At 39.6% G+C, this 72,089-nt stretch overlaps 1 protein-coding gene across 16 annotated transcripts; it reads left to right on the forward strand.

The window, feature by feature from the left end:
- Positions 1-25,391: 25,391 nt before the first annotated feature.
- On the forward strand, positions 25,392-45,501 carry LOC135736247 (uncharacterized). 16 transcript variants are annotated; one of them, XM_073811898.1, is made up of 17 exons: positions 25,392-25,519; positions 28,475-28,511; positions 35,204-35,225; positions 35,318-35,366; positions 35,502-35,573; positions 35,673-35,744; positions 35,843-35,914; positions 36,014-36,085; positions 36,185-36,256; positions 36,356-36,427; positions 36,527-36,598; positions 36,698-36,769; positions 36,869-36,940; positions 37,040-37,111; positions 42,200-42,262; positions 42,426-42,485; positions 42,941-45,501. In XM_073811898.1, exons 1-17 carry the CDS (start codon positions 25,499-25,501, stop codon positions 45,149-45,151), a joined length of 3,183 nt encoding a protein of 1,060 aa, XP_073667999.1. In that variant the 5' UTR covers positions 25,392-25,498; the 3' UTR covers positions 45,152-45,501. The 16 variants fall into 16 exon arrangements, with proteins under 16 accessions (XP_073667999.1, XP_073668000.1, XP_073668002.1 ...); XM_073811899.1 differs by lacking the exons at positions 36,356-36,427; positions 36,527-36,598; XM_073811901.1 differs by lacking the exons at positions 36,356-36,427; positions 36,698-36,769; positions 36,869-36,940.
- The last annotated feature ends 26,588 nt before the right edge of the window (positions 45,502-72,089 follow it).

Here is a 72,089-nt window from a genome sequence, read left to right on the forward strand (position 1 = left end):
GGGTACTGTATTTGGTTGCTAGGGAAAAAATTGGCATCCACTAGTGATAACACTCCGAGTCACGAGTCAAACGGTCCAAACCCCGTGTCTCTACGATGTTCTGATGCGGAGATATAAGGGTTTGTTTACTCTGTTGCTAGGGTACTGTATTTGGTTGCTAGGGAAAAAATGGCATCCACTAGTGATTACCCTCCGAGTCATGAGTCAAACGGTCCAACCCCCGTGTCTCTACGATGTTCTGATGCGGAGATATAAGGCTTTGTTTACTCTGTTGCTAGGGTACTGTATTTGGTTGCTAGGGGCGTGGCTTGGGAGTGGCCAATGATGTGCCCAGTGATTACACTCCGATTCACAAGTAAAACGGTCCAACCCCCGTGTCTCTACGATGTTCTGATGCGGAGATATAAGGCTTTGTTTACTCTGTTGCTAGGGTACTGTATTTGGTTGCTAGGGGGAAAATTGGCATCCACTGGTGATTACCCTCTGAGTCACAAGTCAAATGGTCCAACCCCCGTGTCTCTACGATGCTCTGATGCGGAGAAATAAGGCTTTGTTTACTCTGTTGCTAGGGAGCTGTATTTGGTTGCTAGGGAAAAAATGGCATCCACTAGTGATTACCCTCCGAGTCACGAGTCAAACCGTCCAACCCCCGTGTCTCTACGATGTTCTGATGCGGTGATATAAGGCTTTGTTTACTCTGTTGCTAGGGTACTGTATTTGGTTGCTAGGGAAAAAATTGGCATCCCATAGTGATTACACTCTGAGTCACGAGTCAAACGGTCCAACCCCCGTGTCTCTACGATGTTCTGATGCCGAGATATAACTGTTTGAATTTTATGTTGCTAGGGTGCTCAAAACTGGTTGCTAGGGGCGTGGCTTAATACCTCAGTAAGGATCCTGAGAGACTGATTGGATGCCTGAGTAAAATGAGCCCACCCCCATGTCTCTGTGACACTGTGGTGCAAAGATATCCATCTGGGCATTTTATAATGGCAGTCTATGGGATAGGTTGCTAGGGTGCCCAAAATGGTTGCTAGGGTAACCTTACACCCCATTGTGGGGGACGTCCTGACAGAGTCTAGCACCCTCTTTAATTTTAGCAACCCACATGTTTCTACGAAATCCTCGCTCGTACCTATGACCCGTCAAAGTATTTGCAATTTTAAGTCTATGGGATTTTCGCCCCATTGACTTTTCATTGGGGCACTTTTGGGCGCCTCTTACACCCCAGGGGTACAACTTACACCCCATTGTGATATATGTTCTTACAGAGTCTACCACCCTCTCCAAATGTTGTAACCTACATGTTTCTACAAAATCCTCGAGCGGAGCTATGACTCGTCAAAGTTGGGCTCAATGTTAAGTCAATGGGAATTTTCGGGTGGTTTTTCGCCCCCCTTTCGAAAATCCTGCACCCGATCGCTTATAAAAGTCATAGCAGTCGTGTCCTTAATAAGCCCGTCGATTTGAGCCCTCTTTCATGGGTCTACGACAAACCGTGCGGGACGAGTTAGGTGCCGAAAAAACGTGCAGATGTAAGAATAAAATATAATAATAATAATAATATCCCTGAGGAATAGTAATAGTGATGCCTTGCATAAATGCAAGCACCACTAATAATATCCCTGAGCAATAATAATAGTGATGCTTTGCATAAATGCAAGCACCACTAATAAGTATGAGCAATAGTAATAGTGATGCCTTGCATAAATGCAAGCACCACTAATAATAATAAGTATGAGCAATAATAATAGTGATGCCTTGCATAAATGCAAGCACCACTAACTAGATAGTAAAGTTTGAAGACAAACTTTATGTTGGCTTGAGAAAGCGTAGCCTGAACGTTTAAAACGGTTTGACATAAGTTTAGTTTAGTAGGCTATCTGGCTGTTAGTATGTTTAAGTATGAAGGTAGCATGATTTACCATGAAGCTAGCATGATGTTAGCATGATTAGCATGAAGCTAGCATGATGCTAGCATGATTAGAATGAAGCTAGCTTGATGCTAGCATGATTAGCATGAAGCTAGCATGATAAGCATGAAGCTAGCATGATGCTAACATGATTAGCATGAAGCTAGCATGATGCTAGCATGATTAGCATGAAGCTAGCATGATTAGCATGAAGCTAGTATGATGCTAGCATGATGCTAGCATGATTAGCATGAAGCTAGCATGATGTTAGCATGATTAGCATGAAGCTAGCATGAAGTTAGCATGATTAGCATGAAGCTAGCATGAAGTTAGCATGATTAGCATGAAGCTAGCATGATGTTAGCATGATTAGCATGAAGCTAGCATGAAGCTAGCATGATTAGCAAGAAGCTAGCATGAAGCTAACATTTATTGCGTTGCTAGGGTACTAAGTTTGGTTGCTAGGGAGAAAATTGGCATCCCATAATGATCACCCTTCAAGCCACAAGTTAAACGGTCCAACCCCCGTGTCTCTACAATGTTCTGATGCGGAGATATAAGGCTTTGTTTATTCCGTTGCTAGGGTACTAAGTTTGGTTGCTAGGGAGAAAATTGGCATCCCATAATGATCACCCTTCAAGCCACAAGTAAAACGGTCCAACCCCCGTGTCTCTATGATGTTCTGAAGCGGAGATATAAGGCTTTGTTTATTCCGTTGCTAGGGTACTAAGTTTGGTTGCTAGGGAAAAAATTGGCATCCCATAATGATTACACTTCAAGCCACAAGAAAAACGGTCCAACCCCTGTGTCTCTACGATGTTCAGATCCAGAGATATAAGGCTTTGTTTATTATGTTGCTAGGGTCTTCATATTTTGTTGCTAGGGGCGTGGCTTAATACCTCAATAAGAATCCTAAGAGACTGATTGGATGCCTGAGTAAAATGAGCCCACCCCTATGTCTCTATGACACTCTGGTGCAAAGATATCCATCTGGGCTTTTTATAATGGTAGTCTATGGGAGATGTTGCTAGGGTACCCAAAATTGTTGCTAGGGGCGTGGCTTAATATCTCTGGGGTGATCCTAAGAGACTGATTGGATGCTTGAGTAAAATGAGCCCACCCCCATGTCTCTAAGACACTCTAAAGTGAAGATATTCCATCTGGGACGCTTTTTTTCCCTTTTATGGGCATATTTCCTGCCCCATTATAAGTCAATGGGAAAATTTGGGGGCCTCTTACACCCCAGGGGTACAGCTTACACCCCATTGTGAGGTATGTTCTTACACAGCCTGTCAGCCTCCTTAAATGTGGTAAGCCACAACTTTCTACAAGTTTCTCACTCGCAGCTTTGACCCGTCAAAGTTTGTCTCAATGTTAAGTCAATGGAAATTTTGGGGTGTTTCAGCGCCCCGTTTAGGAATTCGGAAGGTCCCATCAGTTAGAAAAGATATAGCACACCTCGTCAGATCAGACCGAAAGTCTGTCCAAAGTTTGATGGCTGTAGCTTGAAAGCTCTAGGACGAGTTAGAGTTAGAAATTTTAGTCTCAGAAGAAAAAGAATAATAATAATAACTAGATAGGTACATTTCCTGAAGAAAATGTGAAGTGGTGCTTGCCGTAGCAAAATTCCCGGGACAATATATGATTATACTCCAACCCAAAAGTAAAACGGTCCAACCCCCTTGTGTCTACGATGTTCTGATGTGGAGAAATAAGGCTGTGTTTATCCGGTTGCTAGGGTACTGTATTTGGTTGCTAGGGAAAAATTTGGCATCCCATAATGATTACACTCTGAGTCACGAGTCATACGGTCCAACCCCCGTGTCTCTACGATGTTCTGATGCAGAGATATAAGGCTTTGTTTATTCGGTTGCTAGGGTACTGTATTTGGTTGCTAGGGAAAAGTTTGACATCCCATAGTGATTACCCGCCGAGTCACGAGTCAAACGGTCCAACCCCCGTGTCTATACGATGTTCTGATGCTGAGATATAAGGCTTTGTTTACTCTGTTGCTAGGGTACTGTATTTGGTTGCTAGGGAAAAATTTGACATCCCATAGTGATTACCCGCCGAGTCACGAGTCAAACGGTCCAACCCCCGTGTCTCTACGATGTTCTGATGCGTAGATATAAGGCTTTGTTTACTCTGTTGCTAGGGTACTGTATTTGGTTGCTAGGGAAAAAATTGGCATCCCATAATGATTACACTCTAAGTCACGAGTCAAACGATCCAACCCCCATGTCTCTATGATGTTCTGATGCGGAGATATAAGGCTTTGTTTACTCTGTTGCTAGGGTACTGTATTTGGTTGCTAGGGAAAAAATTGGCATCCCATAATGATTACACTCTGAGTCACGAGTCAAACGGTCCAACCCCCGTGTCTCTACGATGTTCTGATGCGGAGATATAAGGCTTTGTTTACTCTGTTGCTAGGGTACTGTATTTGGTTGCTAGGGAAAAAATTGGCATCCCATAATGATTACACTCTGAGTCACGAGTCAAACGGTCCAACCCCCGTGTCTCTACGATGTTCTGATGCGGAGATATAAGGCTTTGTTTACTCTGTTGCTAGGGTACTGTATTTGGTTGCTAGGGAAAAAATTGGCATCCCATAATGATTACACTCTGAGTCACGAGTCAAACGGTCCAACCCCCGTGTCTCTACGATGTTCTGATGCGGAGATATAAGGCTTTGTTTACTCTGTTGCTAGGGTACTGTATTTGGTTGCTAGGGAAAAAATTGGCATCCCATAATGATTACACTCTGAGTCACGAGTCAAACGGTCCAACCCCCGTGTCTCTACGATGTTCTGATGCGGAGATATAAGGCTTTGTTTACTCTGTTGCTAGGGTACTGTATTTGGTTGCTAGGGAAAAAATTGGCATCCCATAATGATTACACTCTGAGTCACGAGTCAAACGGTCCAACCCCCGTGTCTCTACGATGTTCTGATGCGGAGATATAAGGCTTTGTTTACTCTGTTGCTAGGGTACTGTATTTGGTTGCTAGGGAAAAAATTGGCATCCCATAATGATTACACTCTGAGTCACGAGTCAAATGGTCCAACCCCCGTGTCTCTACGATGTTCTGATGCAGAGATATAAGGCTTTGTTTACTCTGTTGCTAGGGTACTGTATTTGGTTGCTAGGGATAAAATTGGCATCCCATAATGATTACACTCTGAGTCACGAGTCAAACGGTCCAACCCCCGTGTCTCTATGATGTTCTGATGCAGAGATATAAGGCTTTGTTTACTCTGTTGCTAGGGTAGTGTATTTGGTTGCTAGGGAAAAAATTGGCATCCCATAATGATTACACTCTGAGTCACGAGTCAAACGGTCCAACCCCTGTGTCTCTACGATGTTCTGATGCGGAGATATAACTGTTTGAATTTTATGTTGCTAGGGTGCTCAAAAGTGGTTGCTAGGGGCGTGGCTTAATACCTATGTAAGGATCCTGAGAGACTGATTGGATGCCTGAGTAAAATGAGCCCACCCCCATGTCTCTATGACACTGTGGTGCAAAGATATCCATCTGGGCATTTTATAATGGCAGTCTATGGGAGATGTTGCTAGGGTGCCCAAAATTGTTGCTAGGGGCGTGGCTTAATAGCTCTGGGATGATCCTGAGAGACTGATTGGATGCCCGAGTAAAATGAGCCCACCCACTTATCTCTACGACACTGTAAAGCAAAGATATCCCATCTGGAACGGTTTTATTCCCTTATATGGGCGTGTTCTCTGCCCCATTATAAGTCAATGGGAAATTTCGGGGGCCTCTTACACCCCAGGGGTACAACTTACACCCCAATGTCATGTATGTTCTTACAGAGCCTACCACCCTCTTCAAATGTTGTAACCCACATGTTTCTACAAAATCCTCGAGCGGAGCTATGAGTTGTCAAAGTTGGGCCCAATGTTAAGTCAATGGGATTTTTCGGGTGGTTTTTCGCCCCCCTTTCGGAAACCCTGCACCCGATCGCTTATAAAAGATATAGCCACCATCTCCTCAATAAGCCGGTTGATTTGAGCTCTCTTTCATGGGTCTACGACAAACCGTGCGGGACGAGTTACGCGCCGAAATTTTGTCCAGAAATAAGAATAAAAATAACTAGATAGAAAAGTTTGAAGACAAACTTTATGTTGGCTTGACAAAGCCTAGCCTGAACGTTTAAAACAGATTGAGAGAAATTTAAAACAAGTTTAGTTTAGTATTATAACTTTCCGTAAACATGATACCAAAAGTTACCATGTTAGCATGTTTAGCACTAAGTTAGCATGATGCTAACATGAATTAGCATGAAACTAGCATGATGCTAACATGAATTAGCATGAAGCTAACATGAATTAGCATGAAGCTAGCATGATGCTAACATGAATTAGCATGAAGCTAGCATGATGCTAACATGAATTAGCATGAAGCTAGCATGATGTTAACATGAATTAGCATGAAGCTAACATGATGCTAACATGAATTAGCATGAAGCTAGCATGATGCTAACATGAATTAGCATGAAGCTAGCATGATGCTAACATGAATTAGCATGAAGCTAGCATGATGCTAACATGAATTAGCATGAAGCTAGCATGATGCTAACATGAATTAGCATGAAGCTAGCATGATGCTAACATGAATTAGCATGAAGCTAGCATGATGCTAACATGAATTAGCATGAAGCTAGCATGATGTTAACATGAATTAGCATGAAGCTAGCATGATGCTAACATGAATTAGCATGAAGCTAGCATGATGCTAACATGAATAAGCATGAAGCTAGCATGATGCTAACATGAATAAGCATGAAGCTAGCATGATGCTAACATGAATAAGCATGAAGCTAGCATGATGCTAACATGAATTAGCATGAAGCTAGCATGATGCTAACATGAATTAGCATGAAGCTAGCATGATGCTAACATGAATTAGCATGAACCTAGCATGATGTTAACCTGAATTAGCATGAAGCTAGCATGATGTTAACCTGAATTAGCATGAAGCTAGCATGATGCTAACATGAATTAGCATGAAGCTAGCATGATGCTAACATGAATTAGCATGAAGCTAGCATGATGCTAACATGAATTAGCATGAAGCTAGCATGATGCTAACATGAATTAGCATGAAGCTAGCATGATGCTAACATGAATTAGCATGAAGCTAGCATGACGCTAACATGAATTAGCATGAAGCTAGCACGACGCTAACATGAATTAGCATGAAGCTAGCACGACGCTAACATGAATTAGCATGAAGCTAGCACGACGCTAACATGAATTAGCATGAAGCTAGCACGACGCTAACATGAATTAGCATGAAGCTAGCACGACGATAACATGAATTAGCATGAAGCTAGCACGACGATAACATGAATTAGCATGAAGCTAGCACGACGATAACATGAATTAGCATGAAGCTAGCACGATGCTAACATGAATTAGCATGAAGCTAGCACGATGCTAACATGAATTAGCATGAAGCTAGCACGATGCTAACATGAATTAGCATGAAGCTAGCACGATGCTAACATGAATTAGCATGAAGCTAGCACGAAGCTAACATGAATTAGCATGAAGCTAGCACGAAGCTAACATGAATTAGCATGAAGCTAGCACAAAGCTAACATGAATTAGCATGAAGCTAGCACGATGCTAACATGAATTAGCATGAAGCTAGCACGATGCTAACATGAATTAGCATGAAGCTAACACGATGCTAACATGAATTAGCATGAAGCTAGCACGATGCTAACATGAATTAGCATGAAGCTAGCACGAAGCTAACATGAATTACCATGAAGCTAGCACGATGCTAACATGAATTAGCATGAAGTTAGCACGATGCTAACATGAATTAGTATGAAGCTAGCATGATGCTAACATGATTAGCATGAAGTTAGCAAGATTTATTATGAAATTAGCATAACGCTAGCACGAAACTAGCATGAAGCTAGTATGACTTAGCATGGAGCTAGCATAAGGCTAACATGACCAAAAGACCCAACCCCCATGTCTCTATGATGTTCGGATCCAGAGATATAAGGCTTTGTTTATTATGTTGCTAGGGTGCTCATATTTGGTTGCTAGGGGCGTGGCTTAATACCTCAATAAGAATCCTCCGAGACTGATTGGATGCCTGAGTAAAATGAGCCCACCCCCATGTCTCTGTGACACTGTGCTGCAAAGATATCCATCTGGGCATTTTATAATGGCAGTCTATGGGATATGTTGCTAGGGTGCCCAAAAATGGTTGCTAGGGGCGTGGCTTAATAGCTATGGGGCGATCCTGAGAGACTGATTGGATGCCTGACTAAATTGAGCCCACCCCCATGTCTCTACGACACTCTAAAGTGAAGATATTCCATCTGGGACGCTTTTATTCCCTTATATGGGCATGTTCCCTGCCCCATTATAAGTCAATGGGGAAATTTGGGTGCCCCTTACACCCCAGGGGTGAAACTTACACCCCAATGTGATGTATGTTCTTACAGAGCCTGCCAGCCTCTTCAAATGTGGTAACCCACAAGTTTCTACAAATTTCTCGCTTGCAGCTATGACCCGTCAAAGTTTGTCGCAATGTTAAGTCAATGGAAAATTTGGGGTGTTTGAGCGCCCCGTTTAGGAATTCGGTAGGTCCCATCAGTTAGAAAAGTCATAGCAACAATCTACGTACCAGTCTTAAAAGTTTTGTAAAGTTTTGTGGGTGTAGCTTGAAAGCTCTAGGAGGAGTTACTGTGAGAAAAAGTTTGTACCAGAAGAATAATAATAATAATAATAATAATAATAATAATAATAATAAGCTTAGATACAACAACAGTATGTTGGCTTTGTCAAGCCAACATAATAATAATATCCCTGAGCAATAGTAATAGTGATGCTTTGCATAAATGCAAGCACCACTAATAAGTTTAAATACAATATCAGTATGTTGGCTTTGTCAAGCCAACATAATAATATCCCTGAGCAATAGTAATAGTGATGCCTTGCATAAATGCAAGCACCACTAATAAGTTTAAATGCAATATCAGTATGTTGGCTTTGTCAAGCCAACATAATAATAAATGAACACCTAAAATCTGTCAAGATTTCATTAGAGGATTAAACAACTCCACAAACACCATCAGCATCTTTACTTATTACATACAAGTTTGACTTTTTTCAGTCACACAACAACAAAATTTAATTAACAGAATTAACAGTTATAGGTTTACTTAAAGCCTTGCCTTGTTAATGTTGTTGGGGTCTTTGACTGTATGGTTGTTTTTCTACACTGAAAAATAAAAGATTTCAGTGAAAAGCGAGTATAGTTTTTTCAATCAGATAAATGCTGGAACTATCATCCAAAAGTGAAAAGAGTAATAAAACATTTAAAAAGTTAAAATACTATTACTTTAATAATATTTCACTTTAGTACAAGTAAAATTACTGGTCTAAAAATATACTTAACTAAAAGTATAAAGTAGATCATCAACTTTTTTCATTTGCCAAGTGCGAGGGATTTACATGTTAAGTCAATGAATTTTGCGATGCAAATGGTGCGGATGATGCCTTCCACGTGAATTGAGCGTTGGTGCAGGAAACGCGCAGGTTGAAAAATCTAAACTTTGGCGGATATTTGCGCCACATTAACCAATCAGGAGCTTGCTCTAGTAGTGACGTGGTTACAGGGAGTGAGCGGAGTCGCAGAAGCCCCTGCCATGACGCGAATTTCCGCGTGAATGTCTCAAATTACAAGAATTTCATGTGCAAATTAAGATATATAAAATATGCATTTTGCCGCCTCTACCGCGGCTGGTATGAACGCAGGGTCAGTGCACACACCCCACATGCACACTGGCGCGGAGCAGAGCGAGACCTTCAGCTCCTCAGCCCCTGCCCAATTTAAACCTTGAGTATCATTAACTTACCTGAATGTGCTTGCGCAGTTTTGATGTCAAGTTTTTATTAGATGCAAAGTGGTCGCTTAAATATGGCCAAGTGTTTCTCAGGTAAAGTTTAATTTGGAATTTCAAGTAAATTTTACTCGCTCTTCATTTGTAACCCAGATACTGTAGCAAGCGACCATTGAATCAATGAGTGCGTTTACATGCACAGAATAAGCGGATAACTATTAAAAATCCGCTTATTATAGAAAACTGTTTTCATGCATTTACATGCAAATCAATAAGCCGGCTATGCAGTCAACTGCGTTTACATGGGACTTGGAGAATTATCAGTTTTCTCTCGCAGGCAGTGATGTCACCACCTATAGTACATAATAGTCGATCAAAAAGCCGACGGCATATCCGTCTTAAGCTATATTGTTGTATCTCTTCTCGTGTCTGCAGAACCTGTAAATGTAACATAAGCTTCTATTTTAACAGTTTCTCTGCCAACTGCTTTAGTCGAGCGGAGACTTTTATGCATTACTTTGCACTTACTTCCGCGTGTGACGTTTATCCTTCATACGCGGAGACATGCGCACATGGACAAAACCGTGAGAAAGCCGGTCAAGGTGTTAACATGCCACGCGAATATGGGCTTTCCCCGATTAAAGAAAACCATTGTACGCGTTTACATGACCCCACGTGTTATCAGTTTATTAAGCATAATCGGCATAAGACTGTGCATGTAAACACACTCACTGTGGATGCATCAATTGTACTGAATCAACATCACATTTGGACCTGCAATTAATATTGAAAAAATTACAAACAGGTGAACACTTTAAAGCTGTCAAGATCTCACCAATAAAACATCAGAAACAAATAAAAAACAGAAATAAACATCTCCACAAACACCATTACAATCTTCATTTATTACAAAACAGTATAATTTTTACAACTATTAATAACACCTATTGATGTTTTATTGTTTTATTTAATTTAAAAGATCATGCTGATCAGTGTTTGATTTACTTGGGCTATTGAGCTCAAATTTTTAATGTAAAATTTTCCTCTTTTTTAGGAGCTGCAAGGGATGCATTTTGAGAGTGAACAATTGTGCAAAAGCAGTGTCGTTTGAAAGAATTTAAAATAAATTTTTTGATGTTGTAAAGTAACTAATAATATGCAAATAGTTAATGAAGCCCAGTGTTGAAATGTAAATGTGCAGGTTAGTGAATGCACAAGTACTGAGTAAAGACAAAAAGTAAACTTCACTAACACACTTAGACATCAACACTCATTGTACAAATTACAACACGTATTGGTAGAATTCTTGCATTAGGGTCCAGTAACATCTAAAACTTTCTTACCACTTTCTTCTGCTTTTCAAAGTTCTTGTCTGTGAACACGAGTTTTGTTTCAGACACGTTTATATTTGAGTTTGCTTGCCCGCGCATCTAGATTTAAAATAAACTTGAGCGCAACTTGATACAAACTGACTGAAAAAGGAAATGGATCTACAAATCGTATTTTTTTTTAAGTCATAACGTCTATAAATAGTCATTATTCATCATCTATTGCAAGAATAACATAAAATCTATTTGATGCAAAACTCTTGAGTTTACTGAAGTTTACAAGTTTTATATAATATGATTTAATATAATTTTTTTCTAAAGAAAAATTAAATTGTGAAAGTCCTTTATATATTTGTTATTTTTTGACACAAGGTAAGCCTACTTAACTTTATTTAGCAACATACATTATCTAAGTCCCTTACAAAAAAACACTTTTTGTTGTACTGTATCACACGAATTTACCATTAGATGCCATATGTGGTTTTTCTGTTGTTTTTGTGTGATAAAACCATAGCGTTTGGACAGAGCTAAATATGACAGGAATACCACAGCACTTTTTGTTGTACTGTATCACCCGAATTTACCATTAGATGCCATGTGTGTTTTTTTCTGTTGTTTTTGTGTGATAAAACCATAGCGTTTGGACAGAGCTAAATATGACAGGAATCCCTTACAGAAAAAACACATGCATTGCACATGTGCAAAACACATGTGCTCACATGTGCAATACACATCTGTTCACATGTACAATACACATCTGCTCACATGTGCAAAACACATGTGCTCAGATGTGACCACATGTGAACATGATTTTTGCACATGTGAAAATAATGTGTGAAAACTTTAAAATCACATGTGACACATGGAAACATGTTAAAATCACATGTGCTTACATGTGACCACATGTTTGTGTTTTTTGCACATGTGAAATTCATGTGTGAAAACATGTTAAAATCACATGTGACACATGAAAACATGTTGCAATCACATGTGGAACATGTATTTTGCACATGGGAAATGTGTGCTTTTGGAACACTTTTGTGTGAATCACATGTGAATTCCCATGTGAATCACATGAGATCACATGGGAAATTCCATGTGAAACACATGCAAATTCCCATGTGAAACACATGCAAATTCCCATGTGAAACACATGCAAATTCCCATGTGAAACACATGCAAATTCCCATGTGAAACACATGCAAATTCCCATGTGAAACACATGAGATCACATGTGAAACACATGCAAATTGCCATGTGAAACACAAAAGGTGTGTTCGACTTCATGCGGCGCTGCGCAGACCGATCGGCGGCTGACTTGAAGCAGTGCATTCCGGTTAGTATTTCTGTCCGACTTAAAGGGGAATTCCGCCCTAAAACGGAATTTAGGGTGTTTTTTCGTTGTTAACGAGTCAAACTTTCATTTAAAAGCATATTTATGACTAAAGAGCAACATTTAAGATATTTAAGATTTTCGTTTTCTGGTAAACTGGCCTTTGAATGGGAGTGAATAGGGCATGTCGATTGAGCGCACAAAATCTCTATTTTTACAACACTAAGGAGGCTCGACACAACGTGATACTTTACTCGAAGTATCACGTGGGTCTCTACACATGAACGCGAGCATTGAGAACATTGTTTGTGTACACAGATTTTAGTAAAAGCGAAAAGTTTGGAACAACTTACCGTGCTGTTAAACTGCGTCCCGCCGCCATATTGCCAGTCATGAGCAATCGATTTCAGAATGCGATTGAATGGACTCCATAGGACGCTACTTTTCAACTACAGGGTCAATATTGTTTTTCACTTGAGACAAAACAACAAATTATCCGTGCATTTATATGGAACTATGCTTTAGGAGCTATCCATCTTTACTCTCCTTCCTCCTTATGTCGCATTCTGAGATCGATTTCTCATGACTGGCAAGATGGCGGCGGGACGCAGTTTAACAGCACGGTAAGTTGTTCCAAACTTTTCGCTTTTACTAAAATCTGTGTACACAAACAATGTTCTCAATGCTCGCGTTCATGTGTAGAGACCCACGTGATACTTCGAGTAAAGTATCACGTTGTGTCGAGCCTCCTTAGTGTTGTAAAAATAGAGATTTTGTGCGCTCAATCGACATGCCCTATTCACTCCCATTCAAAGGCCAGTTTACCAGAAAACGAAAATCTTAAATATCTTAAATGTTGCTCTTTAGTCATAAATATGCTTTTAAATGAAAGTTTGACTCGTTAACAACGAAAAAACACCCTAAATTCCGTTTTAGGGCGAAATTCCCCTTTAAGCTGGCGCTGCAGGCACGTGACTGTGTCATATGGTTTTTAAGTACCGCGAGAGCGGTTCGAGATCAGCCGCCTGAGTTAGCCAGCGCAGTTCCCGAAGAGGAGCTGCACGGGCTGTAATGACGACACAGCTGTTTCAAGATTGGTCGGATTCACCACATGACAACAATCACGTGTGTTTCGTGTGTATTTTCACGCCCTCAGTTCCACAAATGCTCACAAATCTGTATTTTTATAACAGTTATATTTTTATAAGCTCTTTTCATGTAGTCGCGATGTAGAACAGAATTATTAGATATTTTATATGTTCATGAAAAGGTTACACAAGTTAGCATAAGCAATCTTTCCTACAGTACTAAGACACGTACCATCAAGCCATGCAAAGTGTGTCCTCTGCCTGTGAGATACAGAGTAAACATGCCATGCGGTTACAAACTCAGAAACACAAACTAATGTGACAATAACAAAGGACTCATAATGATGTGCCACGACCCATAAAACACTAAAGCAGTTTAACTATGGTATTTTAAAAACCGTAGTAACCACGAATTTACCATGGCCCTACAGTTTAACCATGATTTTGGAATACAAATGCTAATCAAAACATGGCTTTATCCTAGTAAAAGTACAGAAGTATTATTTCTACTTATCTTGTCTGCGGCAAGTGTACTGCTAATAAAATCACCGCGTTGATTAGTCTCTAACTTCTTTAATTTGAGTAAACGTGTTCATTTAGTTAACTAAACGCCATTTTAATACTGGCGAATTAAAAGAAAACAATAATTTACACATACCGTAACTTTGATCCAGCCGCATGTCTCTTGTCTGATTCAGCTCCACCTCAGTCTGCGTCTGCAATTCAAGCTGATGACGCAACACACGCAGGCGAGTTGTATACGCCCCCAATCCCTTGACTCCATACAATAGTTTATAATTGATAATAAAAGTTTTTAGGCATATTTAAAAACTGCAGGATACCTCAACTTAATGCTACCGTACAAGTTAAAATGGTTCAGTATGTTTATTTGATCCTTTACCGCACACTCGTTCTCTCTCGCCCACACTCGGTCTCTTGAGGTGCACTACTGCCACCAACTGGACTGGAGATTTCAACCAGCTTCCGTTTCAACTGAAATGCTTTCACAGAACATACTGAAATGCTTTTACACAACATACTGAAATGCTTTCACACAACATACTGAAATGCTTTCACAGAACATACTGAAATGCTTTTACACAACATACTGAAATGCTTTTACACAACATACTGAAATGCTTTTACACAACATACTGAAATGCTTTTACACAACATACTGAAATGCTTTCACACAACATACTGAAATGCTTTTCAGTTGTGTGTGTGAGAGCGTTTCAGTTGTGTGTGTGAGAGTGTTTCAGTTGTGTGTGTGAGAGTGTTTCAGTTGTGTGTGTGAGAGTGTTTCAGTTGTGTGTGTGAGAGCGTTTCAGTTGTATGTGTGAGAGCGTTTCAGTTGTGTGTGTGAGAGCGTTTCAGTTGTGTGTGTGAGAGCGTTTCAGTTGTGTGTGTGAGAGCGTTTCAGTTGTGTGTGTGAGAGCGTTTCAGTTGTGTGTGTGAGAGCGTTTCAGTTGTGTGTGTGAGAGCGTTTCAGTTGTGTGTGTGAGAGCGTTTCAGTTGTGTGTGTGAGAGCGTTTCAGTTGTGTGTGTGAGAGCGTTTCAGTTGTGTGTGTGAGAGCGTTTCAGTTGTGTGTGTGAGAGCGTTTCAGTTGTGTGTGTGAGAGCGTTTCAGCTGTGTGTGTGAGAGCGTTTCAGTTGTATGTGTGAGTGCGTTTCAGTTGTGTGTGTGTGTGAGAGCGTTTCAGTTGTGTGTATGAGAGCGTTTCAGTTGTGTGTGTGAGAGCGTTTCAGTTGTGTGTGTGAGAGCGTTTCAGTTGTGTGTGTGAGAGCGTTTCAGTTGTGTGTGTGAGAGCGTTTCAGTTGTGTGTGTGAGAGCGTTTCAGTTGTGTGTGTGAGAGCGTTTCAGTTGTATGTGTGAGAGCGTTTCAGTTGTGTGTGAGAGCGTTTCAGTTGTGTGTGTGAGAGCGTTTCAGTTGTGTGTGTGAGAGCGTTTCAGTTGTGTGTGTGAGAGCGTTTCAGTTGTGTGTGTGAGAGCGTTTCAGTTGTGTGTGTGAGAGCGTTTCAGCTGTGTGTGTGAGAGCGTTTCAGTTGTATGTGTGAGTGCGTTTCAGTTGTGTGTGTGTGTGAGAGCGTTTCAGTTGTATGTGTGAGAGCGTTTCAGTTGTGTGTGTGAGAGCGTTTCAGTTGTGTGTGTGAGAGCGTTTCAGTTGTGTGTGTGAGAGCGTTTCAGTTGTGTGTGTGAGAGCGTTTCAGTTGTGTGTGTTAGAGCGTTTCAGTTGTATGTGTGAGAGCGTTTCAGTTGTGTGTGAGAGCGTTTCAGTTGTGTGTGTGAGAGCGTTTCAGTTGTGTGTGTGAGAGCGTTTCAGTTGTGTGTGTGAGAGCGTTTCAGTTGTGTTTGTGAGAGCGTTTCAGTTGTGTGTGTGTGAGCATTATATTTTCAATTGCATGTATGAGAGCATCTCAGTTGTGTGTGTGTGAGCATTTCAGTTGTGTTTTTGAATGTAATATTTTCAGTTGTATGTGTGAGAGCGTTTCAGTTGTGTTTGTAAAAGCATTTCACTTGTATGTGTGTGAGCATTTCATTATAGTATGTGAATGAATTTGGTTTCATATGTGTATGTGAGAGGAAAAGTACATGTATATGCATGGTAATTCTAAAAAAAGTCCCTAGGGGCACCTCATACCTCCCCGCCTGCACGCGCTTATCTCGCCGATCGGTTACATCCAGCCACAGCCGATGTCGAACACACCTATAAGATCACATGTGAAACACATGCTAATTGCCATGTGAAACACATGAGATCACATGTGAAACACATGCAAATTGCCATGTGAATCACATGAGATCACATGTTAAACACATGCAAATTCCCATGTGAAACACATGCAAATTCCCATGTAAAACACGTGAGATCCCATGTAAAACACGTGAGATCACATGTGAAACACATGCAAATTGCCATGTGAAACACATAAGATCACATGTGAAACACATGCAAATTGCCATGTGAAACACATGAGATCACATGTGAAACACATGCAAATTGCCATGTGAAACACATGCAAATTCCCATGTGAAACACATGCAAATTCCCATGTGAAACACATAAGATCACATGTGAAACACATGCAAATTGCCATGTGAAACACATGAGATCACATGTGAAACACATGCAAATTGCCATGTGAAACACATGAGATCACATGTGAAACACATGCAAATTGCCATGTGAAACACATGTAAATTCACATGTGAATCACATGAGATCACATGTGAAAAACATGCAAATTCCCATGTGAAACACATGCAAATTCCCATGTGAAACACATGCAAATTCCCATGTGAAACACATGTAAATTCACATGTGAATCACATGAGATCACATGTTAAACACATGCAAATTCCCATGTGAAACACATGCAAATTCCCATGTGAATCACATGGGATCACATGTGAAACACATGTTAATTTCCATGTGAAACATAAAAGTCACATGAATTTCCCATGTGCGAATCATATGTGGCACATGTAAAAAATAATGCACAAGTGATTACATGTGTTGCACATGGAATTGACATGTGTTTCACATGGGATTCACACAGAAATGTTCCAAAAACACACATTTCACATGTGATCACATGTGGTTTTTCACATGTGAAATTTATGTTGTTCACATGTGCTCACATGTGAAAAACATGTTTTTTCCATGTGAAACAAAAAAGTCACATGTTAAATGTTGGTTTTAACATTTTTGTGTGAATCCCATGTGAAACCCATGTGGCACATAAAAAAAGTATGCACATGTAATCAAATGTGTTTCACATGGAATTCACATGTGTTTCACATGGGATTCACACAAATGTTCCAAAAGCACACATTTAACATGAGATCACATGTTTTTTCACAAGTGAAATTGATGTTGTTCACATGTGAAAAACATGTAGATTTCCGTTTGAAACACACAAAATCCCATGTGCAAAACGTGCAAATCTAGGTCTGCAGGCATGAAAGTAGCCCATGCTGTATAAGAGAAGAGAGTTGAAGTATATAAAGTAGGCTATACATTTGCTTATCTTAACCAAGGACTCAAACTCAACCTTTGACCACAAAGGTAGGGTATGATCTTTTAAGCTGTTGGTGATATAAAATAAAGGCACCATGATTTGACTTTGACAATAGACACATTTAACAAGACAATGTGTTAACCTGACTAGCCTAGCTCCGCCCTCCTACGTGCTTCTGCTTAATTTTCATTTAGCTTCAGTACTACGTCTGGGACTGCTGTCTAGAGTTTCGCTTTCTCCTGCAAAAATCTGCAGGTCCAATCAGCGAACAGAAGTGGGGTGGGTAAGAACGATGATGTTGAGGTCGTGCATCAGTTTGAGTTGTAGTTCAGTAATGGCAGCGGAGAAAGACATAAGAAAAGCTATCCGGTCTGTTGTTGCAAAACTGCCGAATATACAGAAGTTAAAGCCGGAGCAAGAACAATGTTTGCTAAGTTTTGTTGGTCTGATCATTCGGACTTGTTGTTTCAGGCCGGTTTTGGCGCATGATATACGTCACGACCACACGTTAGCGATCGCCTATGGCAGATCCTGAGTGACTCTGGGCAGATCCAATAGTTTTAAACTTTAACAGAGGACCTTCCTTAACGGAAGTAACCCTTTGCAATGGAGCGTGGCCAGACTCTCTGTACAAATGAAATGAGTGTACTAGAGTCTGGTTGGACCTAAAACCTGACTGCATAAGCCACCATATTCTGTAAGGAAAAACAAACGACTGATTCAAATTTAGAATTTTATTGGCTAAACATCCAGGAATGAACCATGAAGTATTCAAATAAGATGTTATATTCATAAAAACATGTATCCATAAGATAAGAGATTATATTCATAAAAACATGTATCCATAAGATAAGAGATTATATTCATAAAAAACATCTATCCATAAGATAAGAGATTATATTAATAAAAACATCTATCCATAAGATAAGAGTTTATATTCATAAAAACATGTATCCATAAAATAATACAGCAACTGTATATCTGTGTGTGTGTGTGTGTGTGTGTGTGTGTGTGTGTGTGTGTGTGTGTGTGTGTGTGTGTGTGTGTGTGTGTGCGTGTGTGTAATGAGACTTTAGTCCTCAGTTTCTCTTCCAGCAGGCTCCCTGTATTGGAAAAAACAAAATTAAAGATTAAAAAAGTACAAGCATGATTGTGACATCTTGATAGCATTTAATTTATTTTCTTTTTCTGGATTTCAGGATTGGTTCTGCTTTTCTAAGTAATGCATAATCTGTGTATTCACAGTGGTCAAAAATGTTAACAAGCAGATCCTGACAAGGAGCAATGCAAAACTGCATTTGAAAATATACACAATCATCAGCATCTTGGTTGGCTTTTAAATGCTATACTAGATTTATACTATATTTATAGTAACAATTGATATACTACAAAAGATACATCGATCAGCTATGACATTATGACCAACTGCCAAATATTACGGTCAGAACTAATACCATGGGCCTGTTGAATGCATTATTCTGATTGGTTGAGTGTTCTAGTGTGTTGATTATAGGGGTGGGAATCGCTTGGACCCTCGTGAATCGATCCAGAATCGATTCTTGACGTACTAATTTGCATATCTGTGACGTCATTACATCACATTTGCTCTCAAAGCCAGGTTAATGTTTGTGCTTTTGCTTCTAGTCTCTGAACTGTCATATACTGTACTTTAATGCAACTAAGGGATAAATAATGTCATTCTTATATACATATATGTCCTGTTTCTGTTGTAAGACATTAAAACCAGTAAAAATAATAATTAAACGTGACACATTAATTCTATATTTTAACCGTCATTAACTCCCACGAACTGACGTGCGTCTAGCATCATCTTTATACACAGTGATCAGCAGTATTACTGTATTTATATAATGCAGCGCATCCAGCGACTGAATAACAAACTATGTGCATATTTTTACAGAAGTATCTTCATATTATATATAAACAGCCAGCGGATGGTTTAGGGAAACGCTATAGCACAGTCAGAAGAGTCATTAAATTAAATGCGCTGTGTGTCTCCCTGCCGCTCACTAAACAGAGAAAAGGCAGAGCAAGACTATCCAAAAGTGTGTCTTGTTTTCTTGCAGTTTAGAATGAGTCAAACAGGGCTGTTCTAGATCTTATTTCTTTCTCTTTTGCTCTTGTAAGCTCCGCTATGCGCTCGTGCAGTGCGCACTCTCTTAAGTTGTCCGTGTGCAACACCGCTCCCCCAGTTGAGTCTGCCTTTTGGTTTTGATAACGTATTTTGTAAACTAACATTTAAGAATCGATTCTTGACATTTGTGAATTGATTCAGAATCGGCCCACGTCCGAATCGCGATTAATCTAAGAATCGATTTTTTTGTCCCACCCCTAGTTGATTATTTTGCTATAAAAAACACACCTAACCTGTCAAATGTCTTAAAATAACCACCACAATTTGTGTTAATATGGTATAAGCAGAATAATTGCCTTTGGTTCCTTGAATTATTTGAAAATAATTCACACTTGTGGTGCATTGCCAACTTGGGTGTGCATTTTTTCAAATAATTCAATGTCCTGTCGTCAATAATTCTTAACACATTTAATACAGATGACTGAAAAGTACAATATGAGTCTTATGATTAAAAAAAAAAAAAACTAAACATTTGGTTGCTTGTCAGTAGCATTGTTGTAGTGACAGCCAAAATACATTGGCATATATGTAATTTTAAATAAAACTTAATACATTGTTCTTAAATTTTATCCTTTTAATGTCAAATTAGTTGACAAATTAAAATTTATTTTAACCAGTGAAACCAGAATTTACAAAAATAAAAACAGAAAACACAGAATTTGAGAATAAATACAATGAAATTTTGGAAAAAATAAAACGGATTCCATAGGGCCCTATTTTAACGTTAGCATTAACATTCTGCAGCTCTAGAAACAAGTTCATTTGTGATGGTATTATGGCTATCGGGATCGCGTTGGAGGATTATGATTGCTTAGAGCATTTGAATGCAGACTGATTTGTAAGCAATGGACAGTAGTATGGAGAGTTGCAGAGAAACTTTTGAAGAAAGATTAAGCAGCCACTTCCAGCGACACTATGAGCAGCTTCATTGCAAACGGTAAGTAAGCAATTTTAAAACACTTTGTATGACAAAAGGTCAGAATGAGGGTCAAAACCAATAATTTGCCTGTTATCTTAGTTTTTTTGCGCAAAGAAACCTTTTGTTAACATAATTAGTGAACTTCACATAACATTAAAATGAAGCAATTCATATGAAAACCAATTAACCAGTTAACTTTGAATTAGAGAAAACACTTCCCTGCCAATTATGAGTTTTTACATGAATCCATATTTCCGCTGTTATCCACTAGGTGGGTCTGTTCTTTTATTTGATATATTGTATGTTTATTTAAAGAAGATTTTCTGGAAGGCATTAAACTAGCGCTGGCTGGCACTTTTTTTTAAAATGCTGGTGGGGAAAGTCAACAAGACTAATTTAAAAAGATTACCAGTAGGTTATCAATTTACCTTTCAGTTCGTCTCCTCAGGTCTTTCAATTTCTGTGCCATGCAGACTTTGATCTCAGAGTCACCAATGCCTCTGTAAACTTTCTTTACATGGTCTGTAAGAAATTTAATGAATTATACTACAATATAGAAACAACTTTGGACTTAGAATCTAAAAAAGGGGTAATTATAGGAGAACTACAACCCTGGTAACCCTGGGCTCTCAATAAAACTTTGCATACACACTTTGCTTAACCCCAGGTTATTTTCTTTCTAAACCCCACATTTAACCCTGGGTAAAGGAGCGTTTCACACCTGTAATTTAGAAGCGGAATTATCAACACATTTTACCAGGAGTTATAAAACCCTGCTCTGAACCAATGTTAACAGCATTTTTGTAGGGTTATCTGCACATTGTGATGTGGGACGTATACGATGTGAAACGAAGTGGGGTTAAGAATGTTAAAACTTAACAACAGACATCCAATCAGAAACTGTGTACCTTATATCATGCACTGTGTGTACATTAACAAAAACTGAAGAGTGCGTGCCTCATATCACAAACTGTGTCAACAGTTGTTTTACCGTTTGAAAGAAAAGTGCAAAATACTTTTAAAGGTGACAAAAAAAACTGGAGTAAAAACGGTGCAAGTAGAAAATGGCCAACAAGGATTTACACAGTAACCTGTTTTCTTTCTTAAGCCGAAGCACAAGCAGTTATTTAAAGTGGTAGTGCACTATTTTTATTCAGTCAGTTTGACACTGCAGTACTTTTCCAATCACTACTAATTACACTGCAAATAAGAATGGTAGTACAATGTGAAATGTCAGATTACGAATACCCAGGGTTATATCTTAACCCTGGTTTAATACATGGCAATCTGAAACATGAATCCCACAATTCCGTTTACATCCGTCTTCCGTTTTCATTGATCAGTCCTCAGTAAATAAATATTAAAATTTTTAGGGATGCACCGAATATTCAGCCACCGAAAATTTTCGTCCGAAAACCAAAAATGCTCTTTTGTGCCATTTTTGTCCGAAAGACTTTTATCACCGAAACAATACAGCCGAAATGTTGTGATGACCCAAACAGAAACTGTGACCTGCACGTGCTTGTCTGAAGCAACATGTATGCGGTGTGGATGTATTTAACCAAAAAAAGGCGCTAAAGTGAGCAGTTGTCTGTACCCACAGAGGTACTTCCGGTTGAATGTGTCCGGTCCAGACGTGATCATCACAGTATGCCCTTCAAAGATCAGAACTCTTGGTGTGTAAACTTAAGAGTCGCGCAAATCTCATACTGTAGTCCATTAACATACATTTGCAGAATAAAGCAATGAAAAACAACGTAACATTTTTATGCTGTGCTGTTTGGGATTCGCCCTCGGTCTCTGTGTGCGCGCGTTTAAGTGCCCTCAATAGTGCACACACGAGTGAGATGCAAACAAGCGAACATAAAGGGCCCTATTTTAACGATCTAAGCGCATTGTCTAAAGCGCACAGCGCAACGTCTAAATGGGCGTGTCCGAATTCACTTTTGCTAATTTAACGACGGGAAAAATGGTTTGTGCGCCGAGCGCATGGTCGAAAAGAGTTGGTCCTGTTGTAATGGGAGTATTTTGGGCGTAACGTGCAGTAAACCAATGAGAGACTCAGCTCTCATCCCCTTTAAAAGCAAGTTGCGCTGGCGCTATGTCTAATCCCTATTTAGATGACGGACTTTGTAAACTGAAAAACTAAGCGGAGGAAGAAGATCCCCAGTTTAAGATTAATGTTAAATAATTGTGTTGTTTTTCACTTGTATTGAAATTGTTATTTTTTTATTAAAACCTTTAAAACCCGTTTTCTTTTAGTCATGGAAGTAAAAAGCAGGCTTGTAATTGATTTAAATGTATGGCTATCCAATATCATCAAAACATAATTTACAAGTATGTAAGATAAGGTGTGTACTCTAAAAATACTTTATTTGTTACAAACAGGAGATAAGAATTTACAAACGGCTCTCCTCACGTTTCAGCACTTTGGACAGCGTTTTTTTTAGCAAAGAGTTTTTTTAAGCATTACTTAAAACATTTTCTCATCTCACCATATCCGCAGGTACAGAGTCATCATATACAATAAATCCGTGAGGTAGCATTAAAAAAAACATTTAAAAACAGATGCATTTGTTTAAAGCAAAGCATTTATTTACTTACCAGGCTGCAGGTGAAGCAGCTCTTTGCGCCTTCTAACGTCTCATAATTAGTCCTCATTTATGTCCAAGAGACTCAATAATAATCTTTTACATTCAATCCTTTAATCGTTCATATTTAAAAGCATTTTTGTGCTGCTGCGCATTCATGTACTTTGTGATAAGCAAACCCGCGTTGTCCTCCCGTTTATACTAATGCGCTCTTTAAATAACATAAAACACATTGCGCCATTGACTTTAGAGCAGGTTTTTGTTGGTCAATGGCGTAGTCTATTTTAGTTGCCTCAAAATAGCAACGCGCCAACAATGCACCTGAACACACCTCGTTTTCAGAACAGAACGCCCATGGGCGCAAAAGGGGGCGCAAATGCATTTGCTATTTAAACAATGCGGCGCTAAACGTGAAAATTAGGGTGGAAACTAGCGAAAGACACTTGCGTCGCGCATTGCGCTGCATTGCGCCGCATTGCGCCGGGTGTAAGATAGAGCCCAAAATCTTTCTATTATTGACAGGGCACATATAAACAAAATTATCTCCACAGTATTCTTTTTATAATAAAAACAGTTGTATATGTCTTAAGTGTATGTATAGATTACAGTCAGAAACCAGTTTGTGCTTATTTGGTCTTAAAGAGACAGTAACCTCAATTAACCTACTTAAAGCTCGGATAGGTAATGTTTGAGAGCTAGCAAAATTAGAAAATGGCACCTCTTCTAAGCTACACCCCCTCTCGTTAGCACTCCGTCCAAAGCTACGCCCCCACAAACATGAACGCGCATCCACAGTCGGAGTCAGCTGCAGGTCACAGGAAAACCGAGTATTTCAACACATTATAGGCATCAACCAAACGACTTCATGTCTCATTCACCTGTAACTCAACTGATTTACACCGACAGAGAATCTAATGTTAGCATTGGGCTAATACTAGCTACAAAAATAGCTATGTTGCCTAACGTAACATTTATCATGGAAATAACAAATCCCCCCGAAGCAAAACAAATTATTACCTGTTCAGCAGAAAGACCGCAACCTCGGCATCGCTTTTCAGGCCCTTCAGCTCCCTCAGTTGTCTCCACCGTTCAAATGCTCCACCGATGTTTACGCGAGTTTGTCCTCTGGCTTTATCCAGTACCTGTTTAGTTGCAGCCTTTTCTGCCTCAGATTTTCTTTTTCTAGGTTTTTTATTAGGGCGAGCAGTTACCAGCAAAGCTGGCAGTGGTAGTTTTGGCTGCTTTTTATCTTCCATTGTGCCGGTGCCGCAAACTCCTGCTTACTCGGTGTAGTGTTCAGGGTGACGATGACGTGATTAGTGCACGCAGGGCAGCGCGCGCAGTGGGGCTGGGCCACGAGACATGAAGGCATCTGATTGGTTCTTTACACACGCACCGAATGGCAGTGATTGGTCGGAGTTTTTACTGTCCTGCAGCTGCTACAGAGGTCTGATTGTTTTCATTCCGTTTTCTGAACACATAATGTATTGACTACTCTCAGGATAGAAGGACCATTTCACCCAGTATAATAAAAAATGTATCTGAACAGGATTACCTATGCTAGCTTTAAGTCTGTGTCATTAATGTTAATCAAACAACCCAAGACAAAGAGAAAATCACTTCTGTAGCTCTAAAAATAATAATAAATTTTATTTATACAAAGACAGTGTTATGACTCATTTAATTCGATTTCTGTGCCTAATGCTAATGTTAGCCCTTATTAATGTGCAACTTTGTTCTTTTTTATAAATATTTGCAATTTCTTTATTTGTTATTAGATTTCCCCCACCCCCTTTTTGCTGATCTGAAAAATCCAATCCGTGCCTCAAAAACTGTAATGTGATCCGAACCGTGAGTTTTGTGATCAGTCACACACCCCTAGTAAAGTTAGTACACAGTGACAGCCATAAATGCATTTGTACTAATAATTGCCATAATAATTTATTTCGGGGTTTCGGTTTTTTGGCCTTGGCTTCCTCTTTTTCGGTTTCGGCCAAGAATTTTCATTTCGGTGCATCCCTACTATTTTTATTGGTGTATGACCTCATTCTAAATTTAGCATAGTAATTAAATAATTGAGAAGAATATTATTTGTGTGTAAACAAGATGATATGATATAATTTGCCCAGCATTAACAAGATTGTAACATGCTTACCTATAACTAGCTTCACTTTTTCTTTATCAAGGCTTGGCCTTTGTTCACCGACAATCCCCTTTTTTCCAGTTACAGAGCATGTTGTCATTTCTTCCAGTGTGAAAATGGAGTCCATGACAGTTCTGGTAAGTTTCTTAAAATTTTCACACTTTTGTGCACAGTTCAAGGCCACTGGATTCATCATGTCCGTGACAGAGTTATTCTGCAAAAATAAAAAAACAACAGTAGAATATATTAACTCTTTCCCCACCATTGAAAAGTTAAATCGTCAATCAAGAGAAAACGGTTTCCTTCCAATGATGAGTTTTTACAGCAATCCATATTTTTGCTATTATCCACCAGGTTGCGCATCACTCCTGACTTTGGAAGTCTGAGCAAGAGGGTGAGTTCGCAGGAGTGATTACTGCATGCGAGATCGAAGTGCTCTAAACTAATTGCTCTTCCGCCATACAATATAATGATAATTTTTTATCCCCTTTGAAAATCGCCATGTTATATTGTGTGTTATATTGTTACTTCTGTAACTACTTATGTAAGTCTATAAATAGGGAAAACATGGTTGGTGGATTCTAAATTAATCCCTGTTTGGATCCTAATGGAAGAATGGTGTTAGGCTAAATGGAAGCACTGTACAAAGATTACCTGCACGCATTGAAAAAGTAGTAAAATAATGAAAACGGGCGGTGTTTTCCTATTAAAAAAGAAACAATTCTGGAAGGCATTAAACTTTTGTGAAAATCCTTAAACATGCAGGCACTGGTAACTTTTTTTTAAAAACCCTGGCATGGAAAGAGTTAACAGACCAACCCAACTGGAAAAATATTTTAAAGGGGACATTTTACAAGACTTTTTTAAGATGTCAAATAACTCATTTATCTAAAATAAAAAATATTTTATCTAAAAATACCATATAGATAATTTATTATAGCATGCTAAAATTGCCACTTTGTAGGTGTGAGCAAAAATGTGTTGTTTTGGGTGTGTCCTTTTAAATGCAAATGAGCTGATCTCTGCACTAAATGGCAATGGGGTGGTTGGATAGTGCAGATTAAGGGGTTGTATTATCCCCTTCTGACATCACAAGGGAAGCCAAATTTCAAATACCCATTTTTCACATGCTTGCAGAGAATGGTTTACCAAAACTAAGTTACTGGGTTGTTCTTGTACACATTTTCTATGGTGATACAATCACTGGGGACCCAATCATAGCACTTAAAACATGGAAAAAGTCAGATTTTTATGATATGTCCCCTTTAACTCTTTCACCGCCAGGGTTTTAAAAAAAAGTTGCCAGCCAGGGCCAGCGTTTTTCATGATTTTCACCAAAGTTTAATGCCTTCCAGAAAATGTTCTTCTTTAAATATATAAACAGACAATATACCAAATGAAAGAACAGACCCTCTGCTTTCAAACAAAAAAATCGTTTCATCCTACCTTCAGGGGTTCTTTTGTAATCAGCTTTTGAATATGGGTAGGTTTCTGCAAAAACACCACATTTTGAGCAAAAAGCAGAGATAATTCCATTTTTGTGACGGACTTTTCATACAGATCCCATTCAGAGTGATCTTTAAAACAGACACGGACATGCAGCCGCTTGCCATAGGGCAATACTTCCGGGTTTAAAAAGTTGCGGAAGGGCGCATAATAGCGGTATTGCGGAAATACTGAAAATCTCGTCATTGGCGGGGAAGCGTTTTCTCTTAATTAGCCTTTCGCCGAGCCCCGCCCCCCTTAGTTACTGTTGCTACTTCCGACAAACAAATGACCAGCGCGACAGATTGCCATGACGGAAAGCGATATACCCGTGCGTGTCAGTGACCTTTTTTGGAGCAATACCTCCGCGATTTCCTCCAGATCGAGGCAAAAGGGGTTACATTATGCAGTGGAGGGATATATTCAAAATATAAAAATACGCAATGAAGGAGACACGGCTACTATCGAGGCTAATGCTTACCGGTCTCAAGCAAAAAATTAGAAACCACATGACCGGTAACTCAAATGCAACCAGCACAGCCTTGTGGACCAGTCATGCTCTTGCACTGCAGGGTAAGTTCTCTTTCATATGGTACGGTCTATTAATGTCTATTGCAAATACAAGGGTATGTTAGCTAGCTAAACCTACATGTGTTTCAAAGCTTACTAACATTTCTGTTGTTTAGAGGATAGCCGTTTTGAGAATCATAATGTTTTATTTCCTTTGGTGATAACCAGAATTCACAAATAGGAAATTGCTTTTGCTTAAAAGTTGCAGGACAGATAATATAATAAATAAAATGTATAATATAATAAAATTGCACAGCATTTACGGGATTGTAAGGGGTAAAATAAGGGGTAGGTTTTCCGTTCATAAAATGCTACATGAAAGATAAAAACAAATTATTTAAAGTTGATTGTTAGGGCGGTATGTTCGACTTTGTCATAAACTGACGAAAAATAAAGTTTGGGAGCTGAAAGTCCTAACACAACAGCAGCTAATGTAGCAAGCGTTAGCTAACATGTTAACTAATGTTGGCAAAATAACTCATTACATTATCTTAGAGAGTAGGTTAACATTCTGGCAATTATATTGATGGTAATCATAACTTTGGTCCAATTTGTGTTCTTGCTTCTAGTTAGTAGATTTAGACCACACTGTAACTAGTTAGCTGTAAGCCTTACCTTTGTGCAGACGTATTTATGCTTCGTAAATGTTCGACACATTTAACTGGATGGGTCCACACTGTTTTATCCATTGTATGGGGCAGTCCATACTGTTTTATTCATTGTATGCACCGCTCACAAGCGCTGCAGGCGTGAATGTTTGTCGGACGTGCTCGCATAGTAACGGTTGCTGTGATGTGTGATTGGACAATGGCCGTTTTGGGGGAGGGGCCGGCGAAAGGTCAATTGACGAGATATCTCGTTAATGGCGGGGAAAGAGTTAATAATAGTAGAAGACGGGAACTAAACTAAAGGGACAGTTGACCCTAAAATAAACATTCTGGCATCAATTACTTACTTTTAGATCATATGTAATGTTGTGATTAAATCTAAGTAAAATCATATTGCTATAAAAAAATACCTTTCTTTGTGTTCCACAGATGAACGAAAGTGTTATGGATTTGAAACGACATGAGGGTGAGTAACTGATCACAGAATCATGTTTTTTGGTTAACAATCAATACATGGCCCACAATTTAAATTCATTATCTTGACTATGTAAATTATACTTTAGCTTTACCTCTACTGCCTGGATGGGAGGGGCTGTTTTGCTAGTAGAGGGTTCTGGATCGATGAGGCCAGACTGAGGTGCCTGAAAGCTGTCTTTGGTTGTTTTCACATATATTGGTGCGCACCGTGGTGCGGCCTCGGATCGCACCAAAATACATTGTATCATTTTTCAGTTAGTGCGGTCCGTGTTCACATATATATATTTTTTACTTTACTCGAAATGCCGCACCGTACACCATGTGACAACGGTCAGCGCTGTCATTGGTCTCTGACAGCTCTTACCGTCTCATGACCACCCCCACGTTTCCACGACAACCAGCTTGACAGAGAGAGCGCAGCTATCAAGATGTGGAGATAAACGATGCACGTCTTTGTGAAGTTTCTTTGCTTTAACGCGAAATTGCGTAGCTGTTCTACTAAAGCCTTTCTCACGGAGCCGTTTGCTAAAAGCCCGTAATGTCACTATTTGTGTGTGAAGGACAGCTATGCATTTATAAAATCATCAGCTCAAACGTAAAGGAGACAGCGAATCTCTATGCAACGGACCAGGATTGGCTTGTTTGTTGTTAACCCAGAATATAACACCAGGCTCACGTCACAACGAAAGCCCAGTTGCTCAAACATGTGGAGAACTTCCTGTATTTGGTTCGGCCCGAGGTCCAGCAGTGTTCACACCACAGGTGGGTCGCCCCAGAGTTCGGCAACAGCCGCTCCGAGACCACCTGTTTAGAGCGGTCTCGGAGCGGTCGTTTAGTGCGCACCCGAGTGCGGCTGTTGTGTTCACACTGACCCAAACGCACCGTTCTCGGAGCGACACGTCATTTGGGCCGACCTAAACAGTGTATATGTGAAAACACCCTTTGACAGCTTTTGTGATTATACCTGCAAGTCCTACATTGATTCAAATCAAAAGGAATGAACATTAATCTTAAAGTACCACCAAATGAGTTGTGACCTATAGTTATAGTTTTACTAGTATAGTATTACAGCAATGGCGCCACTTAATTACCCTCTTGCAGTTGAAGGTTTAACCTTCGCAACCGCCTTATTTCCTTGTCCTTTTCTCTTATCTTCTCCTCAAGTTCCTTAGTGTAATGTCTGTTGTCTCTCTATCAGTGTAGAAAGAGAAGGAAAATATAGAGAAATATGACAATTCAAATTCTTTAAGTACTTACTCTTATTATGTCATTTTAAACAATTGTTTATCTTTGTAACAAATTAAGACATTATTACATGACATCTATGTCCTATACAAGATTTTATTAACTTATTTTATACTTTTTTTTCCTGTGGTGTCACAAACTCAGAACACATATTTAATTCCACATATTTAATGTTTTGTTCTCTCCTACCTTTTACTGCCTGCATGGTCTGAAATATACTTTTAGCATTTTCTTTTCTAGAATATACATTATACAATTAAAGGGATAGTTTGGCCAAATTTTATTAAACCCATGATTTACTCCCCTTCAAGTCGTCCGAGATCCAAAAGTCCATAATTTTCAGACAAACACATTTTCAGTTATTTTAGAAAATGTCTTAGATCTTTTATTTGTTCAAATGTAAAGTTACGGGGTCCACCTCTTGCATTTATTATTCACAAAAGAAATCCAAAATCCAAGCTCCAAGATGATAAACAAAGGCCTTCTGAGGGTAATCTGTGCAGTGTTGAAATATACATATTGAAAACTTTATAAACGAAAATAACTAGCTTCCGGTAATGCCGCCATCTTAAGCCCTATTCGCACGGGATTAGTATTACTTGGTGACCTCTAGTGACTTGTAATAATTACGGAGGTTGTCAGTGATCTTAATCCCGTGCAAATCGGCCATGTCTATAATTTGTAAAGTAAATGACCTAACACATTTTGCCGTGCACCGAAGTCCTGTGATAATATTACTCCAGCGAGAATTGGCATCTCTGTAATTTGGGCAGCATTTGATACCTGTGCGACTTTTTTATTTTTTCTCAGTTTCTGAACCTCACGCACTGCAGCTGTGGAGTGCACATACAGAGACATCCCTCCGATGTTTTTGGCTTTCCTTGTGAAGGCTTTATTAGTATATTTCTGATTTTAAAGGGATAGTTCACCCAAAAATAAAAATTCTGTCATCATTTACTCACTCTCATGTTGTTATAAACCTGTATAAATGTCTTTGTTCTGATGAACACAAAGGAAGATATTTTGAGAAATGTATGTAACCAAACCGTTTGTGGACACCATTCATTTCCATAGTTAAATTTTTTCTACTATGGAAGTCAATGGGGTCCACGAATAGTTTGGTTACAAACATTTCTCAAAATATCTTCCTTTGTGTTCATCAGAACAAAGAAATGTATGTGGGTTTGTAAAAACATGAGGGTGAGTAAATGATGACAGAATTTTCATTTTTGGGTGAACTATCCCTTTAAACATCTAATCAGTCCCTCTCGTCTATGTTGAGGATTAATATAAAAAATATGCAGAACTGTCAATATTTGACAGTGGAGCTATGGCTGTCGTGGTGAAGGAATTTCCCTTGCTGTGATTTTGCATGGCTCACTTTAAAATAAAATTATTATTTAAATCCAAGAACATCCAAAAATAAATTGAAGAACTTTGTTTAGGCTGGTTAAGTGCAAATTTACAACACAGCAGTGTCTTAAAGAAATTTTAATTAGGCAGTATTTGTGCATGTGTATATGTACAAAATGAATGCAATACAGAAGGCAATACATATTAATATTGGAAATTTTCAACAATATATTACTAGATAAATTAACTTGCATCTGTAAAGTATGAAATTAGGTTGGAGAGATAATTTTTACTCATTTAGATTTTTCATTATTTCGGAACAAGCTTAACTGCTATCCATAATAACTAACATTATATCCTGTGTGTTCCTTGGTCAAAAATATGTAGAAATATATGCAAGTAAAAAAGTACAGCACAAAAACATTTAGCTCACGGGGAGCGAACGAAAAGCCATTAAAAGGCAGACTCTCCGTAGAGGACATGCTGAAACAGTCGAATCGGCAGATGATCATCATGTATGTTTCATGCAAGTTTTTATCAACAATATCTGCGTATCTAAATACACAGGCGACAATCAAGTGTTCAATCAGTTAATAATAAAGCCATCTGCGTTACATTGGCTGTCCACAGAGCAGACACTGTTGATACAAAGAAAAAACCTTTAGAGGTTTTTATTTAAAGCGGTTTTTATGCTGTAACCAATCAGTTATGTTTTGGCGCCTTGTATTAGTGTCAATCAGTTAGATTAAAGTTATTTTAATCTTTAAGGGGCGGTTCACATTTCACGTCTAAATCCGTGCGTAAAATGCGACCGTCTGTTGGTTCTTGTGGGCTTCACGACCACACCTCTTCCATTTGAAATAACGAACTTGAGCGCGCAAAAGACGTGAAATGTAAACACCCCTTAAACTGCATCTAGAGGCAGATGACGCTAATTCTGTCACCTCAGGATAACTTTTTTCACACATTCACTGTATGATTTAATGAAATATGATTTGGTAAAGGTACCTTTCACAGCATGTTTCGTGTATAGTGTTATGCAAAGCCTTAACATTATTTCTGGGAGATAAGTCATTAAATTTAAGTGAAATCACAGGTTTTGTGCAACAACATTGCACGGATTACTCTCAGAAGCCCGTTGTTTATCATCCTGGAGCCGTTTGGATTTCTCTTGTGAACAACTGAAAGATCTAAGACATTTTCTATAATAACTGAAAATGATGGACATATGCATCTCGGACAGCTTGGGGTGAGTAAATCATGGGTTTAATATAATTATGGCCGGCCTATCACTTTAAGTGTAAACAAAACAGGTTTTGTTACATTTACCTTTGGTCGTTTGGCAGACAGGTGTAAATCATCCTCTATCTGAAAAGTATATGGAGTGTAAAATGTCAGCGGTATTGATAGTATAAAAATGAATTCATAATAACTCACCTAACACTTGTTTACATAATCTATCTAGAAAAAGTGTCTGGAAAAGTAATAAAGCATTTCGGAATATATACAGCATATATTTCAACACAGTATCACGCCAAAGCGTCTATTACATGCTTTGGAGTACCGTATGGCATATTCACCTCATGGCTTTGAGTCTCATTCTCTTCATCAGATGAACCATGTTCCTTGCTGGTAAATGTAGCCTGACAAAACACCAAACACATTGAAAAGGATGAGTAACAGTATAGTTACAAGAAGATAGGAGACAGGAAAATGACAAATTAAATGGATTAAATATTACATTTTCACGATTTCAGAAGCAATATCTTAATAATAGCAACATACCTTTGGTTCTGATGACGACATTTTCTGTTTTTCTAGCCACTGACACTCTGCCTTTTTTATTTCCCCAAGGCTCTCTGTATGACATTAAAGCAAAAGTGATTATACAATAGTATAATGACCCAATTGTAAAATTATCTTGAAAAGAGCCAGCAGAGTATAATGTTAAATGTAAAAAATAACATTAACATTTTCTGTAAACTTTACTTCTATACAATCTCATTATGGTGGCTTATTTGGAAGTAAGTTACTTCATATCTCACCGGAAAAACGTACGTTAATTTTCTGTCAGTTGAACTTTCCTGTCAGTAAGGAATCACCTCATTTTTTTATAACTGTCAATTGAATTACAATTTTGTTATTCTTACACTTCTAACTTACTCACACTTTAATAACGTGTCTCAATTTAACGTTAGGGATAGGTCCTGTCAGACTCTGTTCTGCTGTGCACGCGCTGTTCAGTTAAAGGCGGTAGGCGCGTGCCATTATATTTCCCATTTAAGTTATATCAATATTAAAAATAGCAGCTGGTGTATCATTTTAGACCTCTTTTGAATTATCAAAGAAAGATATTTCAGATTATTCTAACTTACTTGAAACTTCTAAATAAACTAAAATAAAATAATTTGATTTACTTACCGTTTGCGCTGAGTATTTGGGCCGGGAATGCTTTCCAACCGCCTTTAGGTGGCTTCGTTCCTATTGCCCCGTGTTCCACCAAGCCAACCCTCTTTGGGTCACTTAACATTTTTTTGTCTTTAACATATTTGTCTAATCCAACACTTACTTTGTCTTCTTTAATCCATTTTATAAGCACGTACATGGCTGCAGTTTTCTCGTCTTAATATTTCGTCTTAGATGCACCTCAGCAACGGATAGTAAAAAGTGCGCGAATTACAAGCAATTAGATTCAAACAGATCATCCAATCAAAAGTCAAGTTCTCCACTTTTATGATGCACCTAGCAACGTACAATAAACAGTGCGCGAATCAGAGCCAATCAGATTCACCCAGATCATCCAATCAAAAGTCAAGTTCTTCACTGTTTCGGCGATCACAGTCAAACACCCCAGTCTGAAGGCCAGAAAGGGAAAGATTGCCGTTAAGGAAACAAACGGGACAGTTAGGTTTTTAAAATGGAGCCACCTAGAAAGAAGAGAACACTGTACAGACGGTATTTGCGAGATTCAACCGAGCCCTTACCCCGGACGACAAGATATCGGATGGATAAAACAGGTACAGTAACTTAATTGAATAGCAGTAATTGTCCCTTCTAAATTTAGAACTCCACATTGATTGCAATTCACTCAGCGACTAAAATAGATGTGCATGAACTGTAAAATAGACAGTTATCTAAAATCATTTGAGAATTATTAACGTTAATGGGTACAGGTATGTTTAACGTTAATTGGGGATTGTCGAGTTTAAAACTGCCCTAGTAGCGCAGCTCCCTTATAATAACTTATAAAACTTACGCATTTTGTGTAAAGCACCACATTCCGTCTTCAAATGGACAAAAGTCCTAAATAAAACCCGTGCATCACTTCCTGGTCAGTTCACAAGCCTGTGAAAATGTATAGTTTTGGGTGCTGACACCAACAACCTGTCGGTCTGATTAATATAACTTATGTAAGAATTGATATCATGTAACTTCAATTGATTAAATGACATTGTGCTGCGTTGCGTTTTGAAGCATGGTAAATATATCTATGCCATTCGTAGTAATTTGTATATGCTAATAACTACACTTAACTTACGTATTATTTTAATTAACAAAACATGCTTAACTGAATGCTTGAGATTTAAATCAATCAAACACCTTTATTATGGCATTGCGAACTTAACCAACCTTACATACCACCTTTGCTTTTGTTAATAGACATCGGCTGTTTTCTTAAATCTTACATACAAGACAGACACTAAGTTAATTCTCTAAAATTGCTTGGATTTATACGGACATGTAAGATTAGCTGTCATATTAGATTAAGATAAAGTCCATTAACTACACATTTAAAGATGTAGAAATATAGGCTGTAATATACAATTGCATATTTGTAAAAATGTAGATTGTGTGCTGTCAAACTACAATTATAAATGATAAAAATAGCTTTTTAATAAAGTTTGTTCTCACACATACTACAGTTGTGTATGATTTTGGTCTGTTTTGTAGCAGCCGTTGCTAAGAAATATTCCAATCAATTTAATTTTGTGATTGACCCTTTCAAATTACAATAGGCATGCTTTAACTAACTAGTTTGCAAGTTAAATACTAAAATTCATAATATTATTGCCTTTATTTCAGAGACCATTGAGCATGAAGACCGGTAAGTTAATACATTTGTAAAGTGAAGGCCTGTTAATTCCACTTAGGGTCCTATTAGAGAAAATATAATTTCAACAAACAATGTCTTTTCAGATATAATTTTGATCTGATTGAAAATGGGAAGGTTTGGAATCATCCAGAGGTAAGATAACATTTGTGCATGGTGGTTATTATCAGGGTTACCTTTATAGTATTAAAATATTTAAAAATGGTATAATGTTGGTAAAAAGTCACAATGAAATTGAAATTGATATCGTGTGTCTCTCTTCTTTAACAGCAGTCGCTCAATGACCACACAAGCAAAGATAGTGATGAGGAAGAGGGGAGTTTGTACACTGAACTTGAATCAGTAAGTTCACTTTCTGTTTTGTCATGTCTAATGTATATAATGATTAAGGTCAAGCATCACGTAAAACTTTTGATATCTTCTGTCTCTCTTTTTTAACAGCAGTCGCTCAGTGACCACACAAGCAAAGATAGTGATGAGGAAGAGGGGAGTTTGTACACTGAACTTGAATCAGTAAGTTCACTTTCTGTTTTTCATGTCTAATGTATATAATGATTAAGATCAAGCATCACGTAAAAGTGTTTATGTCTTCTGTCTCTCTTCTTTAACAGCAGTCACTCAGTGACCACACAAGCAAAGATGGTGATGAGGAAGAGGGGAGTTTGTACACTGAACTTGAATCAGTAAGTTCGCTTTCTGTTTTTTCATGTCTAATGTATATAATGATTAAGGTCAAGCATCACATAAAAGTGTTTATGTCTTCTTTCTCTCTTCTTTAACAGCAGTCGCTCAATGACCACACAAGCAAAGATAGTGATGAGGAAGAGGGGAGTTTGTACACTGAACTTGAATCAGTAAGTTCACTTTCTGTTTTTTCATGTCTAATGTATATAATGATTAAGGTCAAGCATCACGTAAAACTTTTGATATCTTCTGTCTCTCTTCTTTAACAGCAGTCGCTCAGTGACCACACAAGCAAAGATGGTGATGAGGAAGAGGGGAGTTTGTACACTGAACTTGAATCAGTAAGTTCGCTTTCTGTTTTTTCATGTCTAATGTATATAATGATTAAGGTCAAGCATCACATAAAAGTGTTTATGTCTTCTGTCTCTCTTCTTTAACAGCAGTCGCTCAATGACCACACAAGCAAAGATAGTGATGAGGAAGAGGGGAGTTTGTACACTGAACTTGAATCAGTAAGTTCACTTTCTGTTTTTCATGTCTAATGTATATAATGATTAAGATCAAGCATCACGCAAAAAGTGTTTATGTCTTCTTTCTCTCTTCTTTAACAGCAGTCGCTCAATGACCACACAAGCAAAGATAGTGATGAGGAAGAGGGGAGTTTGTACACTGAACTTGAATCAGTAAGTTCACTTTCTGTTTTGTCATGTCTAATGTATTTAATGATTAAGGTCAAGCATCACGTAAAAGTGTTTATGTCTTCTGTCTCTCTTCTTTAACAGCAGTCGCTCAATGACCACACAAGCAAAGATAGTGATGAGGAAGAGGGGAGTTTGTACACTGAACTTGAATCAGTAAGTTCACTTTCTGTTTTGTCATGTCTAATGTATATAATGATTAAGGTCAAGCATCACGTAAAACTTTTGATATCTTCTGTCTCTCTTTTTTAACAGCAGTCGCTCAGTGACCACACAAGCAAAGATAGTGATGAGGAAGAGGGGAGTTTGTACACTGAACTTGAATCAGTAAGTTCACTTTCTGTTTTTTCATGTCTAATGTATATAATGATTAAGATCAAGCATCACGTAAAAGTGTTTATGTCTTCTGTCTCTCTTCTTTAACAGCAGTCGCTCAATGACCACACAAGCAAAGATAGTGATGAGGAAGAGGGGAGTTTGTACACTGAACTTGAATCAGTAAGTTCACTTTCTGTTTTTTTTCATGTCTAATGTATATAATGATTAAGGTCAAGCATCACGTAAAACTGTTGATATCTTCTGTCTCTCTTATTTAACATTGTATATCAACTGGTAATGTTATTTGATTTCAGAAAAATTAATATTTTGTTTTTATAGCTTAAGAAATGGCTGTTGACAGCGCTGTTTATCTATGCATTTACTCACGCATTAACTGTATCAAACTGTGACCGTTTGCGGAGGTAATAAATAATTAATTAATATCCACAGATATTTATTTAGATATTTTAGCAAAATAATGTTTATCTGGTAAATGTTAATTTAACTTAGGGTAAATCTTGTTAAAAGTTAGCTACATGTGGTGGCTGTGCTTTAGCCCTTAACCCCGGTAAGCAAATGAACGGGATTTTACGATGCTAATGACAAAGATAAATAACAGAAAAGCGAATTTAAATTAGCATTTTTAATTTCACCACGGATTATTTCATGGCTGTTTTATTCATGCAAAGCTACGTCGTTATTGGGATCGGAATTTATGGATCAGCGTGACTCTGTGAGTTTGTCTCTATTCTTAGACAAGCTGCATACATTGCTTTAATTAATCAACTTATTTAACATAACATATATTAATGCACAGATGAGATGTGTTATAAATGCCTCATATGCAAAGTAAGTAGACTCAAAGACCTTTTAAAGAAGTCGCGTCACTCTGCCGTCATATTTGTTGTGCACCCTGCTGCTGCTGTTAGCTCCTCTCATCAGATGCGTCCAGCGCGCAATCCTCAATTCTCTCGTTTATCGGTCAATCCGATATTACAAAACCGATATCTGATAATCGGAAAATGCTCAAATATTGGGAAAATATCGGAAAACATATATCGGTCGATCTCTAATTAATATATATTTCCTGTAGATATTGTTTTTGTGCTAAAAAAAAATGTGTGCTAAATCTATTACTTTTACCAGTGATTTTAAGGTATGGATGCGTTTTTTTAACCTTCAAAAATCTTTAACTAGATTTTTCTGAAAATTAACTGTAGCTCTGTCATTTTTTTTAGATTTCAACAAATCATACATTGTTTTAAATGTTTTTTTATAGTTTTATTATAAATAACTACATTTTGACTCCACATGAATCACAGTAAGACAACTGACTAAACATATATATGTAAATATAAATGAGCTTAAATATTACATTTAGACCAGGGGTGTCAAACTCATTTTAGGTTGAGGGTCGGATGGTTAATATCATTACTATGTAATCCCGGATAACTTTTTTCAAATCTTAGTTTGCCGATATTCATTCAATCCTCTTTGCGCCGTCTGGTGCTTGAGGCGACTACAAGGGAACACCATTTTATTCTGTCGGTTGCTGTTGCGGGAGCGGTCTGCAGGGTGAGCCCTCTGGACTTGAGTTCTCGCTCCACGGTTCGACGCCAGGTCTCTTTGGGTCGGCCCCGTTTCCTTTTTCCCTGAGGAGTCCATCTCAGTGCCACCCTTGGTAGTGAGTCAGGGGGCATTCTGCAGACATGGCCAAGCCATCTCCATCGACGTGTTGCTATGGTTTCAGTGATGGTGTTTGTGCCAGATCTGTGCCGGAGTTCCTCATTTGAGATAATATTAGGCCAGAAGATCCTCATTAGAGATGCAGCGATACCGATACTGGTATCGGGTATCGGCCTCGATACCACATTTTCTAAAGTACTCGTACTCGTTAAAAGTCCCCCGATACCAGGAATCGATACCACGGTCTGAGAAATGTCTCTGTTTGAGCGGCGTGTAAGGGGTTAATGCCTCTTGTGTTGTCCAAAGAGGCAGAGTTTACAACAAACTGGAAAACTAGTCCCTTGTTTTTTTGTTAAATTATATGACTAAAGCTGTTACCTGTAAATTTAAATCATGTTTTTTATTAAGTACTCGGTATCGGTATCGGCAAGTACTGAAATGCAAGTACTCGTACTCGTATTCCAAAAAAGTGGTATCGGCGCATCCCTAATCCTCATGATTCGTCGCAGGCACTTGGTTTGGAAAACTTCAAGCTTGCGTTCGATGGTAACAGTGGTCTTCCAGCACTCTGCCCCATACAAAAGGATGCTTAACACGTTGCTCTTAAAGATGCGGATTTTCGTGTGGATGCTGAGGTTAGTTGTCCTCCAGATAGGCTTTAGCATTGCAAAAGCCTGATTGGCCTTGCTGATTCTTGTGATGATTTCCCTTGTGCATTCTCCATCTGTAGCGACCCTACTACCCAGATATATGTACTCATCCACTTCTTGCAGAGGCTGGTCATTAATGTTGATTGAGTCTCCTACTCTGATATTCTTCTTCAACACTTGAGTCTTCCCCGTGTTGACTCGTAGACCTATACTGCTTGCTGTCTGTGCCAACTGTTGTGTCTTCTGTTGGATATCCTGGTGTCTGCTTGCCAGCAATCCAATGTCATCAGCATAATCCAGGTCCTCCAGCACTGAAGTCAGCGTCCACTGAATTCCTTGTTTCCTGCCCTCTGTGGTGCAGCACATGATCCAGTCAATGGCCAGTGAGAAGAGGATTGGCGAGAGGATACAACCTTGCTTCACTCCGGTTTTCACCTTGAATGATTCAGTGAGCTGATTGTTGTGTATGACTCTACACTCAAAATTATTGTACATGGATTTGATGACGTTGACAAGTTTCTGGGGGATTCCATAGTGTCTTAGGATCTTCCACAAGGATACTCGGTGCAGGCTGTAAAAAGCTTTTTCAAAGTCTACAAAGACCACATAAAGGGATCCATTCCACTCATGGGACTGCTCAAGGATCTGCCTCAGGGTGAAGATGTGGTCAATGCATGACTTGCCTTTTCTAAAACCTGCCTGTTCCTGACGTAGGATGCCGTTCACAGGTGCTGTGATACGCTGAAGGATGATGTGACTGAAGATCTTACAGGTGAGGGGTAGTAAGGTGATTCCTCGCCAGTTGTTGCCGTTTCCCAAATCTCCTTTCTTAGGAATTTTAACAATGATTCCTGTTTTCCATTCATTCGGTGTTTCTTCACTATCCCAGATTGTTTGGATAATATGACAAAGAAGTTGAGGTGTCTTGATCTCTTCTGCCTTTAGCATTTCGGGACACACTCCATCATCACCAGGTGCCTTCCCATTTTTCAGCTTGAGGATGGCCTGTTTGACCTCCTCAACAGTGATGGCACCACAGTTGATGTCAAGGTCCTCTTCTGCTTCAGGAATGTCAGCGAGTACTGATGGTTCTGGGCGGTTTAAGATGGACTCAAAGTGTTGCTTCCATCTCTTCAACTTCTCCTTCTCCACTGTGACATGCCTTCCATTTTCATCTCTTACTGGAAGGTCATGATAATGTCCATGCTCGCCCCTCAGCTTCTTGGTGATTTGGTACATTGTCTTCATATCTTTCTGTTCTGCCGCTGTCTCTGCTTCATCCGCCAACCTCTCTATGTATTCTCTCTTATCTCTCCTTGCCAATTTCTTTACCTCCCTGTCTTTTTCTCTATACTCCTTTGAAATCCTCTCTTTCAGTCGTGGTGATTTGGAGTCCAGCAATCTCTTCTTAATCTGCCTTCTCTCTTCTATGCGATTCCACGTCTCTTTTGATATCTACTCTGTCTTCTTGCTATTTCTCAAGCCTATAACTTCTTCTCCTGCGTCTTTCATTGCTCTATTGAAACTTCCGATGGTCACAGCTGTCTCGTTTTCTAGAACACTAAACCTATTCCTTAGAGCTAACCTAAACTCTTCCTTCACTTTTGGATCTTTCAACTTGGCCACATCGAAGCGCTGATTTCTGGAATTCCCTATCCTCGCTTTCTTAAGTTTCAAAGTCACCTTGGCCACCAAAAGACTATGGTCGCTGCCGATGTCTGCGTGTCTCATCACTCGCACGTCTTGCAGGGAGTGTCTCCATCGGCCATTGATTATAATGTGGTCAATCTGATTGTGTGTTTTGTTGTCTGGTGACGTCCATGTGAGTTTGTGGATATCCTTATGCTCGAAAAGGGTCCCTCCTATGACCAAGTCGTTTTCTTCACAAAGGTTGGCCAGTCTCTCTCCATTGTCGGTCATCACCCCTACTCCATGGCGCCGCATAGTCCTCTCTCTATCTATATTGTCGCAGCCGACCCTAGCATTAAAATCGCCAAGCAGCATCAGCACATCATGTTGAGGGATGTCTTCTAGAACAGCTTGAAGAGCATCGTAGAAAGTGTCTTTGTCCTTTTCCTCTGCGTCATCTATTGGTGCATAGGCCACAACAACAGACAACTTGGCATACTTGGAGTTTAGTCTGACGTACAACAGGCGCTCATTCACGGGTTTCCACTGTAGAATGGTTTTTGCCTTGTTCTTGCTAATAATAATGGCGACTCCCTCCCGGTGAATATTGTCCTTTCTTCCGGACCAGATGATGACCTCTCCAGTGTTCAAATTCTGTTTGCCGGCACCAGTCCATCGTGATTCTGTCACACCCATGAGGGTCAGGTTGTAGCGATTCAGTTCGTATACTGCTTGCTCCAGCTTTCCAGTTTGGTGGAGTGTTCGCACATTCCAACATCCAACTCTTATCCATGTTTTTGGCTTCAGGAGATCGGCTATCGGGAAGGAGACGTCCTTGTGGCTTTGATCTCGATCCGTCATTAATACAGTTGCCTGATCTGCTTCACTCCTGATTCCGGTTGTCGTTTGTTCTCTTGTTGTCGTTTCCGTAGCAGGATTTGTTTTTAACGGGGTGGAGGTGCTAGCCCCACGCCCAACCCTCCTCCTTTTTCAGCCTGGGCTTGGGACCGTCCTTGGCGGAGTTTGCCGATAATCATGTAAATATTAACTAAACAAACTACAAATTAGTTAGCAAGAAAGCTAGAAAAACACAGCTCTGTGAAAATTAAATTACATCAACTTACTTTCTCTGTATGGAACCTTAGCAGAATAATACCTTATGATTATACTTTATCCTCTGTATTGCCAAATAATGTCAAAATCATTCAACCACCTTTTGCTTGATTACACTTTATTTCTTTTTAAAAAGATCACTGTGTTTGGCATTATAACAGACTATTATGAATTTTCTCTTATCTTCAAGCAGTTTCTTGATGACCACATGGACAATGAAGACACAGATGCAAACATGGACTCTGATCCTGAGGTGAGTTTACATTTTTAAATGGTGGCTGTTAGCAAAGCCCTGTATAATTAGTCCTGTCAAAACAAATTGTTTGCATGTTTTTTTCGGAAATTAAATGTGAATAATCTTGATCTATTTTCTTTTCTAAACTAATAATAGCTATTGGTATCTTTCCTCTCTGTAGCACTCCCACAGCAGCCACACAGGTGTCTATGATGACGTGACTTCTGATTCTGAACACCTGGTAGGATACAGTCAATATAATAAACAGTTGTTGTTTTAAACATTGTGTGAACATTAAAACATGACATTGTCATAATGTTTAAAAATGGTAAAATGTAACATTCCTATAACGTTCAGACAACAAAGAAACTTTCTTAGAACGTCAAGAAAACTGGACACTTTTTACATTGGCGGAACGTTGGAAACTTTCAGAGAACGTTCTTAGAACTTTTTCTGTTAGCTGGGTAGAGCTAAAAATGTAATTCAAATTATGGTTTGACTTAATAGAAATTGAGAAAAGTTGAAGTTCACACTGTGTAGCTGGATCATTTTTATTATAATATACCCCATATTTGCACAGCAGAGCATCGAACATTTTATCTTTGTACTTTGGATGTGCAAAATTCCAGTTAATGCAGTTTTTAATGATAATGATGTGTTACAGCTATAACTAACAGGAATCTTGCTATTTTCCAGCTCGATGATGACATGATGAGGTCCTCACTGTACAAAGGAGCATTGATTACCCTTGGACAAACTGTCCTTCTTCTGATGGCCTTTGTTACAACTGTAGGACTGACACAAGATGGTCTCCAAACCCTTCTCCAAATTTTAACTCTCATTTTACCACAAGATAGCCACCTGCCAGCAACCAAGTATTTGTTTAAAAAACTTTTCAAAACAGGGAAATATGATTTTAATTTATATTGCCCCAAGTGCTGCTGTGTTTTAGAAAATAATGCATGTACAACATGCCATCAGGTCTTTGAAAAAAATGAACTAATGAAAAATGGTAATTTCTTCTTTACTTTGCCCCTTATCGACCAACTGAAACATCTCCTAGAGACCTTAAATCTTGGAGAGTCGTTAAACTACAGAAAGAACAGGCCAACAAACCCTGACACAATTTCAGACATTATGGATGGCAAATTGTATGAACAAATGTGCAAAGACTCAAATTTAAAAAATGATTACTCTTTCAGTCTAACTTTTAACTCTGATGGTGTACCTATCTTCAAATCCTCCACTTTTTCTATCTGGCCCTTGTTATGTTACATAAATGAGCTCCCATCAAAGATAAGGAAAAATAACATTTTCTTAGCAGGATTATGGTTTGGTGCGAGAAAACCAACAGTCTCTACATTTTTTGGACCATTTGCCAATCAAATGAAAACTCTTGGTTCAGTTGGTTTTGAGTGGTGTTTAAAGGGTGAGATTATCAAATCGTATGTATATGCTATCATTTGTTCATGTGACAGTGTCGCACGGGCTATGTTACAAAATGTCAAGCAATTCAATGGGAAATTTGGCTGCAACTGGTGTCTACATCCAGGGGAAAGAGTTGAGAAAGGTAGAGGATATGTTCAAGTGTATCTTTATCTGGAAGATGTGAGAGAACGCTGTCACACAAATATGATTGAATGGCAAAGAAACGTAGGGGTTGGTGAAACTTTTGGTGTGAAAGGTCCCACATCTTTGATGTCATTGCCTTATTTTGACATTGTTTCTGGATTTGTTGTTGACTCCATGCACTGCGTTGATTTAGGTGTGATGAGACAGCTGTCAATTCTGTGGTTTGACAGCTCTTACCATAGAGAGCCTTGGTATATAGGAACTAGAATCAATGAGATAGATAGAAAAATTGAGCATTTTCAACCTCCATCCAACATTACAAGAATGCCTAGATCTATCACAACCAGAGCCTACTGGAAAGCATCAGAATGGCGAGCTTTTCTCTTGTTTTATGCTCCTATTGTTTTAAAATCTATTCTTCCACGTAGATTTCTGGAGCACTTCCTTCTTTTGTGCCAAGCAGTTTATGTCCTGCAAACAACATCCATTACACAGCTGGAGCTTTTTTATGCATCTCAACACCTGAATGAGTTTGTATGCAATTTTGAGACCTTGTATGGTAGATCACACATGACATATAATGTTCACATCCTTCAGCATCTTAGTGACAGTGTGAGAAACTGGGGGCATCTTTGGTGCTATAGTCCATACAGTTTTGAAGGATGCAATGGATTTCTGTTGAAACTATACAATGGCACACAATCTGTACCCTTACAGATAGTTACATCTTTTCTCTTGCTTAAAAAAGTAGAGAGCATTGGCCAGATTCTGATGATAAATGCTCATCCTAGAGTGAAACAGGTGTTTTACTCCATGCTTGATGGTTTTACAACGAAACATGCAAGAAGATTTAATGACTCTGTGCTCTTTGGACGTGGTTGCTCTAGAGCTCTTGATCTGTTTGAAAAGGATGCTGTCGAGCAATATCTTGGATGCCCTGTCAAAGATCAAGCTACATTTTACCACAAAGCTGTAGTTAACTCGCAGATATTTCTGAGCATTAATTACAGAAGGGAACTTAAGAGGGATAACACTCTGGTCAGGATGTGTGATGGCAGTGTTTGCCAAATAGTCTGTTTTGCCAATGTTTGGAGTCACACCGGCAGTGAACATGCATTATGTCTAGTGAAAAAGTGTGTGTCAAAACCCAGATTGTTTCTTCAGGGGTACTATGGCGAATCTAGGTGCCAGATTAAACATTTGATGTTTATACCATCTGAATTTAATGATTTGATTGCTCTGGACATCTGCCAACTGTCAGAAAAGTGTGTTGTGTACAAATACGACGATAGTTGTTTGATTTGTTTAATGCCAAACAGTTTTGAGCGAGATTAAATTGTGACTGAACTGGTCTCAGAGTACATAGTTCTTTACAAGTATCTTCCTATAGGGTGCAGGCCCGAAAAGTGTGTTGTGTACAAAAAAGACGATTGTTGTTTAATGCCAAACAGTTTTGAGCGAGATTAAATTGTGACTGAACCGGCCTTAGAGTACATAGTTCTTTACAAGTATCTTCCTATAGGGTGCAGGCCCGAAAAGTGTGTTGTGTACAAATACGACGATAGTTGTTTGATTTGTTTAATGCCAAACAGTTTTGAGCGAGATTAAATTGTGACTGAACTGGCCTCAGAGTACATAGTTCTTTACAAGTATCTTCCTATAGGGTGCAGGCCCGAAAAGTGTGTTGTGTACAAAAAAGACGATTGTTGTTTAATGCCAAACAGTTTTGAGCGAGATTAAATTGTGACTGAACTGGCCTCAGAGTACATAGTTCTTTACAAGTATCTTCCTATAGGGTGCAGGCCCGAAAAGTGTGTTGTGTACAAAAAAGACGATTGTTGTTTAATGCCAAACAGTTTTGAGCGAGATTAAATTGTGACTGAACTGGCCTCAGAGTACATAGTTCTTTACAAGTATCTTCCTATAGGGTGCAGGCTATATGGAACATTCCTCAATGTTAAATGCTGTTTTCTTTATTGTTTCATTGCTTTTTATTATTTTGGCAGATATACTTTGTAGAGTTTATTGTAATCTATGTTTAAAAAGAGTATAAAATTGTGTGTAGCGTGAGATTTACATGTGGATGTAAATGGTGCAATCCTGTGATTATTTTTTTCCAATACATACACTCATTAACGTCATGCAGTATCTTATCAATATTTCATTGTTAAAATAAAGATTTTGTAAAGCCCAGCTTCCACATTTGTGTGTATTGTTATACAGGTTCCATATGTATTACTGTTTAAAATAATTTTTGGGGAACCTACATTGTGATCCACATTCAAAACTATTGCAATATTTGAAACATTTCACACATGTGCTTCACATTTTAAAATAACACATTTTTCACATGTGCACTATGTTGTAACATGTGAGATGTTGTTCACATGTGGTTCAAGAATTGCACATGTTGTCTACATGTGGATACAAATTGTCCACATGTGAGCACATGATGTCCACATGTGAGCACATGATGTCCACATGTGAGCACATGATGTCCACATGTGAGCACATGTGCATAACATGTGAAAAACATGTGAAATGCATGTGCTTTTTCTGTAAGGGATACCACAGCACTTTTTGTCAAACTGTATCACACAAATTTACCATTAAATGGGATATGTGGTTTTTTCTGTTGTTTTTGTGTGGTAAAACCATAGCGTTTGGACAGAACTAAATATGACAGGAATACCACAGTACTTTTTGTTGTACTGTATCACACGAATTTACCATTAGATGTCATATGTGTTTTTTCTGTTGTTTTTGTGTGATAAAACCATAGCGTTTGGACAGAGCTATATGACAGGAATACCACAGCACTTTTTGTTGTACTGTATCACACGAATTTACCATTAGATGCCATATGTGGTTTTTCTTGTTGTTTTTGTGTGGTAAAACCATAGCGTTAGGACAGAGCTAAATATGACAGGAATACCACACGATTACCAAAGCACTATTTGTTTTAGCCTACGCGAATTTACACATTAAATGTCATATGTGGTTTTTCTATTGTTTTCGTGTGGTAGTATTATTTAATTATCTGTCAGAAACTTTTATTCCTCAAATCATGGCTATATATTAAATATTGAAAAAAATTATGAAAAAAATATATAATTTTTCATTAGGGTCCGTCTGTTCAGTTATACAGTGATCAATTCAATTAAAAATAATACAACCATAATTAATTATCCAAAGGTTTTGTCCATTCAGTTAAATACGAACACCTGCCCCGTGGAGCAGCGCTTTCTCGCAAACGCGCACGTCCATTTTGCGACTGTTGCGTCATCACGTGATTTATTTCAAATACTGAGACGCTGTCAGGATTCTGTCAGAATCTTGTCTTGTTTTAATCTCTAGTTCTATTTTGACAGGATTCTGACAGTACCATGTTCTGTGTGGGAACACGTGGCCATGGTGTGTTGATATCAGGCCACGTGTTTTCCTTGTCTTGTCTCTTTTACCCCGCTCCCTTGTCATTCTCATTGGTTTGATTGTTTGATCCCTAGCACCTGTTCCCCTCTTGATTTACTCCCTTATTTAAAGCCCTTGTGTTTCTTGTCCTGTGCTCGTTCGTCTGTTTTACCTGCATGTAGTCAGGTGTAGTCTTGTTTAGTGTTTAAGACTGGTTTAGTGTTTTATGTCAAAGTGTTTAGTGTCAGAGTTTGTTGTTTCCTGTTTTTGCCCCCACGTGGGCTCTTGTTTTGTTAGTAAAAATTAAAGTGTTTTCTGTTCACCCCCCAACATCGTCTGCATTTGGTTTCTTCCGTCCTTCACCCTGACAGAACAAACGAGCCAAGATTGAAACCAGCGGACGATGGAGGTTTCAGCGGGGATTGACCCGTGTCTGAGGGTGGCCGTTTCACATACCCTCACAAGCCAGGAAGCCAGGGCAATGGAGGTCCTGTTGGCGGAGGCAAGGAGAGAGCCGGAGCAGCCAGCATAGCCTGTGCCAGCGCAGCCAGCAGAGCCGGTGCCAGCGCAGCCGCAGCCCGCGCAGTCGACCCAGCCCGCGCAGCCGACCCAGCCCGCGCCGCCCGCGCAGTCGACCCAGCCCGCGCAGTCGACCCAGCCCAGGTCCATGCAGTTGGGGCTGCGTCCACGTCCTGCTCCTCCATGGACTGTATTATCTTGTGTTCCCCTGGACTTATTTTGTTGTTTTTGTCTAGTTTAGAGTCCTGTTATTATCTGTTATGTTGTGTTTGTCTTGTGTGTCCCCTTGAGGGACGCCAGGTGGCGTCCCTTGGGGGAGGGGTACTGTCAGGATTCTGTCAGAATCTTGACTTGTTTTAATCTCTAGTTTTATTTTGACAGGATTCTGACAGTACCATGTTCTGTGTGGGAACACGTGGCCATGGTGTGTTGATATCAGGCCACGTGTTTTCCTTGTCTTGTCTCTTTTACCCCGCTCCCTTGTCATTCTCATTGGTTTGATTGTTTGATCCCTAGCACCTGTTCCCCTCTTGATTTACTCCCTTATTTAAAGCCCTTGTGTTTCTTGTCCTGTGCTCGTTCGTCTGTTTTACCTGCATGTAGTCAGGTGTAGTCTTGTTTAGTGTTTAAGACTGGTTTAGTGTTTAGTGTCAAAGTGTTTAGTGTCAAAGTGTTTAGTGTCAGAGTTTGTTGTTTCCTGTTTTTCCCCCCACGTGGGCTCTTGTTTTGTTAGTAAAAATTAAAGTGTTTTCTGTTCACCCCCCCAACATCGTCTGCATTTGGTTTCTTCCGTCCTTCACCCTGACAGACGCGCGTTCTGGATAACGGAATTTCTCTTCAGGGGAGAGGTTACTGTGGTAGATTCTGAGGTAAGTTTCCCTAAATTCTTGATTAATTTATTGAAATTAATTTACAGTGATGTTAATTCAATTGTTAGTATAATTTGATATGACTAATATATGGTAAAGTTTAGTGTTATTTGTTGATTTGGTGTAGCTCGAGCGCTGGCAGCTTGACCGTTTCACGGGCTCATGGCGGAGCCTGTATAACACTATGAGTAGTGATCTTAATTTTAATTCTTGTCTTCACCTGAAAAATACAGCTACAGTGCAGTATGAATTGTGATATCTTAGCACTTCTCATTTTTTTCTTTACAGGATGAAATGCTTCATTGTTTTTCTCACTTCATTAAGTCCCTTTGGATAAAAGTGTATGCAACTAAGTACGTTTTACTTAAATACTTTAAAAACTGTTATCCTGCAATGAAAGATATCACTACATTTAAGACTTTGGGACTTTATTTTAGTTGGGCATCAAGTAATTGGAACTAAAGATAAATCAAGGTTAAAATAAAAACATTCCTTTTAATATTAGTATAGATACTTTGATTAATTGTGATTTAAGTTTTGTTAAGACAACCATCATTTTTTTATTGTTAGCATTTTGATTATGTACTTTTTCACAGATGCTGTGACAAAAGCAACCAGGACACAGCATCTGCAATGACCGAGGGCATGAAGGGGGAAAGCAGAAGGACCAGATATTCACTAAAGAAACCGTTTCCTCTATTTTCTAATAAGTGATTTTACGGGGTTTGTTTAATAAAATCCACAGACGTTTTGCACTAATTCTTGCATTTTTCTTACATTAATTCACAGCCAGGGTAAAAGGTGAAATACCGCAGAAATATTAAAGTAATACCACAAGAATATTACAGGAATACTGCAAGAATATTATATAACAGAATCCTGTGGTAATTACAGCAGAAATATGAAAGTAATACCACACAATCCCACAAGAATACTGCAGGAATATTACATTAAAACAAAATGCTGTGGTAAATACTATAGAAATATGCGTCTGTAATATAATATTACAGACGATACAACAAAATAATGTGGTAAAGTGTCCCAAAAAACAACACAATACCTGTGGTAAATACTACAGAAATATGAAAGTAATAACACAAGAATATTGCAGGAATACCGCAAGAATATTATATAACAAAATCCTTTGGTAAATACTATAGAAATATGAAAGTAATACCATAATATTACAGACGGTACAACAAAATCCTGGGGTAAGGTGTCCCAAAAAAACATGATGTCACAAGGTGACGATCTTTTTAAGGGCGGAACCAAAGTTAAGGAAGTTTTGTTCCGCCCGGAAGGTTTCCCACCGGGCCGCATTCAAGGACGGACCTTCTCACTTCCTGGTTTCCAGGGAAACCTAATCGGGCTTTACGAGCCACAGGTGAGAAGAGTTAAGTAAGCGAAGTGTGATTGGAGGCTGTAGGAAAGGGAGATGAATAAATAGCTCTGCTGAAACACAAAGAGAGAAACGTCAGACACGAGAGGCGATCGACACGGGGAAAGCTCCTCTGCCTAAGGCAGCAAGAGGATCCGCACCTTTTGAAGAGCCCGTAGGCTCTGTTGATCCGGGCTGCGCTACGAGCGCGCGGAAAGAGGACAGGAGCCACGAGAGGCGAAAGAAAGGCAGGATGGGAAGAGAGAGAGTAAAAGAGCACCCCGAAGAGAGCTTTTGCTGGCTGGAATAGTGCGATTGTGAGGACATCGTGAACCTTAAAGGTTATGAGGAGAACGAACATATGACGGATTGAGACGAAGTGGAAAAGGGGATCTAAAACGGCATCGCTGTGAGTACTAGAGCAAGCTGAAAGTGACTGTTGTATTGACCTGGTTTATGTTAACTTCCTTCAGGAGAAGAAGGACGGCCCTACCCCTCATAGAGCGTGGTGGGTGAGCTGAGGGAATATTTACCGAAGCAGACACAATAACGAACAGCACTAGCTGGGCCGCATATTTCCATCGCCAATCCTGAACGAAGCGAAGTGAGAGAAGACGGGCGTCCTTTTTGTAAATTGGAGTGGTGGGTGAGTCTTTGTGCTGTGGAAACCTTTATTTTTGACGTGGTGCTGTCTATTGCTGTGGGTTGCTGTGTTTGGCTGTGTGTTTTGTCAGATTAACCCCCGCCTTCACACACTTCGTCAAGGGAAGACAAAGAGGCTGCTGGCGTAGTTAGTATAATACAGCATACGTTGTGAGCGTGCTTCGGGCCTCCTGAAATAGTACGGTGCTCAGAAACGATTCTTCCCCCTGTCTAGCCATTGGGTGGATGTGAAGAGTGGCGGTGAAGAGCTGAAGAAACAGCAGAGGTGTGAGTACGATTTGGGGCTATTATTGTTGATGTTTTCCATTGCATAAACATTGTTGTTGCAGAGAGAGAGGTGACGTAATCCCTTCGTCCCGTGGCCTCTACAAAGGGGCGCCCCTGTCCAGAGTTCGAACACCTGACGGTAACGAGGAAAGGGCAGCGCTCGGCCCGGTGAGACGCTGGGATTTTCCGCCCCTCTGCTACCATCTACTGGTTGTGAGAGTTCGCCCCCGACGCTACCTAGGAATTACTTACCCCAGCACACGTCGCGCCGATTGCTGTAAAGCCCGCCACTGTGTTTCTGTGTCCAAGTCGATACCTGGTACTTACGGTACGCTGAGTCCAGCTAAGAGGTGAGAGCCATCGTAAAGCAAGTTAACTGTGCTTGTGTCCAAGTCGATACCTGTGGAGAGAAGAGGAGAGAGAGTGATTATTCTGAGGAGAAACAGAGTGAAACCTGTACTTACGGTACGCTGAGTCCAGCTAAGAGGTGAGAGCCATTGTAAAGCAAATTAACTGTGCTTGTGTCCAAGTCGATACCTGTGGAGAGAAGAGGAGAGAGAGTGATTATTTAGAACAGAGTAAAACTTGTACTTACGGTACGCTGAGCCCAGCCAAGAGGTGAGAACCGTCCAAAGCAGAGTAACTGTGCTTTTGTGTCCAAGACGATGCCTGTGGAAAGAGAAGAAAGAGAGCGAGTGAACGACCTGACAAAGGAACTGCGTGAAACCCTGCCAGGGAGATAACGAGAGCCTGAAGAGGCCGTTATTTTAAGTTCCCCTTCCTCTCTCCCCTATTTATTTTATTTTAAGTAATTTAAATAAAGAGTGTTTTAATATTATGCTTACTGTGTGTCTGGTCATTGGGGTGGCTTTGGGAATCTCCTCGAGGTGGAGAAAGGGGCGTGACCTTATTAACATCTGGGTCCACCCCTACCTGTGACAATAATACCTGTGGTAAATACTATAGATATATAAAAAAATAATACCACAAGAATATTGCAGGAATACTGCAAGAATATTATATAACAGAATCCTGTGGTAATTTCCGCAGAAATATGAAAGTAATACCACACAATCCCACAAGAATATTAAATACTTTACAACAAAATTCTGTGGTAAATACTACAGAAATATGAAAGTAATACCACAAGATTACTGCAGGAATATAACAGACATTACAACAAAATCCTGTGGTAAAGTGTCCCAAAAAACAACACAATACCTGTGGTAAATACTACAGAAAAATGAAAGTAATAACACAAGAATATTACAGGAATACTACAGTAATCTTACATACTTGACAACAAAATCCTGTGGTAAATAAATTAATACCACATAATCCCTCAAGAAGACTGCAGGAATATTACAGACGTTACAACAAAATCCTGTGGTAAAGTGTCCCAAAAAACAACACAATACCACACAATTACCACATAAGTTTTGTGTGGTACCTGTGATGTTTTATCACATGATATACCACAGGATTATCACAGAACATTTTTGTAAGGGGTACTAAAAAATTAAGATAAGGATTTTTATTTTTCCATCCGTTTCCCCAACCTGATCTAACGAATGTCATTGTCACGGATCTCCACATTTTTTCTGTGGCCATAGCATTGACTTTCTTTTCCGTGTCATTATCACAGATTTACTCAACTGTTTTGCTCTATTTTCTTACCATTGTCTCTTTGGTAAATATCATTAAATCCTCAGTAGCCTACATAACTGAAGAATTGGACTAAGTGCCTTTTGTGGTTTGCCGAAGGTAAACCCGGACCAGTGTCGATTTTCCAGGCCTCTCTAATATTGAGCTTAATGAATGAATGTCTATAGGAGCAACTGAATAAATGAATGTAAGACCTATGTGTGACGAGTGGTTAAATTGGGCCGGAGCTCACCTAAGGTCCACAACACACCCTGCCGGAGCTCAGCTCCATCTCCTTCAGCAATAGGGTTTAAATTGGGCTGGCCAAATATTTGTAATGACATTCGGGTCGCGGTCGGTCGGGTCGTTTGAAATAAAGATGCCATTTAAACCTTTGTAATTTTGGACGGGATTAGTTTTACAGGGGGACCTCTGAGAAAATCAAGCTTCTCAGAGGTCCACTATGATTTTAATCCCGTCCGAATCTGCCATGTCTGTGTTTTTCTCTGCAACCTCTGTAAAAATTCCAGAGCAATTTACTTACTGTTTTTCGCCAAATTCAGAGGTCTTTTGATAACTGTAATCCCGCCCGGATGCAAATATCTGTGTCCGCTCACAATCTTTTGAAAAAGCGGTTCTTTTGGTGTTTTGGCCAACGCAATCTGCCGTATAGGTCCCATTCATTCAGATATTGATGTTTTTTTCCATTTGGCAGAATAAAATAGTTAAATCAAGACGAGCTGAATATCATGCACTGTTAAGACTTAACACTGTAATATCAGTAACGTTATAAGGTATGAACTCAACCTTATTTTGTTTCACTCTGGAATGGAAATGTTAATTAATAAAGATAATAAATTGTTATTAATCATTATTTCTTAATTTCTTTGGTTTTTTTATAAGCAGCCAGTTATATAAAACACGTAGGCTACATTATATGATTTGTATAAGTTATTTTGATTTGTTAAAATTAAATTAATAAATGACATGTTCTGTAGGCTAATAATTTTACATTTAAAGCAAAATATCAAACATTAGGCTGCAAACATGCATATCCAGAGCATGTGATCTTCTGCAATGCCAAAACGCATGAAACAGATGCTCCTATCTCAGGAATAGCATAAGAATTTTTATCCCATCCGAATCGGCCAAAATCACAGACGTCTTTTTTGGGGTCCAAGTTGCGGTCGGGTGCCGGTTGTTTATACATTGACCCGCGCATCACTGGTACGCAGCCCCGCGTCTCACTCAGATCCTCAAGAAATTCTCACAGGATGACATTAGACATTGCAGAGATGAGAGATAGAGAGGTAAGAGTGGTGAACACGTCGAGAAAACTTAATAGAAGTCTAGAAACAATCTCATTACAATATGTTAAAAGATAAAACTGAACTTATTGTATAGTTTAATAAAATAATGTATTTTAAATACAAATCAATTACAACCTAACTATAGTAATTGTTTAACTAACTGCTGACCTCTATGGCTAATTTATACACACATGTGATTTAGTAGACAAATCTTTCTGACGTGACGTGTAAGTCAAATGGATATTTACCACAACATTTATCACATTAAATCTACAGTTTGTGTTTGTTTTAGATTCATTTGAAGTCACCACTATGGTGATTAGTGTTCCCTTTAGTTAGGCTTTTGTCCCTTGACCTTCCAGAACTGACTCTGCTCTTTTAACATTGCAACAGCTTGGTTGTTTTCATGTTATACTGTCTAGCATTTAAATATGAAATGATAAAATAAGAATAAAGAACTGAAATGTATAAGAGTGACATTATGCTGATCTAATAAGACACTGTATTGAATAAGATTGCTGTAAATGTGTCAACTGTGGTTTTTGCTTCAGAGACATCAACACTTTGGATACAAATCTCAACAATGTTGAGAGTAAATTTTAAGAAAGAGTTTTTCACAATCTTGGTACCAGCATGCATTGCGGCATGAAGCTTTGTTGTTGATTGTCACCATTGTTGCGTTTCATAGGCTACGGTTCTGTAAATCTATGGACAGTGTTCTATAAATCTACAGAATGTTCAGTTTTTGAATAAATTTAAATGTCTGTAAACATAACGGAAAAAGTTCCGGTAATTTTCTGCCAGAACATTATCCGTTTTTTTACGATTACTTTTTTAGAGTGTACCTTCTTTCAAAGTTTGATCAATTGTGCATAATAACATGTGCAACAAATGCATATAGGGTGTCAGACTCATAGATTAGCATAATTTAAAGATCAGGTTTTAAAGTTTGGATCAACCTCTGGCACAGCTTTAAAGCTGAAACTTGTAAGTGAATTGTAAAGTATTTATCTTTGTTTGAATACCTACTCAACCTTACCTTACACACAGGACAGGACTTACCAGGGTGGAGGCCCCTGGGCTTGAATACATTTTGGGCCCTACACTCTCAGAACAAAAGGTACAAAAGCTGTCACTGGGACGGTACCCTTTAAATGGGTCCTAATATTTACCATTTAGGTACAGATATAGGTACATTTGTACCCATTATATGCACTCTTTAGGTGCAAGGTGTACTATTTGAAAGGGTACCACCCCAGTGACAGCTTGTGTAAATTATCTTCTGAGAGTGCACATACAGTAAACAACCTAAAATAAAAAATATATCATAGAACTATATTTTAGGGAAGTTTCCCGACAGGGTTAAGATTAATCCAGCACTAGACCTATTGCTAGGTTATATTAGGACGTTCAAGTAGTTTTTACAAACAAACCTTACAAAAAACATTACTAGTGTGCGTCTTGAGACAAAACAATGGCAATGATATATGTTAAGATATATCAGTGCAAGATGTGTTTAAGTTAAGACAGATCAAACATGCATTTTAGTCTTGGACTAGGATAAAACCTGATTAGGAAGCTGTCCCTATATCTCTACACTCGTTCACTTCTCCACAGAAACTGTTTGGTTACAGTGTCGTGTGAGCTGCAGACTGCGAGCAGATTGGATTTCATTTGGCGCTACGCAGACCGCTTGGTGATCTCAAAGTACCGCGAGAGCGATTAGAAAGCAGACTTCAACGTGTGATTTCTTGAATCGCTCTTGCGGTACTCTGATGTAATTCTTCTGGCTGAACCACATGAATACACCCCTCTGCTTTTCAGTCACTTTTGCGGCGTGATAATTTGATTTCATATGATGATCGAATCGCGCAGTGCCGCATGAAGTCAAATGCACCAAATACCCGACTGTATATGAGGTTCAACCCGCCAAAGTAGCAAGTTGAGCATGCGAATGGTGAGTGACTCAGATGTCAATTTATGAATGAAAGTGTCAAAGGTTTGTCACACACTGTTAAGTATCCTCACGCTTTTTTAAACAAGACCATTCACGCTTTTAGTTACAAGACCATAGCCTACTCTAGTAATTTTTTTCATACTGAGCGCTTCATTTTCGCGTTGCTCTTTCTTGTTATATGTAAAGCTCATTCATGACTCCCATTTCGCGTATTCGCTATTATATGCATCTATGGGTTTCAAAAGCAGTGCGTCATATTCAGTGTTGGGCAAGTTACTTCCAAAGTGTAATACATTATATATTACAAATTACTGTAATTTGAAAGTAATTAGTTACATTACAATATTACTGACTCTGAACTGTAATGAGTTACACTACTTTTGCGTTACTTTTGAGTTACTTTCATCAAAATAACAGAAGTATGACGTGGCATTATAAAATGTTAAAATGTAGTTTATTGATGCTTATAAATCTAGAAGTTATGTGTTGGCCCTCGAGCTTTGAATAGGCACAGTGAAGACTTATGGCAAAAAACAGTAACAATGACTGTCAGAGTCATAAACATGGACAAATGATCTGGTAAAAGTCTGGTAAATGATGGCACACATACCAAACACAATAAAGCTAGAGCCCACTATAATGCAACCTATAGACTAATAACATGGCAAGACACGCAACCTCTTTTCATTTCTATTCTTTAATTCACTTTTAATTCAGATTCACAGCACAAACCTGGCATGCACTGGGTTGACCCAACTTATCAAAAAGTGCTATTGGAGGATCAGGCCTCAAGGCATACAGCTAATTTCAGTACAATATAAGGATTACATGTAGGTTAACATATAATTGCTTAATAAAACACAGACAAACAGAGGAACACTGCTTTTTGCCAAACAATGAATATAGGCTCCCATACAAAGGCTGGTAAAAACTTTAACCAGTGATGTTTAAATGTACTATTTAAATAACCATGTTTAAGTCTACATTAATGTTATGTTGTAGTTTAGGTTGCTGTTTGTAATAAAACTGTAGATAGCATAGGAATAGCCTAGCAATCTATTATGTATATGGACTGTAACCATAGCAACGTTAGCTTACCTTGTCATTGCTGGTGTGGTGAAATGGATTTTACTGGCAAGATTTCTAAAAGTCTCTTTACTTCTGAGGTTCTAGCAGCACAGGAGACCGATAGAAACTTTCTGTTGCTTTTACTTAGTGCTCTCATTCGCAGAATTTTGCGTATGCGGCGCTACCGGACCTGATTGCGACCACTTTAGTCAATGCTTATACAGCCGCGGACTTCCCAGATTCGGCTCTTTAAGAAACGCGTCAAATACAAAATTAAAGTAAGAATGAACATGCTGCATACAGCACCTGGAAACAGACATACGCTGCGTCCCAAACCGCCTACTTCAATACTATATAGTAGGCAAAGAGTACGAGAAGTAGTGCTTTTCGCCTACTATATAGTATGGAAGTATGCTGTTTGGGACGCAGACATTACTATTTTACCCGCAGCTTTTTCCTGTGTGGATGCTGGTCGCGCGCATTAGTCAAAAATAAAAACAATAAAATAACACGTCTATTTTTGAAATGCATTGTTGTAACGCGCTCGTTACTAAGACTGTAACGAGTAAAATATTACCAAAATGTTATTAGTAATGCGTTATATTACTGCGTTACAGCAAAAACTAATATATTACTGTAATATATTATATTTTGTAATGCGTTACTCCCAACACTGGTCATATTCAGCACCAAGATTAAATGCAGCACCAACAATTCCGCACCAACCAATAGGCTGTAAAATAAAAAATTAAAACGACTGAACAAATCAAACGAACGCAAGCAAGCAAGCACGGAGGCCCCTATTGGCCGGGGCCCCTGGGCTCAAGCCCAATGGTAAGTCCGGCCATGCTTACACATTAATACTGGAAAAAGAGCCCCTTAAGTGTAAAACACATTAAGTAATTTTACGGCGTGATTTTGAATGATGACTATTTACAATATAAGGGCTCACCCTCCCTACAAAAGCCAATTTAACCACTGTGTGTGACCACTTTTAAGGTAAATGTGTTGGCGTCCAGAGCAAAAGCTCAGAAAATCCTGCAAGGTCAGATGACTCATAGAAGCCTATGTTTTGTATTGTTTTATATATGTGTTGTGATGACGCAAAGACGTGACGCCCAAGGTCGGGCAAAGGAGAGCGAGACCACGTTTTGGCAACGTGTGAGCGTCCAGAGCTCATAAAATCCTGTAAGGTCAGGTGACTTTAGAGAAGTCTATGTTTTGTATTGTTTTATGTATGTGTTGTGATCACGCAGAGACGTGAGGCCCAAGGTGAAAAAAAGGAGGGAGAGAGAGAGAGAGAGAGATCTGTTTATGTGAGCCTTAATTCTGAGCTTGCTTTTTAATTTTATTGTATCTCATTTTTTCATTCTTATTATCAGAATAAATGGAGCAGCAATGAATGATACTGGTTTAAAATATGAAGGAAGGAAAATTTATGAAGTAGAGAAAGAGTGGCCATAAATTATCTGGCAAGTTAAGTTACCTGTAAGTGCTGTGAGAATACTTGTCATGAATATGAATAAGATTATATATACCGTACGTTTATGATATACATCATAACTTGTCATGACAACTTGACATTACCAAGACAACATAACTTGACATTGAAGATTAATTTTCAAACTTAAGAAACTACCTAGCTTAATGGGTTTTGACATTGGCTGTCATGAGGCCATTATACTGTAATTGTTTCTAAATATTTTTTGAACACTTTTTTTTACCAGTGATACAAATTAAATGTGTAATTAAAATGTCATTAAGTGTTAATACTCTCTCTAATAGTTTTATAACCATGTCATGATTATTTTCCATTTCAAAAAGTTTTTTTAAGTTTCCTGTAGGTCTTAGTGAAATAAAATCATCATCCATTAGTAATAATAAGAATAATTAAAATTGATAAAATTACATTTTATTGCATTTGGAGACCAATTCACCTAAAATGAAATAAAAACAGTTTACGGTTAGTCAGGCCATGCAGCGTTTGGTCCGTATGGCTGCAAAAACAGTTAATTACATAAAATTTTTAAATAAATTAAATACATTTTTCGTTAGTATTTTCTTCTATGCCAGAAAATTCCAGAACCCTCTGTGTTAAGAAGAACAAGTTCTGTTGTTGTCAGTTTTTCTATGTCCACATACATAAAGTTAAGTATAGTCTTTTGATTTGTCTGTTGCATTTTGTTAAGGTATTTAAAATTATTTGACAGAATATTAACATTTAATGACATTTTAATCTGGTAAAAAGTGGAAAAATATTCATGATACAGTTATAATGGCCTCATAACAGCTAATGTCAAACGCCAACCACATTAACACAATATTAACCCATAAAGCTAGGTAGTTTTTTCAGTTTGATAATTAATCTGCTATGTCAAGTTATGATGTATTGGTTTATGTCAAGTTGTAATAACAAAGACATCTTAAACAATGTCTTGTTTGCTTGAAAAATGACAGAATTGAGCGAATGAAACTTATTGGCAGTTGTCATAAACTTGCATAAAATCTACTTCATGTTCGTGACGCATGTCATGTCATGAATATGAAGGTGTCATGTCAGTCTTATGCACAGAGTAAGCAGGCCATGCACACCCAACACTATCTAAGGCTGGATTTACTCTGCAAATCTTGACGCCCAATATCCGATTTGTTGCCCTTATCCGATTTTTTGGACAACCCACTTACATAATCTTTTAAAAGCGACTCAGATCCAATATCTGCATTTACACTAAACACTTGGCTAAACAATTTAAGGTAGACATACTGACCCAGAACAGCTTAAACCTAATAAAATGTTGCTATATGCAATAGACACACACAAAAAAAGATTATACAAGATTATAGCTTTATTTCTGTAACAAAACATAAAACTTTAAAGCGACACCAAAGAGTTTTTTTTACCTTAAAATAACGTTTCCAAAAAAGTTTAACTCTTTCACCGCCAGCGTTTTTAAAAAAAGTTGCCAGCCAGCGACAGCGTTTTTCATGATTTTCACCAAAGTTTAATGCCTTCCAGAAAATGTTCTTCTTTAAATATATAAACATACAATATACCAAATGAAAGAACAGACCCTCTGCTTTCAAACAAAAAAAAACCTGTTTCTTCCTACCTTTAGTGGTTCTTTTGCAATCAGCTTTTGAATATGGGTAGGTTTTTGCAAAAACACCATATTTTGAGCAAAAAGAAGATATAATTCCATTTTTATGACGGACTTTTCGTAGGGATCCCATTCAGAGCGATCTTTAAAACAGACACGGACATGCAGCAGCTTGCCATAGGGCAATACTTCCGGTTTTAAAAAGTTGTGGATAATAGCGGTATTGCGGAAAGACGGAAAATCTTGTCATTGGCGGGGAAGCGTTTTCTCTTAATAGACAAGATATCTCGTCAATGGCGGGGAAAGAGTTAAGTGGTTCATCCACTCAAAACAGGGTGAATGGCACTTTCACATTCGCTTTGCAGCCCTCTATCGGCCAAAACCGCACTAAAGAAGTTTCCAACCGTCGGGTAGTGGTCCTGTAGTTTGAGTGAAAACTACAAAAACTTGCTTTACGGCAGACCTACAATCCAATCAGAGCCAGCTATGCTGCAGTATTTACGACAGTGCTAATGAACAATTACGCTTCTAACCTGTAGGGGGAGCACAGAGCATTAAGTCTTTAGTGTTGCTTTAACATTACTCCAAAAGTGGAGCCGTCATCCTCCCTTGTGTTGCTAAAAAGAGTCATGTGATCGTGGGTGGTGTCCACCTTAGTGATGGGAGAAACAAACCTTCTTGAAGCTTCGAAACAACCGAACCAATTGCTTCAGAATGATTCACTATTTTGCAACGTTCAAAACACCATACAAGCTGGCGAAACCTGCTGGTCAAAATGTGTAAAGGAAAAGATAGACGGTGGGCAGAGGGTCGATATCTGCTTTGCTTTTTCAAATGGATGATCCCCATGGAGGGAGAACCTGAATTGTGAAGTTGGGACGGTTGTTTTATTAACAAAATGAAAAGTGTTGCCACTCCCATTTATTGCACATTATCCCCCGAAATGATCAAATTTCCCAGTAAATATGCAGGCAAACGTGGTTGCCTACTACATAAGTCGGACCAATAGGGCAGCAAGATACTCTGAGCCTGTGTTTTTAATGCCATTGCCTCCCCCATCCTCTACCACTAAAAAGTGCAAAACAGAAATCAAATGTGTGAAATCATAACAGTGTATTTATTAAAGATTTTAAAGAAATGAAAGGACATGACAAAAGATGGTTACATAAAATAAAAACCGTAAGAATGGGCAACATTACCTCTACATTCACATTTTGTGTCATACTGAATATATATAGCATTAGTGACTAAAATGAGTTAAGTTCAATCTTTCCTGGGCACGAAACGTGGCAGTGTGTTGACACGCGTCACTAACACTGACACTTTTCCACGCACGCTATTGGATGAAGGCAACGAATACGTCATGAACGTCAAACCCCACACAAAGCTGCTTGATCTATTTGCCGGGGATATAACCAGGAGAAAGTTACAGATATTACAGTAATTTGCAGCAAAGTATGTAAGTGACAACAATTTTTATTTGCTTTGTTAAAAAGAGTAGCGGTTACATATTAAAAAACATCACCAGAGATCATCTGAAAACACGAATTCTCTCCTCAGCCCACCGTCTTAAGAGATCTAGGCCCAAACATGATAGGCCCAAACCTTAAAGCTCTACTGTGTACTTTATTGAGTTAATTCTTAACAAAAACCCATGTTTTCTTTCAAAAGTATGTGCTCATTCATGTGTAATTACTTCCCACCCACTAATCAAAGTATTCTCGTAAGTGTAGAATCTGCTATTTAAAATGCATACCGTCGAAGCGCTCTCTGGCCGAATCCATGTTGTACCTCCATCTTTGAAATACATTCGCCGACGAGGGACATTCCTGAAATTCAAGCTCCGCCTTTCGCGCTTTCACTCTACACTCACGCTGGCTTATAGCTGAAGCCTCCGGAGGTTGCATGTGTAGGCGGTATACGTCATCAAGACAGTCTTATTTCAGAATATTAACAATTATAAAGCTGACAATTATTCTTAGTTAATTGTAAATTGATGTAATATGCTTATGACTTGCGAATGTAATGCTCAGTTGATTTAAATAAACCAGGCTTGATGACGTTCCAGCCTGTGACCTGCGTAGCTGAATCCTTCGGCTGCGACAGCTGCAAACCGTGATGAACCTGCGATCTAATGCTTTGATTTGAAAGCCTGTTGAAGACATATTCTCGAGGACATTAAAACAAGTCGCCAAGGAAGCGAAACGGGGATTTTAAACGACAACGCAACAGGAAAAACATCAAGACCAAAGTCAATATTGGAGTTAGTTTTCCAAGATGGGGCTCAAGGGAGACAGAAGTTTAACTTTATATCTTCTCCACAGGTAATTCCGCATATTCGTTTACATCGATACAGTCCATGTTGTAAACTTGAAGTTTTATAGTTCCTTGGCTAACTTTAGCATGATTATGCATAACACTTGTTAGTGTAAACATGCATGTGGTTTAATGTGTTTGAACACCCACACGTCTCTCCGCCCATTTATGTAATCTGAGGTACTGAGAATTTTTTTTTCATCTTTTCTGACCTCTAGCACAAACACACGGTGACAACCATATTTTTACTAGGCTTTCATTGATAAAAGCATCTGATCTGCGCGTCTTTTGTTTCATTTTACAAGCGTTTGAAAGTTGCGCGATCTTTTTTCACCAATATGAGAGAAAGCTCTTACATATACACGGACATGTAACATGTTTACTTAAAACATAAGCATTGTACTCTGACATAATGTCTGACATAATACTCTGATAAAAGCGTCTGATCTGCGCGTCTTTCATTTCATTCAAGCTTGTGAAAGTTGCGCGATCTTTTTTCACCAATATGAGAGAAAGCTCTTACATATACACGGACATGTAACGTTTACTTAAAACATAAGCATAATACTCTGATAAAAGCATCTGATCTGCGCGTCTTTCATTTCATTTTACAAGCTTGTGAAAGTTGCGCGATCTTTTTTCACCAATATGAGAGAAAGCTCTTACATATACACGGACATGTAACGTTTACTTAAAACATAAGAATTGTACTTTGACATAATATTAGTTCGCGTCCATTTAAACCCGTCATGGTTGCTTTTTATATGTGATTTTAAGCGGACATATCATGACAATAAGACTTTTTTCATGTTAAACATAAATCTGTGTGCTTTGATGGATCACAGGCAAAGGACATTGCAAATTGTTCATTTTTTTCTCATTGCTTTTGCTTTGTAGCTACTGGAAGCCATGTTAACCTTGGCATGACACAGGCCGGGCCACCATACGAGTTAAAACGCGTTCCGAATGGGGGGGGGGGGCTAGAAAGTAATATTCAGTTGCTTGTCATATAGACTTTCACCGCTAGATGGGAGTAGATCTTACACAGTGGAGCTTTAATGTAAGGTTACTGGGGTCACGCCGTGTACATTCTGCCGCGTTTAGGCTATGTGTACTTTTAAAACATTAGGCTACTTAAAGCAATAAAATAGCGTTGTGACTTTTGAAAAGTGTGTTTTTATCACCTATATCTGAGAACTTCTAAACAACAACTTTCTCCAACTCCGTTTTAACTTTAATCCAGAGATAAAGCCTGAACTTGATGAGAGATGCTGTCCACAGCAAGCGAGTCTAGATTTAAGCTACTGTTTAAACTGTTTCCACCAGTTGTTTTTTTCTGCGGGTTAAGGATGAAAGTATTTCGTTGATTAGTTATTGTTATTTGGGCTGTGAATAGTCATTGGGTTGCTTTTGGGCTAGTTTTGAATGTCCATTTGGGATAGTTCTGATACGCAAATCTGGCAACCCTGGCTGTGCGCTCGTTTTAAAATATGTAAAATCAAAGGATTAAAATCTAAAAGATTATTATTGAGTCTCTTGGACATAAATAAGGTTAAATGAGGCATTGCTTTAACTGTAGATGTTTTACTGGATCCAAAATGATTCTTATAATTGTCTTTGTTTTAGATTATATCTGTAGGATTTAATTGCTAACAGAAAGCTATTAGCTAGTGTGTCACTATTTGATTTGCGTGAATGAGCTGTGTTCTGACCTTATAAAAGCACAATAAAATCTAAAATGATGACAGAAAAAGTTATTTTTTAAAACTATATCATCTAACACATTATATGAGACTGAGGTGTGCATCAAGTCAAAGTGAGCTCTGACTAATTGTTGTTAATATTTATTATTTATAATTTATCCTTTGTATTGAAGAGAGATTTAAAATATGTTAATTTACTTACTCACTCTTTGAGCACTTATGTTCTGGGTGCAAATATAAACACAGAGTAATACTTACTCTTTAGCCAATGGAAAACATCAAAACACCAAGAAAATTACCTAAAGGAAAGTGGACATAAATATACAATAGTTATTTATCCAGAATGGATGACTTCTGCAAGAACCAACAGATGGATGACGTCAAAGTAACGCAAGAGCGATTCGAAATTAGACTTCTACGTGTGATTTCTCGACTTTGACAAGGGCCCACTCCACAAAAGGGGAAGCCCCAACTGCTGCTATTAGTAAGGGGTGCCTACTTATGGGTGTTTGTGAGGCGGCAGGAGTATCCTCTCCGCACACATCCATTATTTATAGTTTGGGTATTTATGTCATCACAAACTAATGTCTGAGATTTCCTTGCGTTCTTTGTGCACACACTTACACATCCGTAAGGGGTCCAGAGATCTCCATGCATGGCAGTGTGGGTATTATTGTTTCCCATAGCGCCTAAGCAGCGCAGCATTGAGAGTAGCTTTTAAAAGGAAACGTGTGGGTTACTTGACTGTAACCTTGTTCCCTGAAAAAGCGAAACGAAATTCTGCGCTAGCTTGCTGTACAGTAGATGTCCCAGGACTGGTCTTCAAACAAAAGATCTGATGATATAGCTGGTGCTCATTTAATTTATAGCCTCGCATCGGGTGCGCTTTGATGTCGGCATCAACCGAGTCTATAATACAGGGTGTCCGCGTGGTAATAAAAATAATCTATCAAAGTTAAGGCCCTTGATAGGTAGTAAAAGGTAACAAACGCAATTTGACTTGGTAGTACATTTTTTTGCTAAATATTTGTGTCTCCATGTTTTAACTTAATCTAGCAAAGTTTAAAAATATATACGGTGCTAACAGGACCTGAGTGAGTTGGAGTTGAAGTTAAGCAGTTTGTGCAGATTGAGCAAACACTCTTAACTAGTTGTATTTTCTCATTCGAGGTTAGGCACTGAAATATAACAAAATGATGTTGATGGATAATGAGGTTGGTGAAGTGACCAGCCTTTAGGAGGAATAGGCTTATCTGGAATGTCAGGAATTGATTATATTAAGTACTTGTCCTTCTAGTTGTGGCCTGGGAGTCTCTGAATAAGGGGCTATTTACACTTGGTATTAAGATGTGTTTTCATCGATCGGATCACAAGTGGGCGAGAGAGACACATTACATTTACACCTGGTATTTTAATCCATCTCTTTTGTCCACTTTCGACCACTTCTGTCCTGAATACTGTGAGGGGGTGGTCTGTGGGACGGTGGGCGAGTCTCTCTGCTGTCATTCAAATGCGAGCTGGAGTAATAATGAGTTTATATGGACGCAAATTAATATTATGTCGGAGTCCGCTGCTTGTTTAGCAAGTAAACATGCTGCACAGTGTTTTGTACATGTATATGTTAGAGCTTTCTCCGAATTTGCAGCGCAATTGATGAAACAGGATCGCACAACTTCTACAAGCTTGCAAAATGAAACTACGGAGACCAGCCACTTTAGTTTTATCAATGAAAGGCTGAATATAGCGCTGTTCACCGTGTGTTCACGCCAGAAGTCAAAAAAGATGTAAAACTTGTGCTCAGTACCTCAGATTATATAAATGGGTTTAGAGAAGGCGGTCTCGTGTGGCTGTTCAAACACATTCAACCACATGTGTGTCACAGGGTGACTATTACAGGGTGGAACCAAAAGCGGCGAAGCCCGAAGATGGTTTCCGCCCAGGCCGAATTTCCCAAACACCCTTACTTCCTGGTCTCCTTGACAACCCGAATCAGGGCTTACGAGCAACAGGTGTGTAGAGTAATGTGGCAACCTTGTGATTGGAGGATGTATGGAAGAGGAGACATATAAATAGATCCATAGGAACACAGGAGGAGAGCGGTTGACTTGGGGCAGATGCATTTCCGCCTATGGCGGTCGAATCCGGGGCGAGCTCTTTTCCACCTAGGGCGAACCAAACCACACACTCCGAGGGAAAAGCCTGACGGCTCCGTTGATCCGGGGAATGCTTTAAAGCGAGCGGAAAGAGTGCGGGGCCGAAGAAGGCGAGAGAGAGGAGTTGGTGTCGGTTGTTAAAGGAGCACCACGGAAAAAGTGCTTTTCTCTGCCATTGCTGTGCTGAGTGTGGTCACGTAAACCGATCCGGTGTGGAAAGAGTGGAGGCCTGGGTGAAGTCCTTAAAGGAGGAAACAGAGGTTGAAATCGACTGGGTGAAGGAAGTATCAAGGATACGAGTCACTGGGCTGAGTATATGAGAAGTGTTTACTGTTATGAAGCAGATGCGTTTTCATGTGTGAATGCCCTTGGAACAGTAACATTGAGGATTACTCACCAGAGCTAGCGTCAAGGACGATCGATAGCCGCGGACAAGCTGCAAAAGGAACAAAGACCAGCAGGGTGTTACCAGCGGTGTGTGAGTAACAGTTTCTGTTTATATTAGAAGAGAGTATTACCTGATGTATATTGTGAGTTCAATGAACAGATTGCGGCCCCACTGTGGAGAGAAGCGTGGGTGAGCCGGGGAGTAATACTGTAAGTCTATATAGGGAGCCAACGCTGTGAAGCATTGACATCGCACGTGAGTAACGCTGTACATTGTACTGTGCAGAGTGGAAGAGGGTATATTACCTAACATGTGTTCTGAGTTCAATGAACAGTTGCGGCCCCACGGTGGAGAGAAGCGTGGGCGAGCCGGGGAGTATTACTGGAAGTCTATATAAGGAGCCAACGCTGTGATGCATTGCCATTGCACGTGAGTCACACCATACATTGTATTAAGTGGTATTGAAGAGGGTATATTACCTAACGTGTGTTGTGAGTTCAATGAACTGAGTGCGGCCCCACTGTGGAGAGAAGCGTGGGTGAGCCGAGGAGTACAATTAGGAGTAAACACAAGAGGTCCGGCGTCCATCATTTAGGTGCTTTTCCCCTCCTTGAAGAAACACCGCCTAACCAACCACACGACGAATCCGGGTCGAGTTTGGCTCAGTCCTTAGTTCACTTAAAGTGTGTGGAGTGCTGTGGGTGAGTCTTGGTCTTCATTGTGAGTGTGTACACTTGAAAGCTTGCAGTGTATTGCTGTGCTTGTGTTGACAGAAGCTACTTTGAGGCCAGATGAGTCGTGGGAAATTACAACAAAGAATCTAAGGAGCGAGAAGGAAAAGTTCCAGTCACCTCGCTGTGGGAAGCAAAAGTTCCTGTCACCTGTGCAAAACTTAACTCTGCTTACAGCCACGAACCTGAGGAGGAAAAGTTAAAGTCCCAGTCACCTGTAAAATTCTTACCTCTGCTTACAGCCACAAACCTGAGGAGGAAAAGTTAAAGTCCCAGTCATCTGTGTAGTTCTTACCTCTGCTTACAGCCACGAACCTGAGGAGGAACAGTAAAAGTCCTAGTTACCTGTGAAGGATTTACCTCTGACCCAGCCAAGAGCACAGAAGATCCTAATGCCCCCCCCCTTGCTATGAAGGCCCGAGGACTGGGATATGTTTTTTTAATATTTAATTCCCCCTATTTACCTTTTAATATTTAATAAAAGTTGTTAAATTTTAATCCTCTGTCTGTCTGGTCATTGGGGTGTTTTGGGACCTCTTCGGGGTGGAACTAGGAGCGTGACCCGCGACAGGGGCGGTCCGCTTCTCCGACTTGTGACATGTGCGTTTACACTACAAAAGCATCCGATCGAAAGGGGTTTCGACTACCTCTGAATGTGGTTGAAAGTGGTAAAAAGTGGACGAGTGTCACACGGTGACGATTTCATGGGGCGGAACTAAAGGCACATGGTTTCCGCCCGGACGGGTAAGCAGAAACACCGGAACTTCTGGTAAGCGCCGAGGGGCAAATCAAGCCGTATTGGACACAGGTGTGAGCGGTAAACGCGGCGGTTGGGGATTGGATGATGAGAAGAAGGAGAGGAGTATAAAGAGAGCTTCAGAAACTCAAACTGGGTGCAGTTCGTTCGTTGGGTTCGTTTTGTCGTGTGCTTCCAAACTGATTCGGTGTACGGAGCGGAGGTCTGGGTGAAGTCACGTCTGGTAGCGGCAGAGGTTGATATTTGCTGGGTGAAGAAGGAGACAAGGATATAAATTGCTGGGCTGAGTATATTGATTTTCCTTGATGTTCTGAATGAGACAGCATACATGCATCATTGATGTGTTTTGAGTGACAGTTGAGGAACTACTCACCGGAAGTACTGTCGGGGGCGACCTCCAGCAGTGGATTATGTACTGTGTGAAGAGGAATCAGCCAACTATAAGGAGAAGGAAACAAGGAAAGAGTGTAACTATTTACTGTGAGTACATGGGACATCGTATTGGATGTTATTGTGGAAAGTGCACTATTCAACGTGTGTTGTGAGCCCTCAGTGAACAGGTTAGCGGCCCTATCACGGAGCAGAGTGGTGGGTGAGCCAGGAAGCATAAATACAGGGAAACGTAAGCAGCCGCGACAGCGACGTCCATCCGTTGGTCCTCCACTTCTTACAACGCCCAACAAGTCCCAGGACAAGTTCTATGAAACCGTGGCTTCAACCTTATTTTCACGAAGACTGTGTGGAGTGCAGTGGGTGAGTCCTTGTCTTTCTTGTGCGTGTGTACACTTGAAATATTGCAGTGAAATGCTGTGTTTATGTCGTCAGTAGCCACTCTAGACTAAAATTAGTCGTGGGGAACAAGAAACCGTTGAGGCTGGTGAAGTACCCTTCTAATATATGCTGTTTCGTGGCCCTTACATGAAGACCTAGTTGTAACGTCCTTTACAGACCCTTTGGATACGATTTGGCTCTGTGGAGGCGGTGGTGAATTATACCAGTGAACCAGACTGTTGTGAGTAGAAATCAAAAGTGTTTCTATTTGCAAGGAGGAAGTTGAACTGCTGCAAAAGAGTTGTGTGGATTAATCATACCTGTTGCGGAGACTCTTCAAAGGTGCGCCCCTGTCTAGATCTCTGGAACTGTGAGTTGGAAGAGAAGAGAGGGCAGCGTTCGGCTCGGCGTTACAGTATTGATCTCTCCCAATGTACAGGAGGACTCTGAGAAGGCCCTTGCCAAGACGTTCTACTACACAAGGTCTGTGAGTACATCTACCTACTGGTTGCAGTGTAGTTACCGTAAGTCCACTGCCCACGAGCAGTATTTGATGTTGAAACGCCTGTTGATAGATAAAATTGCTACAAGCTACAAGAGTGACCATAGAGCCCCCGTTCCCTGTGAAATACTTACCTCTGTCCATTGCTACAAGCCACCAGAGTGACCAGTAAAGTCCCAGTTACTTGTAAAGTATCAGTCTGTGTTTACAGCTACGAGCCCTCAGAAGGAGAAAGTACGAGTCCAGTTACCTGAGAAGTATTTCACAGGTCGGGGCGGACCACAGAATGTAACGGGCCACGCCCCTTCCTAGTTTCCACCTCGAGGAGGTCCCAAAGCCACCCCAATGACCAGACACACAAGAGATTTATTATAATTGAAATGAATCTTTATTAAGTTACTTAAAATCAACAGGGGGAGGGGAAAGGGCAGGTTAAAACAATAGTTTCTTTGCACTTCAGGCGGGGCTTCCACGGGGACAAGGGGGAATTGAGTCTTTACGGCTTGGTTTCTTGGTCCCGTGGCGCGCTCCCCTTCTCCTAGAGGCAAAATCAGAGAAAGTAGTTACTTTGCTGTATACCAATACTAACACCGGCCTTCTCCTTTCTCCTACAGGTTCGTGTTGCAAGCAGAGATGCGTACTGCAAGACTGGGGCGTTTCTTCCTTTTTCCAGGGTCGTACTATGAGCAAACAAAAGTAAGTGGTACTCAAGGCTGGAGCTTTCCTCTTCCACTTCTAGGTTCGTGCTGTAAGCAGAGGTAAGTGATACACAAGACTGGGACTTTTCTTCCTTCTAGGTTCATTCTGTAAACAAAGGTAAGAGTTACACAAGACTGGGACTTTTTTTCCATCTAGGTCCGTGCTGTAAGCAAAGGTAAGTATTACACAAAGTTGGAGCTTTCCCTCCTTACTTCCTCTTCACTCGAGGGCAGTGGACTTAACGTGGAGATTTACACGATGTGCTTCGACTTACGGCCTCCAAGGGCAGGGGAAAAGGACGTTGAGGACAACAGTGTAGAGCCGAACGCTTCCCTGGTACTTCCTCCACTCACGGCGTTGGAAACACAGCACAGGGGCGAACCTTTGAAGAGGCTCCACACTAGGATAGTTATTTCTCACAGTCGTCCACCCCAACAGCCCCTCAGCACAAGTATTGCTCGAAAATTGGTCTACTCACTTCAACCGTCTAGATACTTCGCGACTCCCCATCCACTCGTTGAGGGAAAAGGTTTCGTCACTACACACTCAAGGAAATCCCAACTTTACAAGTTTCTTCAACCCACACTCCACCGACCTCAACAGCTAGAATCTCCTCACGACTCCTCTGGTCTCGAAATGGCTTCTATCGACCTGGACACAGCACGACACTGCAATCTGTTAGGTGCACACACACAAATGAAGACAAAGACTCACCCACAGCACTACACACACTCTTCGTGGATTATGGACGAAACCAAACTCGTTGGCTGGTTCTTCGTGGTGGAGGGGATGAAATGAATAGGAGAAGAACACAGGACCCCCTTGTGGTGCTCCCCGGCTCGCCCACGCTTCTTCCTCTTCAGTGGGGCCTCGACGCTACGGGAGAACTCCCACACAAGGTCAAATAATACTTTTAGATTTATAATCAACAATGCAGACTTCAATGCTACTCACATACCTTTCCTGCTTCCAGGGTGGCTCCCCGGCTCGCCCAAGCTTCTCTCTCCAGTGGGGCCGCAACGTTACGTGACTACTCACAACACAAGATCAGGTGATACTTTTACATTCACAATACACACCACAGACTTCAATACTACTCATGTATATGCTTTACTTTCAGAATGGATCCTCGGCTCGCCCACATCTTTCTCTCTCCAGTGGGGCCGTAATGCTACGTGGCTACTTACAACACAAGATCAGGTGATGCTTCTGCATTCACAATACACACCACAGACTTCAATACTACTCACGTATATGCTTTACTTTCAGAATGGATCCTCGGCTCGCCCACATCTCTCTCTCTCCAGTGGGGCCCTAATGCTACGTGGCTACTCACAACACAAGATCAGGTGATACTTCTGCATTCACAATACACACCACAGACTTCAATACTACTCACGTATATGCTTTACTTTCAGAATGGATCCTCGGCTCGCCCACGTCTCTCTCCCTCCAGTGGGGCCGTAATGCTACGTGGCTACTTACAACACAAGATCAGGTGATACTTTTACATTCACAATACACACCACAGACTTCAATACTACTCACGTGTATGCTTCACTTCCAGAATGGATCCTCGGCTCACCCATGTCTCTCTTTCTCCAGTGGGGCCGCAATGCTACGTAGCTACTCACAACACAAGATCAGGTGATACTTTTGCTTAGTAATTCCAACGGTAGAGTTCGTTTACTCACACTGGCTGAGGCTCGCCGGCTATCCACATTGAAAACCGCAACCGTCTTCAACTTAGCCGTCTTAGTGATTCGCTTTAGCGATGTTTCTTCACCCAGTTCATTCAACTTAAATTCCTCCGTAGTAACCACAGCACAACACGACGCCACTGACCGAACACAACACGAACAAACTTCCCCTCAAGATGTGTTTCCAAAGTCCGTTTTATCCTCCTTTCCTCCTCCTCTTCAGCCAATCGCTAACCGCTGTGTTGATTTTCCACACCTGTGTCTCATCAGGCTGAATTTGTCCCTAGAAAACTACAGGAAGTTCCGGTGTTTCGGGTAAGTCGTCCGGGCGGAAACCATCTTCAGGCGGAACTAAACTTCCAACTCTTT

This window comes from Paramisgurnus dabryanus, chromosome 2 (assembly GCF_030506205.2).
Source record: "Paramisgurnus dabryanus chromosome 2, PD_genome_1.1, whole genome shotgun sequence".
Taxonomy (NCBI): Eukaryota; Metazoa; Chordata; class Actinopteri; order Cypriniformes; family Cobitidae; genus Paramisgurnus; species Paramisgurnus dabryanus.

Bases quoted from the DNA above. Each gene is read 5' to 3' on its own strand.
- LOC135736247 (XM_073811898.1), top strand. From the start codon at position 25,499: ATGGAGTCCATGACAGTTCTG. The intron at 35,915-36,013 runs GTAAGTTCGCTT...CTTCTTTAACAG, and splicing joins TGTACACTGAACTTGAATCA to CAGTCGCTCAATGACCACAC. The intron at 36,599-36,697 runs GTAAGTTCACTT...CTTCTTTAACAG, and splicing joins TGTACACTGAACTTGAATCA to CAGTCGCTCAATGACCACAC.